At 36.8% G+C, this 72,089-nt stretch overlaps 6 protein-coding genes across 8 annotated transcripts; 3 read left to right on the top strand and 3 right to left on the bottom strand.

The window, feature by feature from the left end:
- Positions 1 to 16,052: 16,052 nt before the first annotated feature.
- LOC131161851 (uncharacterized) lies at positions 16,053 to 64,875 on the top strand. Of its 3 annotated transcripts, none has more exons than XM_058117832.1 (8): positions 16,053 to 16,143; positions 16,270 to 16,559; positions 16,668 to 16,760; positions 39,408 to 39,552; positions 39,690 to 39,800; positions 39,877 to 39,959; positions 40,050 to 40,107; positions 64,579 to 64,875. In XM_058117832.1, exons 2-8 carry the CDS (start codon positions 16,314 to 16,316, stop codon positions 64,656 to 64,658), a joined length of 816 nt encoding a protein of 271 aa, XP_057973815.1. In that variant the 5' UTR covers positions 16,053 to 16,143; positions 16,270 to 16,313; the 3' UTR covers positions 64,659 to 64,875. The 3 variants fall into 3 exon arrangements, with proteins under 3 accessions (XP_057973815.1, XP_057973817.1, XP_057973816.1); XM_058117833.1 differs by having other exon boundaries at positions 16,132 to 16,175; XM_058117834.1 differs by lacking the exon at positions 39,408 to 39,552 and having other exon boundaries at positions 39,695 to 39,800.
- On the top strand, positions 18,102 to 21,635 carry LOC131161850 (uncharacterized). The gene is made up of 2 exons (XM_058117831.1): positions 18,102 to 18,753; positions 20,208 to 21,635. The coding sequence occupies exon 2, from the start codon at positions 20,233 to 20,235 to the stop codon at positions 21,250 to 21,252; it is 1,020 nt and encodes a 339-aa protein (XP_057973814.1). The 5' UTR covers positions 18,102 to 18,753; positions 20,208 to 20,232; the 3' UTR covers positions 21,253 to 21,635.
- On the top strand, positions 22,085 to 23,768 carry LOC131161848 (uncharacterized). The gene is made up of 3 exons (XM_058117829.1): positions 22,085 to 22,265; positions 22,384 to 22,459; positions 22,578 to 23,768. The coding sequence occupies exons 1-3, from the start codon at positions 22,107 to 22,109 to the stop codon at positions 23,681 to 23,683; spliced, it is 1,341 nt and encodes a 446-aa protein (XP_057973812.1). The 5' UTR covers positions 22,085 to 22,106; the 3' UTR covers positions 23,684 to 23,768.
- Positions 24,581 to 26,313, bottom strand: LOC131161849 (uncharacterized). The gene is made up of 3 exons (XM_058117830.1): positions 26,133 to 26,313; positions 25,939 to 26,014; positions 24,581 to 25,820 (listed from the first exon to the last, which is right to left on the bottom strand). Exons 1-3 carry the CDS (start codon positions 26,289 to 26,291, stop codon positions 24,715 to 24,717), a joined length of 1,341 nt encoding a protein of 446 aa, XP_057973813.1. The 5' UTR covers positions 26,292 to 26,313; the 3' UTR covers positions 24,581 to 24,714.
- LOC131161852 (uncharacterized) lies at positions 26,697 to 30,262 on the bottom strand. Its single transcript, XM_058117836.1, has 2 exons — positions 29,643 to 30,262; positions 26,697 to 28,189 (listed from the first exon to the last, which is right to left on the bottom strand). The coding sequence occupies exon 2, from the start codon at positions 27,953 to 27,955 to the stop codon at positions 27,146 to 27,148; it is 810 nt and encodes a 269-aa protein (XP_057973819.1). The 5' UTR covers positions 27,956 to 28,189; positions 29,643 to 30,262; the 3' UTR covers positions 26,697 to 27,145.
- On the bottom strand, positions 59,111 to 61,223 carry LOC131161847 (uncharacterized). Its single transcript, XM_058117828.1, has 2 exons — positions 60,071 to 61,223; positions 59,111 to 59,972 (listed from the first exon to the last, which is right to left on the bottom strand). Exons 1-2 carry the CDS (start codon positions 61,084 to 61,086, stop codon positions 59,249 to 59,251), a joined length of 1,740 nt encoding a protein of 579 aa, XP_057973811.1. The 5' UTR covers positions 61,087 to 61,223; the 3' UTR covers positions 59,111 to 59,248.
- Positions 64,876 to 72,089: the final 7,214 nt, after the last annotated feature.

Raw genomic sequence — 72,089 nt, 5'->3', positions numbered from 1 at the left:
AAAAGATATATACTCATCCTTCGTTTCCAGTAGGTGTAATTTACACCGCAAAAAATTGGTGGTCTAGTGGACGAGTGTCCTTCACCGAATGGGGTTACACTGATGTGTGTCATTGTGATCTTTTACAAAAATAATGGTTAAGTCTATGTAACCTCGCTCTGATACCAAATGTGAATTTCGGTGTTATCCCAAGAGGGGGGTGAATTGGGTATTTTAAAAAAATAAGTCCTTCGAGTTTTAATTTTGAAAACTTTCAATACAAACTTGCAAGCTACTAACAACTAGCTCAATGTTTTTCAATTAATCAATCTAATGAGTGATTTTGTCAATCAACCTATTTTACCCAATTACTTTGCAGAACTACTATATATTCAAAACATTCACAATATTCATATAAATAAATTGTAACGCCCCAACCCTTAATACGGCCCTAGAGTGCTACTATACATACATAATCTGTACAAAATCCTGAAAAACATACATAACTACCCGCCCTAAACAGGGACATACGGGTATTTCATAATGATTTGTACTCTCATACAGTGCAGAAAACATAAACATTCATATGAATTCTAATAGACGTACCAGAGTATCTAACTCTTCTTTATATACATTAGTTCGTACATAAAACATAAGTTGTATTACATTCCCAAAAAGAAACCCATCCTGACTAAACAACCCAGAGCTCATACAAAACTTACGTCAACTAACCAAACTCTACGCTCCAAAGTCTTTTTGGAAGACTAGGACCGATTTCCTGTAACTCCTGAAACAAAGGTTGTACGATTGGGGTGAGACACTTCTTAGTAAGGAGGAAGATATGACATTAGTGTGTGACTATATAGTTATATTCTTGTTTGAAAACAGTTACCTAAATTGCACATTCTCAATACTGTAATATGCATATAGTATATATATAAATTCCTAATAATAGATAACTCAGCATCATTACAAGTGAGAGTTCCCGAGGTTAGGGTAGGGTATAGGCCCATACACTGTACAATCCCTCCGCCCAGTACTCAAACCTATGACTTTACCCAGTAAAGCTTTTAAATCATGTATATGGATATTTAGAACACCGTCCAGCTTGAAACTATCATAACTATGCCAATAACTCCCCGTGGCAAGGGTTGTGCGATAAGAAAGCACTGATCGAGCCCTGTTCGTGCAAGCATTATCAAGCATCATAACATATTGTAGTCCAACTTGGCCATCACCACCCTGATCCCTTTTGACCAATGACCCTCTTTACCAAGCCTACTACTAGGTACCCACACTGAAAAATAACTGTGTGTGGTTGCACTGTACCTCTGTTTTGGCAACGGTACCGAGCCTACATAATATAAGCTTTTTAAGGTTTCATGTACTATTGAGACAAGTTGCGGTCCCAATTTTCTATATACAATTTACATTAAAACATAATAACCTATGCAATTCCAATATTTTCACAATCTCATTCATGCATACTTTCATTCTTATTGTGGTAAAAATCGGCTCATAACCTCTCGGTTTTACCCTTTTCTCATACTTGACATGGTATCTAACTGACACCTGTTTTCTACAATTTCTGATAACCACTTGGAACCTTAGTCCCCATAGTTTGTATACATGCATCTCAAATCAGTATAAATTCAATTCATATTATACGTCACACTTATTTGATCAATTATACATTTCATATAAACTGGTTCATAAAATATCATTTATGCTGCTATTAAGAATTTCAAGCACCTCCTACTTTAGTTTTAGTGCAAATAAAGTAGTTTAAGAAATTTGGAGATCATATGCCAAAAACCCTTTTTTTTTCCAAAACTATAAAATCGTAAAAACTGTAAGAATCGACATTTATACCCGGTAAAACTTTGCAAATAAGCAGTCAACAAGTACATATAAACATAAGCTACACATCCTGTGGTTTCGTTTTTGTAAAAATACTGATGTAAATAAATCCCCTTACCTTTTAACGGAAAAATTGAAACACGAGTGAATCAATCCAAAACAATGACACGAAAACCTAAAAACCTAAAAATCAAAGAACAATACTTCAATATAATCCTATTTACTATAGATCTACCGAATCGAAAACAAATTTAGATCCTTACCTCGATTTTAGGGAAAATCCCAAAAATCCTTAAAGCGGCGATCTGATTCGCTATAACTGTAGAGTTTCCTCCCCTAATCCACGTAGAAACCTTTAATTGTAGAAATCGACTACGAATGGCGATGGATCGTAGAGAGAGAGAGAGAGAGAAACTCGCTGATTCTAGAGAGAGAGAGAGAGAGAGAGCTTTTGGGTTTTCTTACCCTTTAAGCAACCAAAAATGATATTTATAGAGCCTTTGACCAAGTCAAATTCGTCGACGAAGCAACGCCTTTGTCGACAAACCAGCCAGGCTATTCATGGATGAAGCTTTTCCTTCGTTGACGAACCCCATCTGGATATTTTCTTTGGTTCGCTCGGTATCTCTTTGTCAACGACGCTTTGAATTTCGGCAATGAAGAACTGAAGGGACTTCGTCTACGAACCCTGTTTGAAATTTCCTTTTTACCCTTTTCTTATTTATTTTCCTTATCTATGGGTTCGGGCCTCTACATAAATGTTACCCATAAATTAAAAGGAGTTAAGGGTAAGAGAGATGCAAACATGATTTTATAAGGTTTAGTCAACTCGGCCTACGTCCTCGCCTTGAGCAACCCACTCAAGGATCCCACTAATCCTTGCTCCTTTAACTAGACGGAGCTTCCCTTAACAGTCCGCTTCTTACAAGAGGCATAGCTTCCTCCTCAACTTCGGTTTACAACCCAAATGGTGAATACAATATAATGAAAATAATTTCTGCAAATTCCTCATGCCTCTCATATCGTGTTTACCATTCGTGCATTTTAAATCATGATCATGTTCACAAATTCAATTGCACAGGTTAAATACCAAGTAATTTATCATTATCAAAATAGGATTGGACTCATAAAGTCAACATTAACCTTTATTTTTTAGTTCGTACCCCGATACTATGTCTAAATTGATATTATAATACTATATAATTATAAATGAATAATTATACAAAAAATTATTTAGTAATTAGAAAATTTACAATGGTATAAGGGTCTCAACCCCCATTGATAGTAGGTAATAGATTTCCCACATGCACACACTCATATGCACATCTACGCAAAACCATGATAAAAAATCTCTCTCTCTCTTCCTCATGATTTTGCATGGATGTGCATAGAAATAGGCATATTTATTAATTTGCATACAAATAAGTATGTGCATTCTTTATGCACCATATGCATAAATAAAACATAGGAATGCATGTATGCATTGTGTGTTAGGGTGGAATATTAGTAACTATGGATTGTTGTGTATCACATTAGTGTAGGAATGTGTTTATGGTTTGTTAATAAGTATTTTTTGATAGTCATTTTTTGAGCAAACAAATGATAACCCAATTGAAGTAATTAATTTTTCAAGATAAATATGAAAGAGGAGATTGACCACTTATGGGCGATCGACCAATACCCCTTTCCCATGCTTTTCTTCCTTCATGCAAACTATATAATATCCTATATCTCTATTTCTATTATGGTGTCATTTGTCTCATCTTCATATTCCTTTTGAGCAAGTGCAAGCTCGGACAATACTCAAGCATGTAAAGTGAATTCCTTTATTATTGAAGCCTTGGCACTTGAAACAATGAGCTCTTTTTTGGGTCTTAAGTCTAGTACTAAAATCATGTTCAATAGACAATGATTACCTTTATCCAAATTTTGATTTTAACTTTTCCATATAAGATTAATAGTAGTGGTGTTAGTTGTACCACATTTCACACATAGAGTCAACTAAATTCTTACAGCAAACATGAGATGACAACTTTTGCAAAACACTCAAGATCTCTCTTATTAAACCTCTACCTTCACATAAGCTTACTAAAGCATCTCCATGTAAGTGATGAACATAGAGATGCAAGTAGAGGAAATTAGAAAAGGAGAAGTCCATAATAAAGAAGCTTCAATTTAGTATTGTTCAAGGCATCAATTTCTTGTGAAATTTGTTCTCATTGCGCCAAACCTCATTACATCGACATTAACTGATGAGGATCTCAAAAGACCCACCGCCACCCTTAAATGTCCCACAAAACACAACCTTGTGATCATCACATGTCTAGTGGGACCACTAAGCTGATTCTTCTCTTTCAGTTGGCTACTTACTAATATTTTGCCATATCATCACTAATAAGAAGAGCAAAATTGGTCTAAAAGCTAGTTCATTAGCATTACTTTCTCAATGAAGAATTTATATTTGGTAGATTTATAGAAAACATATAGCATATAAAAATGTCAAACACAATTTTAGTTCCATTTTCATCCTTCAAATCTATTACATAAGAACAAATTACTTAAGATATCTTAGGGGCATAAACAAGGATTCTAGCAATTAATGACAAACTACATGAACTGATTTATGAAATTTTTTAAGTTTGTTTGTATGTTTTTATATTCACTGAAAATAAAAAATGTATATTGTTTTTAACTACTAAACATTCTTAAAAAATTCTATAGATATTATGGTAGCATGCAATAATTATGGGAGTACTAAAAGTTATAACATGTAGTTAAGAAAAGAGGTACCAAACCCATTAAACATGCCCTTGTGAAGACGACCAATTTGGCAGGATCCACAAATTTGACTCCATTCTTGGTGTATAACAACATGCAACTTAGTAGGGGCCAACCTGACAATCACTCCCCAATTTGAAAATAAAAATTTATTTTCTATTGAATTAGAATAAATCTTGCCTACGTAGAAAAATATGGTAGTACAGTTACCATAAAACATGCATTAACAATTCAAATACATAAACTACTTCCATACTTACAAAGTTTTATAGTAACATATGCTCATAATTTACATGACGTTTGATTCAAGTAAATTGCTAATGAAAGTTCATTATTGAAACCTAAATTAATTATGTAGGGTTACTTCCCTCATGACCTTATTAAGATCTTACCTCATGATTTTGAATAAAACAAAAGGCATTATTTCAATAAAATAATAAAAAGCAAGGAGCAATTGTCCTCCTAAAGAGTTGGAAATCAAAAACCTATAAACAAAAAAGGAGAGATAAGCTAGAGACTGTCAAAAAAGAAAAACCTTCCTATCTTGAAGCACATCAAACAACTTACTCCTAAATTTTGTATTGTGCAACCCAAATAATGAAATAGATATTCAAAATATTCATTATTTGATCATCACTTTGTAATAGAGAGACATTATTTGTCATTATTTAGTATTAGGAAAAACCTATATTAATGGTGTGTAACCATAAGAAGCAAATTGAAATACTGAACATTATTGCCTTAAATTGATCTTCATTTTTACTCTCTTGTAATATGTGCATGGGGCATACAAAAAATGCTGAATCGACCAATATTTTTGATCTAAAAACACATCACCCGTATTATTAATGTCCAAATTGAAAAATGCTAGATCTTCTAGCATTTTTTGTTTAGAAAACATGTACATGAAGCATGCAAAAAACACTGATTCATCAAGCGTTTTTTTGTTTAAAATGTTAGTTGATGCAACGCCTTTTAATGGCCACGTGTCACCGTGCTATTATGCTCAGAATTTTAGACATCAATTTGAGAAATAAACATCTGAATCATTTTTAAATATTTTTTATTGAAATAATATTAAATTCGGAAAAAAACACATTAGTTTTCTGCTCCTTCGGGAGAGTTTTTTCCTGTTTTATAATTAAAAATAAATAAAATATAAAATAACACTCTGATTGGGAAATTTTTTCCCAAAATAATGCTCACGTAATCTCGCAGCTTCATACTGCGAGATTTAAAAGCGAAGCCAATGAGAAGCTGATGCGTGGCAGAGTGCAGAGAAAATCTCACAACTTCATGCTGCAAGATTTAAAAACTCAGACGAACACAGTGGTGACACGTGACAGTGGGAAAATCTCGCAGGTTAGTCTTGCGAGATTTGTGGCTCTATTTACTCCCCTTTTTTGCAAATTTAAATTTAAATAATAAACATTCCCTTTTAATAAATTTAATCATAACTTTCCCTTAAAAATATAATTTAAACTTAAATTTTAATTTTTAAATTGTAAATATATAATTTTTAAAAAAAATTTACATAAAAGAAATTATTGATTATAAATAAGTATTTTGCCATAAAAATTAGGATAAAATCCAAAAAAAAATTTCAAAATATGATTCTAACCCCTGAATTTACAAAAATTACTACAAAATTTCTTATAATTGAATTTTATTGACGAAATGAATATTTTGTTAGTTAATTATTAAATGCATATGGAATAACAAAATTTGTCCTTAATAAAATGATATTTTAAAATGAGTGGATTAGAGACCGAACAAAAATTTCGAATTGAATGCTTTGATGCTTTGTGCCAACTAATTCTTTAAGTATGACAAAATAATTTGTATTATTTAAAAATTTTCTAAAAATATAATTAGAAAAAATAAATTTCTCAATAAGTTATAAAAATGCCTAATAATTATAATGCTGCAAAATGTTTATTGGATGTAATATTTAAAATTAACAATTAAACATTTTGCAAGACAAAGTTAAATTTATTATTTAAATTTAAATTTAAATTTGTAAAAAGGGAAAGTTATAATTAAATTTAAATTATAACTTTTAAAAAATAAAATTTAATTAAATTTTATCTAAAAAAATAAATAACAAAAAAAAAATTTTAAGTAAGATTGAAGCTCTGTAGAGCACATGCAAAATTAATGGGAAATAGATAATGAAATTTGATCCGTGAGTATCGTGAGTTGACAAAAGCTAATCGTGTAAGGAGTGTGACTATTTCTAACACAAGCTTAATCAACTTGAATACAAGTATGACGAACTCAGTTAGCAACATTAAGACTCTAATTTACATATGTAATTATAAATATTATATTACATGCATATAGTCTCTCTAAGGAGTGTATGAAAGATAATAGAAGCATCAATACCTTTTCGTACGTCTTAATTTTTTTGTTTTTACTCTTTTTTATTATATTTTGACTATCCGCATACTAAATCAATTATTTTGACCCATCCTTTCGGTGTTTGAAAGTAGGATTTGAATCAAATTGAATTATTATTAGAATGCTTTTTTGTCGTAGTCACCCATTCATATTAAAATAATTAAATTTTTTAAAAATTGAGTCTAATTAAAAAACAAAAATAATAATTATCTCTACAATTCCTTTGACAAAAGGCATGTCTATTGCTAAATTAAAATATATGAAATATTCAAAACACAGAATATATAGTTCAATTTGCCAGGTTGCGCTTCAAATTAATAATAAGTTGCACTGTGAGAAAAAAGGAAGAAGGCAGTGATATTTCATGAGAACGAAATTTATTATTATTTTCTTTCAAGTTCAAAAATTGGACGTCTCTCACCTTGATGCATGTGTGTAAAAATGAAAGTATAATATTATTTATATAAAATTAAAAGATAAAAAAAAAAAGATGTAACATTATTTGCGTGTGGAAACAAATATTTTTAATTTTTCAAATAATTGTAAAAATATCAAATTAATTTTTTATTTTCTAAATTTATATAAAAAATTTAAAATATATTTTTATTTTATATATATTTAATTTCTTAAAATATTATTTTCATGAATGTAGAGAAAACCATACTAAACTTTTTCTAATTATACAAATTTAAATTCAAATGCAAAATTAACGATTCTTACATGTTGTAACTACATGCAGTTTGAACTTTAAATTTGGATAGTCAATTAAAGTATAAGTTTAGAGAAATCATAAAATAAACTTTAATTAAGGATATACATACTCTCAAAATTAATATATCACTTAATCAATAATATTTTTTTATTAAAATTAATATACGTAATTAATTAATATACTTTAAGACAAATTGACTAGGAGTTTAATGGAGAGAACATATATTAAGTGCTCCCTAAGATTTTCGGTGCATGCAGTATATGGCGGTGAAGACAGGTTAACGTGTAAATGTTTAGAGTGCTGAAACACGTTTGGATTTGACGATGGACGTAAATGCATGCAGACATACAAATTTTAGCAATACGAATTTTGCAGTAAAAGACAATTCAATTTAAGGAATTAACTTAACTAGACATACAAATTTAGACGATACGAATTATGTGTCATTTTTAAGATTTGGCAGTATTGAATTCTTTAGAGATACAAATTATTAAATGATATATACAAAAGAATTAAAAAAATAATCAATTATATACAAATGAAATCAAAACAATCAATGATATACATACAAATAAAATGCAATTAAAATAATGCTAAACTACTCCGTGCCGCAGCGAGGTCGTCTTCGAGGTCGTGGTGGCTACCGTCTGCGTCTACCCTCTCCCTGCTCGTCAGCATCATCAAGTGTCCTGTCCCGTTGTGCTGAATGTGAATCCTCTCCCCCAAAAGGTACTGCATCATCATCATCAGCCATGCGGAGCGCACGCGGTGAGAAATGATACGATGTCTCGGGACGAAAACGAGTCGGCATAGGGGGTGCATCGACCTCCACCCCATCGAAAAGATCGTCCAATAAAAAAGACATGGATGAGGTAGTAGCAGAGTCGGATTGGGCATCAGTCGGTCTGCTCGATGGTCCGGCAATATGAGCTGCAGTGGAAGGCCCATGAGGCGCTGACAGGCCGAACAAGTACTCGGCCTGTACGACTGGTGGGGAGGACATGGGAGTCCCTGGATGACTAGAGGAGGCATGTTGTTCTCCTCGTACTGGAGCTGGTCGACCTCCTCGTGCTGGTACATTAGGTCGACCTCCTCGTTCTAGGATCCGTTGACCGTCCTCGTGGACGAGGTCCAGTGCAGCACTCATCAATCGGTGGATCGCAGGATCCGACGAGATCTGGTCTGCCTCAATGACTATGTCAGCCTGCAAGATATGAACATATATTATTAACGCATTCAAATCGGAACGTATATATAATAAAATGAGTTATGGCATTAATCTTCTTACGAGGCTCAAATATACAGCTACGGTCCTGTCGACGAAGCGGCTTGTGATAGACCTATACCAAGTGAAGTATGGGTCATCTAGACGCATCGGACTGTGCTCCGCCACTCCTCGTACGATGTAGTCTCATCGATGCTCCCACGTAGTGACGAATATCGCATGTGTACTCAACCAGTCTGTGACCCCTCGACTTCGCCCATCCATGCCGTGGAGATCGTCCCCAACAATATTTACCCCCAAAGTCATAAATGGGGCGGGAATGACCTGTCGAAACCCGAACTGTCGCATGACTTGATCGAGGAGATACCACTCAATAATATGAAAGCATATGAGTGGCACTCGCGCTACCCACAGGTCCCTCCCGTCTGCATAGGCAGGCGGCATGTCGGCTAAAATCTCATCCGTGTAGGGCATCCATATAAACTGCAGTTAGACAAAACAAAAATAATACCGGAACTATACACAACTGAAAGAAAGAAAGAAATAATATCATGTGCTGCCATACTTTAACTGATTTATACCTCATGCTCCCAGTGCAAGTCCAACTCGAACCTGTACCAGGGCAATGTGTGAAGTGCAACCATCGATGCCCTCAAGTCGTCCCTCCATCTGTATAAGATGAAACGTAAGTTCCCAAATGCAAGACTACTACATATTACGAATTAGTATTCGTAATAGTTATTGAGTGAATGAGAAGGGTTAGATAAAATTTGTACTAACCGATATGCGAGTGGGAGAGGATCAACCGGACAACCGTCCTGACCCCTCTCAATCTACAGAAAACCTCGCCGCGTAGGCGCGAATGAAGGAAATCTCTCTCAAGCCCAAACCTGGCGTAAGCGAAGGGGGCCCGCAATCTGTGCCTTCGAGTGGTGCTCGGCGTGACACATCTCCCTGTACAACCACGCCAAAGTGGCGGACCCCCAACTGTACAAGTGACACGCTCCGAAGTCCTCAAGGAGTGGAAGGAACATCAGATGCGCATAACTGCCAAAAACATCCAAGAAGATCACCTCACAAATCAAACGCAACAAGTGGGCTCATGTGTGGCATGCTATCATCTGAACATCTGCATGTGCCGGGAGCTCACGAAATGCATCCCCCTCAAGGAACCGCATACGGATGCGTGCACCAACCAACTCGCTGTCAGGCGGAACGACACCTAACAAACGCTCGCACATAGTACGCAGGGCGAGTCGACCCTGACAGTCTGTAGGTCCCTCCACTAGTCCGGCAGTGCAACTAGTGACAGCTCGCCCATCAATCGGCAACCCGAACAAAACAGCTACGTCCTGTAATGTGACGGTGGCCTCGCCATGAGGTAGGTGGAACGTGTGCGTCTCGGGTCTCCATCGCTCCACCAATGATGTGACAAGATGTCAATCAAGTTGGATATGAGCAATCCGATAAATGCCATAAAACCCCGCATCGCGTATCAGCTGGACAATGCGGGGGTCTGCCTCTAACCAACACTCGGCAAACTGCGTGCCCCCTCGGCAGCACAGGGGCTCCGCATGCCCATCAGCCGACGCTCGACTGGCCCTGTGATGATTGCTCATCGTCAATATGCTTGGATCGGACGGCCCTGAATCAATCCTGGAAATGCATCGTTGCATCAGAATAGGTATATACAAAAAAAAAAAAAAAAAACGGTGTGAAATAGTATAAAACTGCATACGACATCAACGCGACGGTCCCGCTGCATCGCTCGAGTGGGTCCTTCTCGGACACCTTGTGCGATTATGCCCTTCTTAATGACATATACTGCACGTGCTTCTTTTCCTACCTTCCCTAGCGTCCATCTCATTGTGTATACGGGAGCTCCTTGGACGACCTTTATGTCGAGCATACGCTGGATTTGCCTATATAGTCGGCAACGACGACGCTGGCCAGTACACCTCGTACATAATCGGCTGAAAATCTGCCGCATATGTCACATAATGTTCGGTGGTGCTCCAACAAGGCTCAACATACTGCATGGCGTTGAGTCGTGTCTCCGCACATGCAGCGAGAAGGTGGGAGCATGGAAGTGTAAGGCTTGCCACTTCCCACACAAGCAGACGTGCAAATCCTGAATGCGCAGCGTTTGCACGTTGTTTCCTTTATGAGGTCCCAACTGCGCAGTCGTGATGCTAAAAGTACCTCAAGACTGGTTGAACGTCGTCACGCGATGTCCGGTCGCCTTCAACTTCTTTCTTTCCATCGCAAGCAATATATGAGGAGTTAATGCATTTCCTCCTGATATTGCATTACGAGCAACCTCCCGTCGGCTGTTGAAATAATGTGCAACGCGATAAAATGTCAGTTGCACAAGGGCAGTGATTGGGAGGCTACGAGCGCCCTTAAGGACAGAGTTAAAACATTTGACGAGGTTTGTCGTCATGTTCCCATACCTTCTGCCCCCATCGTGGCACTGAGTCCACATATGAGGAGCGATTTGATCAAAGAACGTCTTCGCGAGTTCCCCACCCTCATCGAAGATCTTCTCCATCCACATGTTAAACTTTCTAACCTGATGCTCCCTTCCCGCGCGCTCAGCCATTCACTTCAGATTGACACTGTGCACTTTCGTGCTGAAGTTGCTTACAACGTGTCGAAGGCAGAATCGGTGGTGCGCATGCGGTGGCTGCCAATTGGGATTGTGAGACACTGTAGCGATGATCCCTGGATGCCTATCTAATATAAGGCAAATGTCGTCCCTATCGGTGATGGAACGAAGACAACATAGAAACCAATTCCATGTGTCCAAACTTTCCTCTTGCACAATAGCGAATGCAAGGGGAAATATTTGCCTATTTGCATCCAGGCACGTCGCAATAAGGAGTTTTCCCTTGTACTTACCATACAAGTGTGTCCCATCTATACATATCACAGGAGGACAGTGGGGAAAACCCTGAATAGATGCTGCGAACGCCCAAAAGACTGATACAAATGTTACGGTCTGATCGCTGCTTGGCATAGGGTTCCACCTCCACTTGACGACAGTACCAAGATTATAAGTGCACATTGCTTCCATCCACCTAGGCAACGTCTGATAAGACTTCTCTCAATCGCCGAATACTTGGGCAATTGCCTTCTGTTTTCCTAACCAAAATTTCTTATATGAGATGGAATAGCCGAAACGACGATCTATGAATTCTTTCAATGTAGCGATTGAGGTCGATGCATCACCCCTTATCATATTCACAATCTCCCTAGCAATAAGGGACCACGTGATTTGGCTATGGTCTTGCGAGAGGAGTTCATTCAAGCATGTGTGCGGACATATTGAGTGATTTCGAAAAATCGATGTTTCTGATGATACATCGCACGCAGTCTCCAGCTGCATTCAGAGTTCTTACACCTAACAACCCATAATAGTGGGGTCGACTGCAGGACGTGGAAGTCATGGTGCGTTCGAGCGTGGTATATTCGCACAGTAGCTATCAATTGATCTTTTGACCCGAATAGCATCCCTTGACTCAGTTCTGATGATTCATCCCAACGAGTTACCCGTATAGGAAGCTCGTCACCATGGGACAAATCTGCAGTATCTACGTCAATTACACAATACATAGGAGATTCGTCCATGAAATCTGCCGTATACGTGCCATTGTTTGATTGACCGGGGGGGGGGTGGGTCGACATCATCGGGGAACTCGTTCATCCCTTCACCAATTTCCTCCTCGTACATGTCATCTTGTAAATGAATATCGTTCGTGATGTTCATCCCCACGTCCAACGCGTTGTTCGCAATAGCGAACAGCGATCCTGTTTGTTCTGCTGAAACATCTTTGCAAACACCATGATAATTCGTATGAATAGTAGTTCCTTCATACGTCTGCGCCTCGAATGACGATCGTGGACATTCGTTCATATCCACAACAGGCATCCCACCAACATCTGCATCTTCTTCCTCCGCTTCAACCACGTGCTCAATAGACGTTCCCGGCTGCCCATGTGCGGCGACACCCATCTGAGGAATGAGTTCGACATACAGTTGCACAATTAAATATGTCGTCCCTACGCAGTGTGCATCCAAGACCATGCGCAAACCGTAATCACTAGTCACGGGAACAACCTCATAGAAAATTGTATCATGATGCCCCTTAATCGGGTATCTTGCGGTTAGCCGCAATGCATATTGATTTGGATCAATATGCAAATACTTGTATATCTTCATATGCAATTTAGTTAATTTACACCTATGACCAATTCTAATAGGTTGAACTGGCGGAATACTATAACTAACACTGGTTTGTCTGGTTATAATGTTACCCCCTATGTACAATAATACCGGAACCGAAATACTGTTTGAACTTCCTGCCATCTAGATTGACGCCCGGTATATATAAAAGACCTACGCAAAACAATAATTTTATGTATAAGTCATATGCTAAGTGATTAGTGAACAAAAATTATTTTCAATACGTTCATGTGCATGCAATATTCTCTAAATGTTTCACTTGTCACTTTGAAAATATTCTTGCATGCAATTCTGACTTCTCTACGAAAAGTCGTATCGAAATTTGGGCAGCATGTCAAGTGTAATTTGAACATTTACCCATTTTTACAATGACCCTTAAACGTTTGTAGACAATATAATAATATAGTTTAAGCATGCGAGAACCTATGATATCTACCAGCATGCAATTCACATCACTGCATCAGCCATGCAGGAGGCATTTAAATTCGCGCTTAGAAAACAAATACTTTTAGATATAACATATAATATCTTTGAAACTTTTTTGTAAGCAAACCTTCAATTAATGCGTGTGTCACAAATATTTATTTAATATTTCATAAAAATTAATTAACGCTTATATTTATATTATATAATAAAATTAATTATATATATATGTATGTATATACATATCTCAAATATAGATTCAAAAGCTCCAAAACAACATGTGCCATTGAGTGTATACTAAATAATTAACTTATAATTTTCTTCAACTTATATGCATGCCACTATCATATTCACATTGCTTCCAAACATTAATAAAAAATTATTTTTAATATATCATTTATCTCTAATGAACTCATCTTGTCACTAATTTAAAAAGTTATTTTTTATACATAAGAAAAAAAATGAGATTCATTTTTCTATTTTTTCTTAAACAAAATTTGGGAGGAGTGAGAATCCACACATCAGTTATGATTCAAGTTTAGGTTATGTTGAATTTTATCTAAATTTTAACAAATTTATATATAAAGTTTCAAATTTGTGTCATCAAATACAATATAATTTACAAATTTTGATAAGTCAATATAGAGAAATGATGCGAAAAGTTTGATGAATATGACATTACAATGATACATCTAAATAATTATCTCATAAAGGCAACTAGTTAACCACATACTTTTTGTCATTTATATAATTTGTATTATCAAATTCCAAACACAAACAAATCATAGTCATGTGTAGTAGATCGGATCGTACTCTAACAAAAAAATTTGTATGATTTTGGCATAGAGCACACTCAATATGAGTATATAAGACTAATGTTGAACAAGTTAAATTAACTTAAATTTAACCTTTTAACTTTATTATTAAGCATTTATAGATCAACAAATTACAACTTATTTGTTACTATTAGATATACAATAGAAAATTTTATTCCTATCTTTGCAACTATTAAAACATATTAGATTTTCGCGATATTTATTCATAAATTATTTCATGTTATTTTTTAAAAAATCTTTGTACTTATTGTGAAACGTGCAACAATTATTACGGAAAAACACAGAGTTAGATTTTTTCATCTAAATAATTATCTCATGTAAGAAGTCTAAAAATAACAACAATTTTTATTTTTTTTTCATTTTCTTTCATGTGACTTGGTAAAAGATTAACTTTTTCTACGTCCACAATTTTATAATAATTTAGTTTGTGTGACAGTCAAAGGTATCTCAATTAAGTCATTTTGATAATGTAAATATCTATTACATGTTAAACTATCCTAACTCTTTGTCTCAATTTATACTTGATGATCAAGGAGATACGTATAATTAGTACACCTAAATAATAGATAATGTAAATTATGGATCAATTCATCTAATAATGGTTTTGTAATTAAAGAACCTTATCAAAGTGAGTTAAGACCCACAAACAACACAAAAAATACAAACAAACAAATGTCCTAAACAATATTTCTTATTTGATATTAATGAATATATAAATTTAAAATATTGAAGATCAAATTTGAAGCATAAATATTAGATCAATATACTTTTTTATTTATTTAAAATATTCAGATTAAATTATTAAAAATTTACATGATCATGCGGAGTATATACAAATACTATTAGAGACATAAACGTTAATGAAATTATTAATTAAAAAAACTAACCTTTCTCTAGATGCAGCAACGAACCCAAATAGTCGGAACGCAAATATGATATCAAACCAACTCAAAACATAAAATAAATCTCAGCAAGTTAAATAAAATATTCATGTTTTTTTCTAAATAATAAATAACATACCCCATCTTCGGCCCTTAAATAGCCTTGCCTCGCCTTCGCCCGAACGGTCATCTGCACCTCAAACGGTAACCTGCCAACGCGACGGTCCTCTGCAAGCTCGAAGGTCTGTAGCTTTTCTCCTCTGCAATATTGTGTTCTGAGAAGGTTCGGGGAGGAATTTAGCAGACGAAGCAAATCTCACAGGTTAGTCCTGCGAGATTTACCACGTGTCACCACGCGGATGGATGTCAGACACAAATCTCGCAGCTTCGTCCTGCGAGATTTCCGCCACGTGTCACCATCAGTTCAATACCTCATTTAATCTCCCAGCCACGCGTCACGTTTCGGTTTAATGGCTCATTAAATCTCGCAGCTTGGAGTTGCTAGATTTCTTCAAGCGTCGCCACACGTCACTTGCCCCCTGTTTCTCTCTTTGCCACGCGTCGAAAATAGAGTGGCCATCAGTTTAAATCTCGTAGCATGAAACTGCGAGATTACGTGAGCATTATTTTGGGAAAAAATTTTCCAATTAGAGTGTTATTTTATATTTTATTTCTTTTTAATTATAAAACGGGAAAAAACTCTCCGGGACCCAAAAAAATAAATAAATATAAAGAGAGTTAGTGCCTTCTGGTACTCTGGAAGCCCTACCCAGCCCTTACCCCGCCTGCGTCTCAGGTCTCAGGTACGGCTACACTCCTACTCTGCAAATCTAGGGTTCTCTCGCTCTCTCTTGCAGTCTCTCTCTCTCTCTCTCTGCAATCCTGTTCATTTTTGTTTAATTTTGTTTTTATGTGTCTCATTTTCGCAGATAAAAGCTTCGTTACATCAAGGGAACTTCTGGTGAAGCAGAAAATGGTGCGGCATCATAGAATGAAAGGGCAGAAGCGAAAGAAGCGGGAGGAGAACTATGACAGAGAAGAAATGGAACAAATGATTGAAGAGGAGAAGGCAACGATAGATACCCATGATGAGCCCAACGCCGAACAGACCGTCGATGAGCTTCCGGGTATTCCAGTTGTTACATATGACCAGAGCTCTAAGGCAGGGGCAATCTTTGTTCTTGAGAGGGCTTCTTTGGAAGTTGCTAAAGTCGGAAAGGTGAATAAATTGGAGCAGATGGCTGCTTGTTGGGATTTCTTAAGGATTGATGTTTCATAACCGTTCGGAAGCTCTCTTTGATCTTACTGTCTTTGATTCTCTATGCAGAGTTACCAGATTTTGAACTCGGAAGATCATTCCAATTTTTTGCGGAGAAATAACAAAAACCCTGCCGATTACAGGCCTGATATTGTTCATCAGGTTAGTCGTTAGTGGGCTTTTTTGAATTTCACTTATAGCACTGTCTGTGAAAAATATTGTAGTCTGCCTCAAAATTTCTCTATCTATTTGCTAAATGGTTTCTGTCAAACCTAAAAAACTGAGCAAAGCTGATATTTGATTTGACGATTGGCTGCCTCCTTGCTTGGTCGATAATATATAGCGAGCACTGGGAAACATTTAGCTGAGGCTTTAATCTCATATTGGCAGCTCCAGCAACCTCAACTACCACCAAGTAAATTACTAATTAAATAAATGCACATAAAAGTAAAGTTTTCGAATCAAGATTCAAATTATGAATCAAAATCCTAATTTTAGGAATTGAGAATCGAATGGAATTGTAAGATTTGTTACCAATTTTCAAAATCTGACCTCAAATGCATATACTGCTTAATGCAACAAAATACTAAAACACAATTAAAATTTTAAGAGTAAAAATTCTTTTTCATGTGTATGCTTTCTCTAAAGAGTCCAAACAATAAAAGGTAAGGGAAAGAGTCAAGAAAAATTATTAAAAACTAACATTATGTTCTTTAAGGTAACAAATCAAGGAAAATAATAGAGAAAAATGAACTTTTGGTGTTTATTAGCAATAAAAAATTTCATATTTCATGCATACACTTTCTCTAATTAAAAAGCAAAAAAATAAAATAAAAAAATAAAACCTAAATGTAACTGATAAATATTTGGACAAACTACTAAAAAACCAAGCTTTGAATCTTAACAACACAGAGAAATGTGAGTATCACTGCATCACCATATCTGAGTAGTGTTCCACCCCATTTTTTGAGTGTTAGAACACTATACTCTTCAAATAGTGAAGAATGGTTTTATGAGGCATCAAAAAATCAAAACTTTTGTTTTCTTTTCATTTTTTTTAAGCATAGAATTGATGTAGAGAAGGAATGAAATACAATTGTGCTAAAATAAAAGGAATAAAAATGGCTGTTTGTGGGGTTTTAAAATGAGTTTGGTTTGACCGTGTTAGAAAGATTGGACAAGTATTGTTGTATTTCTTGTGTTTAAGAGTATACATGGGTGCCTATTTATATAGGAGGCACGGAGTGCTGTACAAGTAAATAGGAGTGCTGTACAAGTAATATGAGTGTAGTACAAGCAGTACAAGTACAGTACAAGTAATAAGAGTGTAGTACAAATAAATAAGGGTTGGGCTTTAGTCCAAAGCCTAATACACGTTAATAGCCCCCCTCAAACTAAAGGTGGGTGGGAGACCAACTTGAGGTTGTCAACCAAAGCACGATGACGTCCCTTTGATGTGACTTGGTGAAGATATTTGCAAACTGATCTTTAGAAGCATGGTTTTAAATAACGGCCGTTACGTAGCGTAACGGCCGATACGTAACGGAAATCAGAGGGCCCGAAACCGATACGGGCCGATATCGCGGTTCGGAAAAAATTCACGGCCGTAACGGCCGTTACGGAGGCGTAACGGCACGTAACGGCCGATACTCCAACGTTACATGTCGTAACGTCCGTTACGGACCGTTACATGGCCGACAGGTAGCATATTCGCTGACGGGCAGCAGGCAGCAACGCTGCTTTCCCCCTCTCCCCAGTCCCCACACCCATCTGCCATTCAAAGGCTAAAAAGGAAAGTTACAAACTGACCTTGAAAATTTGTTGGCCTTCGGCAATAAGAAGGCTTCGAGGCTACCGAGCAGATCTACTCAGAATTGCAGACTTGCAGTTCCAGGCTTCCAGTTCCAGCAACTTGGCGAGTCACCGGCGACGGAAAAAGGTCTGCAGCAGCTCCGCCAGTCATCGCAGTCGGCACCTTCCTCCGCCAGTCGTCGCAGTCGCACCAGCCAGCCTCTCGATTTCAGCTTCGGAGACTCGGAGCTTGGAGTCATCGCTGGCTCGCTGCTTTTGCTTCGCTCCTTCGACTGTTCGAGGCTCCTCTGAGTTCCCTCGAATCCCTCCTCTCTCTCGGTCTGACTCGACTACAGGCCTCAGCGTATGAGACACTCTAACACCCACAGCACTTTTCATTATGTTTTTTTTGTTTTTTAAATTATATTTTGTTGCACCACAGGCCACAGCCCTTTTCATTCCTTTCATTCTGTTTATTTTTTAAAATTATATTTTGTTGTAAAATAGGTTTGTTAAATTGAATTAAAAAAAAGTAATTTAATAGAGTAAAAAATTAGAAATCATTAATAATTATGTAAAATAAAATTTTCTTAATTTATAAATATTTTAATTGTATTATATTTTTTAAAAGATAATTATGAAAATTAATTCCATGACATAGCAAGCAATTATTAATATTATATAATTAATATTTTTTAAGGTTAGTAAATAATTAATATTTACCAATAATAATTGAAGCCTTTTTTATAATAATATTTGAATATCAATAATCCACTACTGCATTCACCATCTAAACAAAGCATTAAAATAATGTATGTACACAAGACATCCATGTGATGGCATTTTATATTATCTAGGCTTAATTGAGCTCTATTTTTCACCATTCTTAAAGAATTCCAAGGAATACTCTGCACAATTATTATAATATTTAGTCTTAGGATTTGCCAAACTTATAGAAATAAAATTAATTCATGGCACCAATTGGCTAACATACTATTTATGTCAGCTGGATAAAGTGGTCATTTTGATAAAGAAGATATCATATTCACTCCCATCTATTGAAAAAATATTAAATAATATTCATATTATAAAAGAAAAAAAAATTAAATAACATCTGTCACCCATTTTATGTTACATGTGTATCTACTTGCCATTTCTTGAGTAGGTTGACCCTGTTTATTAATATTTTTTAAGTTTTAAAACATTATTTTGACCTTAAATTTAAAATTAGGTAAAATAAATGTTTACATCTATTTTTTGTTTTTAGTTATCAAATAAAGTAAAAATTAATAACTTAATAAAAAAAAATTAATCTAATAGTTAATACATTAATAAATTTGATTTTTACTAATTACTACTAGAATTTGTAGAAAATTTTAATTTTAATCCATATACTGAGAAAATGTTTAAAAAATTAAATAGTCAATTTGTAATGTATGGATCTCTATTTGTGATGCTATGATGTATATGAAAATAGAGTAAAAATCTTTTTCACCTGTTAATTTCTTATAGTTATAAATGAAAATAAAATCAAGCTATAAAAAATAATGAAAATATCTTTTTAAAGATAAAGGAATATATTTTTTTTGTAATAAAATATCTAATATTTTATAATTTTGTTTATTTAAATATAAAAATAATAAACATTACTTATTATTTTTAATCAAATATTATACTTATTTTTACGTAATAAGTATTTAAAATTAGGACTATTTAGTACTTATTATTTAATATTTACTAAATTACTAATTATATTATTCCTGTCATTGTAGGAAGGTTGTAAGTTGTAACTTTGTATTTTCTTTATATTTTGTGTAGAGATCATCAAATTAAGTCTATCAATATGTCACGTGATAGAGGAAATGAAAACTTACCTAGTGAAGATATTGGATGGCATTTTGGTACTGCGGTAGACGGTAATAGACATGTTATTATGTGTAAATTATGTGGGAAGATAATCAAAGGGGGCATTACACGCTTGAAACAACACTTGGCACATAAAAAGGGTCAAGTAGCTGGATGCTCAAATGTGACCACACAAGTAAGAGAACAAATGATGAAACATCTACAACAGTATGCTGAGAAGAAAAGAGATAAACAAAAAAGGCAAGAAGAAGCAGAAGCCCAAATTAGAGGAGATTTTGAGAATTTGAGCGATGAAGAAGACTTGGAAGAAGAAAGTATGAGATTTGCTCGACAAGAAAGCATGCGATCACAACAACAATGGGAAGATAGACAAAGATTTCGAGCAAGAACAACTGGAAGGGGTAATATTTATGAAAAGGGAGGCGGCTCTGGCAGTGGTGCTACCAGTGGTTTCAATAGAGCAGGAGCTCGATCTTATAGTGGTCGAGAAGCTGGAGGTAGTGGACGACAATGGATCAATCCTGATGCCCCTGAAGCTAGACTAAAGGCAATGGATCCTATTTTAGAAAGAAGCAAGAGTGCGAAACAACCAAAACTCAACACAAAGTTACTGAAAGGTTTAAGAAGTAAATTAGGAAAAGCGGTTGGAAAATTCCTAATTTATAATCGGATTCCAGCGAATGTAGCTGACTCTCCATTTATGCAGCCTATGCTTGATATTGCTGCAGAGGTTGGAAAGGGGGTGAAGGGTCCATCACCCTATGAGATATCTGAAATTTATTTGGAGCAAGAGTATCAAGAAATGAAAAATTATATAGCTTCTTTTGCTGGAATTTGGAAGGAAAGAGGTGTAACACTTATGTGTGATGGTTGGTCAGGACCAACTAGAAAACACATTATAAACTTTTTAGTTTATTGTGATAGAGGCACCGTGTTTCATAAATCAGTTGATGCCTCTGATGTGCCAAGCAGAACAGCTGAATATTATTTCAGGTAATTTTCTAATTTTAATTGTATATACAAATAGTATTATGGACTTGCATGTTTTTAATTAAATAGTAGTAATTATTGAATATATAATTTCATTTCAGATTAATGGATGAGGTGGTTGAAGAAATTGGAGAGGAGAATGTTGTCCAAGTAGTGACTGATAATGAAGCTGCAATGAAGGCAGGAGGAAAATTATTAATGCAGAAGAGACCCAATCTCTATTGGACAGCATGTGCAGCTCATTGCATAGACCTTATTCTTGAAGATATTGGTAAGAAAAGTAACGTGAAGAAGGTCTTAGAAGATGCAAGAACAATAACCTCATTTATTTACAACCACACATGGACAGTGAATTTCATGAAGAAATTCACAAATAATAGAGAGTTACTTCGCCCTGCCATCACTCGATTTGCCACAAATTTCATTGCTTTGGAGACTATTGTCAGGCATAAACAAGCACTAAGGGAAATGTTTACATCTGATGCTTGGAAAAACTCAAGGTTTGGAATGGCAAAATTAGGCCCAGCATATGATTCAAAGAAAATTATCTTAGGCAAAGAGTTTTGGCAAAAGGCCTCTGATATAATTAAAGTGCAAGAACCCTTGGTGAAAGTTCTTAAATTGGTTGATGGTGATGAAAAACCAACCATGGGCTTCATATACGAGGCAATTGATAGGGCGAAGTTGGCCATTCAAAAAGATTGCCGGTTTTACAAAGACTATTGGAAAATTATTGACAACCGGTGGAGTTTTCAGTTGCACCAAGATTTGCACGCTGCTGGTAAGTGTAAATCAAATACAATTTCTTATTATTTTAACTTTTAAATTATGCATAGTTGCATTAGAAAACTATTGATTAATATGTTTCTAAATTTAATTGTAGGGTATTTTTTGAACCCACAATTTCTTTATGGTGCCCCACCCTCTCCTGAAGTTGCTAGAGAAGTCATGGATGGAGTTAAAAAAGTGATAACCAAGTTGGTACCCGATATAGATACTCAAATTCGGGCTATTAATCAAGTAAGTATTTGTTCCATTAAATTGAATAATGAATTGTTCTAGTATTCTGTAATACTTTCAAGAATAATTATTAATACATCTAATTAATTAATTATATTTCACAATCATCATTTTTTAGTTGTTGCTATATCGAGATAGGCAGGAGACTTTTGGAACCCCGTTGGCTCAAAGGGCAGTGAAACAAACAAATCCTGGTAAATATGGCTATATAGCTAAATAATGGAAAATTACTCTATTTTCTCTCTTTGTGTTCAAATTTGACTTTTGAAATACGCTATACTAACATAAAACTCTTTTTAATTATTCATGCAGCTGAATGGTGGATTCATTATGGCTTGTGTGCTCCTGAGCTCCAAAGAATAGCAATTAGAGTTCTTAGCCAGACCACATCAGCTTCGAACTGTGAGCGTAATTGGAGCACCTTTAGCCTCATCCATACGAAAACAAGAAATAGATTAAAGTATATGAGACTACAAAAACTTGTTTTCGTACATTACAACATGAGGTTAAAGTTAAGACGTACAATGAGAAGAAGCCAACGAGAAATTGAAGAGGGTTTCAATCCTATCAATTTGGACTACATTTTCGAAGAAGATGATCCTTTAAGTCAATGGTTAGAGGAGAGAGAGACACCACTACTCGATGGTCAGGACAATTCAAATTGGTTAAATGAAGAGGTTGGTGGTACTACAGAAGGAGGTGATCAACCACCAATAAACGCGCATGATGATTCAGGTTCAAGCCCTGAACGTACACAAAGTGATGACAATCTTGGTTTGAGCCCACCAAGTGATGATAATGGTAATAGTGGTGCTGGAGCTGGGGTTGGGGGGGGTGGCAGTGGTGGTGGTGGAGGCGGCGGTGTAGAATATAATTATGGATATGATACAGGGACATCATTTGGAAGGGATATATATCCTTCTGATCCTTATGGACTACATGACATACCTGAAAATTATGACTTGGGTATTCCTCCAGGGAACCAATCTTCACAACCCAGGAGAAGGAGGAGTGCTCGTGGTGACCCTAGCGATTCTACTGAAGATTCATATGGTGTGGTTCGTAGTTTTGGCGACTTTGGTTTAGATGGTTCATCATCACAATCATTTGGATCTCATCCAGCATATCCACATTATGCATCTCGTGACTCACATTTTTATCCCAGTGGATTAGGAATCTCAGGATCTAGTGAGTCTTCTTCTACACACTACCCAGAGCCAGCCCCTGCCCCAACTTATAGACATTATTCAGGAGAATTTTCATCAACAGTACATTTTCAAGAGCAACAACAAAATGATGCAAACTTGGGTTCATTCAACTATGTATTTCCACAAGGATGGGGAGATAATTTCCCATCCCAATCTCAAGATACAGATGCAAATTATGAAGACCCTCCACGTCATTCTTTTTGGTGGTGACATGTGTTATATTATAAATTTGTAATATTGTATTCATGTATTTTCAATTATTTATTGATATTTGATATTAATCACTTTTTAAATTCATGTATGTGTAATGTGTATATTGAGTATTAAGTCTATTGAGTATTGATTCATTTTTAGTAACTTTATGACTTAAATTAATTGATTCTTATATTTCTACATCTTTTTACTCATTAAAGTAATGTAAACTATAAAAAAATATGCTTTTTTTTGTAAACAGCGCACTAAAATTAATATAAAAATCATAATGCCTATTAAAAAGCATTTGTAGGTTGAATGAAAGCCTTCAAAATTCATTAAAAATCATGTATTAATGGATTTCATGCTTATTTTTTAATTTTCGCATGGTTGTGCATGCGTGAAAAAAATTCACGACCGTTACGCCCGCTTCCCGTTACGTAACACCCGCGTCTCCCGTGACCCGCGACACCCGCGACCGTTTCGCGACGTTACCCGCGACCGCGATTTCGAACCATGCTCTCAAGCTCTTCTCAGTTTCTTCTAAACATGGTTCGAAATCGCGGTCGCGGGTAACGTCGCGAAACGGTCGCGGGTGTCGCGGGTCACGGGAGACGCGGGTGTTACGTAACGGGAAGCGGGCGTAACGGTCGTGAATTTTTTTCACGCATGCACAACCATGCGAAAATTAAAAAATAAGCATGAAATCCATTAATACATGATTTTTAATGAATTTTGAAGGCTTTCATTCAACCTACAAATGCTTTTTAATAGGCATTATGATTTTTATATTAATTTTAGTGCGCTGTTTACAAAAAAAAGCATATTTTTTTATAGTTTACATTACTTTAATGAGTAAAAAGATGTAGAAATATAAGAATCAATTAATTTAAGTCATAAAGTTACTAAAAATGAATCAATACTCAATAGACTTAATACTCAATATACACATTACACATACATGAATTTAAAAAGTGATTAATATCAAATATCAATAAATAATTGAAAATACATGAATACAATATTACAAATTTATAATATAACACATGTCACCACCAAAAAGAATGACGTGGAGGGTCTTCATAATTTGCATCTGTATCTTGAGATTGGGATGGGAAATTATCTCCCCATCCTTGTGGAAATACATAGTTGAATGAACCCAAGTTTGCATCATTTTGTTGTTGCTCTTGAAAATGTACTGTTGATGAAAATTCTCCTGAATAATGTCTATAAGTTGGGGCAGGGGCTGGCTCTGGGTAGTGTGTAGAAGAAGACTCACTAGATCCTGAGATTCCTAATCCACTGGGATAAAAATGTGAGTCACGAGATGCATAATGTGGATATGCTGGATGAGATCCAAATGATTGTGATGATGAACCATCTAAACCAAAGTCGCCAAAACTACGAACCACACCATATGAATCTTCAGTAGAATCGCTAGGGTCACCACGAGCACTCCTCCTTCTCCTGGGTTGTGAAGATTGGTTCCCTGGAGGAATACCCAAGTCATAATTTTCAGGTATGTCATGTAGTCCATAAGGATCAGAAGGATATATATCCCTTCCAAATGATGTCCCTGTATCATATCCATAATTATATTCTACACCGCCGCCTCCACCACCACCACTGCCACCCCCCCCAACCCCAGCTCCAGCACCACTATTACCATTATCATCACTTGGTGGGCTCAAACCAAGATTGTCATCACTTTGTGTACGTTCAGGGCTTGAACCTGAATCATCATGCGCGTTTATTGGTGGTTGATCACCTCCTTCTGTAGTACCACCAACCTCTTCATTTAACCAATTTGAATTGTCCTGACCATCGAGTAGTGGTGTCTCTCTCTCCTCTAACCATTGACTTAAAGGATCATCTTCTTCGAAAATGTAGTCCAAATTGATAGGATTGAAACCCTCTTCAATTTCTCGTTGGCTTCTTCTCATTGTACGTCTTAACTTTAACCTCATGTTGTAATGTACGAAAACAAGTTTTTGTAGTCTCATATACTTTAATCTATTTCTTGTTTTCGTATGGATGAGGCTAAAGGTGCTCCAATTACGCTCACAGTTCGAAGCTGATGTGGTCTGGCTAAGAACTCTAATTGCTATTCTTTGGAGCTCAGGAGCACACAAGCCATAATGAATCCACCATTCAGCTGCATGAATAATTAAAAAGAGTTTTATGTTAGTATAGCGTATTTCAAAAGTCAAATTTGAACACAAAGAGAGAAAATAGAGTAATTTTCCATTATTTAGCTATATAGCCATATTTACCAGGATTTGTTTGTTTCACTGCCCTTTGAGCCAACGGGGTTCCAAAAGTCTCCTGCCTATCTCGATATAGCAACAACTAAAAAATGATGATTGTGAAATATAATTAATTAATTAGATGTATTAATAATTATTCTTGAAAGTATTACAGAATACTAGAACAATTCATTATTCAATTTAATGGAACAAATACTTACTTGATTAATAGCCCGAATTTGAGTATCTATATCGGGTACCAACTTGGTTATCACTTTTTTAACTCCATCCATGACTTCTCTAGCAACTTCAGGAGAGGGTGGGGCACCATAAAGAAATTGTGGGTTCAAAAAATACCCTACAATTAAATTTAGAAACATATTAATCAATAGTTTTCTAATGCAACTATGCATAATTTAAAAGTTAAAATAATAAGAAATTGTATTTGATTTACACTTACCAGCAGCGTGCAAATCTTGGTGCAACTGAAAACTCCACCGGTTGTCAATAATTTTCCAATAGTCTTTGTAAAACCGGCAATCTTTTTGAATGGCCAACTTCGCCCTATCAATTGCCTCGTATATGAAGCCCATGGTTGGTTTTTCATCACCATCAACCAATTTAAGAACTTTCACCAAGGGTTCTTGCACTTTAATTATATCAGAGGCCTTTTGCCAAAACTCTTTGCCTAAGATAATTTTCTTTGAATCATATGCTGGGCCTAATTTTGCCATTCCAAACCTTGAGTTTTTCCAAGCATCAGATGTAAACATTTCCCTTAGTGCTTGTTTATGCCTGACAATAGTCTCCAAAGCAATGAAATTTGTGGCAAATCGAGTGATGGCAGGGCGAAGTAACTCTCTATTATTTGTGAATTTCTTCATGAAATTCACTGTCCATGTGTGGTTGTAAATAAATGAGGTTATTGTTCTTGCATCTTCTAAGACCTTCTTCACGTTACTTTTCTTACCAATATCTTCAAGAATAAGGTCTATGCAATGAGCTGCACATGCTGTCCAATAGAGATTGGGTCTCTTCTGCATTAATAATTTTCCTCCTGCCTTCATTGCAGCTTCATTATCAGTCACTACTTGGACAACATTCTCCTCTCCAATTTCTTCAACCACCTCATCCATTAATCTGAAATGAAATTATATATTCAATAATTACTACTATTTAATTAAAAACATGCAAGTCCATAATACTATTTGTATATACAATTAAAATTAGAAAATTACCTGAAATAATATTCAGCTGTTCTGCTTGGCACATCAGAGGCATCAACTGATTTATGAAACACGGTGCCTCTATCACAATAAACTAAAAAGTTTATAATGTGTTTTCTAGTTGGTCCTGACCAACCATCACACATAAGTGTTACACCTCTTTCCTTCCAAATTCCAGCAAAAGAAGCTATATAATTTTTCATTTCTTGATACTCTTGCTCCAAATAAATTTCAGATATCTCATAGGGTGATGGACCCTTCACCCCCTTTCCAACCTCTGCAGCAATATCAAGCATAGGCTGCATAAATGGAGAGTCAGCTACATTCGCTGGAATCCGATTATAAATTAGGAATTTTCCAACCGCTTTTCCTAATTTACTTCTTAAACCTTTCAGTAACTTTGTGTTGAGTTTTGGTTGTTTCGCACTCTTGCTTCTTTCTAAAATAGGATCCATTGCCTTTAGTCTAGCTTCAGGGGCATCAGGATTGATCCATTGTCGTCCACTACCTCCAGCTTCTCGACCACTATAAGATCGAGCTCCTGCTCTATTGAAACCACTGGTAGCACCACTGCCAGAGCCGCCTCCCTTTTCATAAATATTACCCCTTCCAGTTGTTCTTGCTCGAAATCTTTGTCTATCTTCCCATTGTTGTTGTGATCGCATGCTTTCTTGTCGAGCAAATCTCATACTTTCTTCTTCCAAGTCTTCTTCATCGCTCAAATTCTCAAAATCTCCTCTAATTTGGGCTTCTGCTTCTTCTTGCCTTTTTTGTTTATCTCTTTTCTTCTCAGCATACTGTTGTAGATGTTTCATCATTTGTTCTCTTACTTGTGTGGTCACATTTGAGCATCCAGCTACTTGACCCTTTTATGTGCCAAGTGTTGTTTCAAGCGTGTAATGCCCCCTTTGATTATCTTCCCACATAATTTACACATAATAACATGTCTATTACCGTCTACCGCAGTACCAAAATGCCATCCAATATCTTCACTAGGTAAGTTTTCATTTCCTCTATCACGTGACATATTGATAGACTTAATTTGATGATCTCTACACAAAATATAAAGAAAATACAAAGTTACAACTTACAACCTTCCTACAATGACAGGAATAATATAATTAGTAATTTAGTAAATATTAAATAATAAGTACTAAATAGTCCTAATTTTAAATACTTATTACGTAAAAATAAGTATAATATTTGATTAAAAATAATAAGTAATGTTTATTATTTTTATATTTAAATAAACAAAATTATAAAATATTAGATATTTTATTACAAAAAAAATATATTCCTTTATCTTTAAAAAGATATTTTCATTATTTTTTATAGCTTGATTTTATTTTCATTTATAACTATAAGAAATTAACAGGTGAAAAAGATTTTTACTCTATTTTCATATACATCATAGCAACACAAATAGAGATCCATACATGACAAATTGACTATTTAATTTGTAAACATTTTCTCAGTATATGGATTAAAATTAAAATTTTCTACAAATTCTAGTAGTAATTAGTAAAAATCAAATTTATTAATGTATTAACTATTAGATTAATTTTTTTTTATTAAGTTATTAATTTTTACTTTATTTGATAACTAAAAACAAAAAATAGATGTAAACATTTATTTTACCTAATTTTAAATTTAAGGTCAAAATAATGTTTTAAAACTTAAAAAATATTAATAAACAGGGTCAACCTACTCAAGAAATGGCAAGTAGATACACATGTAACATAAAATGGGTGACAGATGTTATTTAATTTTTTTTTCTTTTATAATATGAATATTATTTAATATTTTTTCAATAGATGGGAGTGAATATGATATCTTCTTTATCAAATGACCACTTTATCCAGCTGACATAAATAGTATGTTAGCCAATTGGTGCCATGAATTAATTTTATTTCTATAAGTTTGGCAAATCCTAAGACTAAATATTATAATAATTGTGCAGAGTATTCCTTGGAATTCTTTAAGAATGGTGAAAAATAGAGCTCAATTAAGCCTAGATAATATAAAATGCCATCACATGGATGTCTTGTGTACATACATTATTTTAATGCTTTGTTTAGATGGTGAATGCAGTAGTGGATTATTGATATTCAAATATTATTATAAAAAAGGCTTCAATTATTATTGGTAAATATTAATTATTTACTAACCTTAAAAAATATTAATTATATAATATTAATAATTGCTTGCTATGTCATGGAATTAATTTTCATAATTATCTTTTAAAAAATATAATACAATTAAAATATTTATAAATTAAGAAAATTTTATTTTACATAATTATTAATGATTTCTAATTTTTTACTCTATTAAATTACTTTTTTTTTAATTCAATTTAACAAACCTATTTTACAACAAAATATAATTTTAAAAAATAAACAGAATGAAAGGAATGAAAAGGGCTGTGGCCTGTGGTGCAACAAAATATAATTTAAAAAACAAAAAAAACATAATGAAAAGTGCTGTGGGTGTTAGAGTGTCTCATACGCTGAGGCCTGTAGTCGAGTCAGACCGAGAGAGAGGAGGGATTCGAGGGAACTCAGAGGAGCCTCGAACAGTCGAAGGAGCGAAGCAAAAGCAGCGAGCCAGCGATGACTCCAAGCTCCGAGTCTCCGAAGCTGAAATCGAGAGGCTGGCTGGTGCGACTGCGACGACTGGCGGAGGAAGGTGCCGACTGCGATGACTGGCGGAGCTGCTGCAGACCTTTTTCCGTCGCCGGTGACTCGCCAAGTTGCTGGAACTGGAAGCCTGGAACTGCAAGTCTGCAATTCTGAGTAGATCTGCTCGGTAGCCTCGAAGCCTTCTTATTGCCGAAGGCCAACAAATTTTCAAGGTCAGTTTGTAACTTTCCTTTTTAGCCTTTGAATGGCAGATGGGTGTGGGGACTGGGGAGAGGGGGAAAGCAGCGTTGCTGCCTGCTGCCCGTCAGCGAATATGCTACCTGTCGGCCATGTAACGGTCCGTAACGGACGTTACGACATGTAACGTTGGAGTATCGGCCGTTACGTGCCGTTACGCCTCCGTAACGGCCGTTACGGCCGTGAATTTTTTCCGAACCGCGATATCGGCCCGTATCGGTTTCGGGCCCTCTGATTTCCGTTACGTATCGGCCGTTACGCTACGTAACGGCCGTTATTTAAAACCATGCTTGAGAGCACCATGGACAAGATGATAACGGATAAAATGAATCAATTTCAATGTGTTTAGTCCGTTCATGGAAGACATCATTGTGAGCAATGTGAATGACACTTTGATTGTCACAATAAAGAGGAGTAGCAAAGGATGTGGACACACCTAAGTCCTTGAGTAGCCATTGTAGCCAAAGGAGCTCAGATGTGGTATCAGCAAGGGCACGATATTCTGCTTCAGTATTAGAGTGGGGCACAAGGGTTTGTTTCTTAGTTCGCCAAGAAATCAGAGAAGTGCCAAGAAGAAAACAATAACCAGTGGTCGACGTGCGATTAGTGGGATCTCTTGCCCAATTAGCATCAGAGAATGCATGGAGAAAAAGCGGAGATTGAGCAGAGTAGAAAAGACCATGGAAGAGAGTGCCCTTTGGATATCGAAGAATGTGCAGAAAAGCAGCATAGTGAGTCGAACGTGGAGGAGACAGATATCGGCTCACCTGGTGAACAACATAGGAGATGTCTGGATGTGTGACAGTGAGATAAACTAGGCTGCCAATCAAGTGTCTGTAAATAGAGGGATTAGACAATGGTATTAGAGCCACTACTCTAACCTTTTCTTAGCAGTCTTGTTTTCTTGGTGTTGTTCCTTTCCTATAACGCTTCTGCCGCCGTCAAGGAACCACACCACAAACCACTGCATCCTCTGTCGCCGCCGTGCTCATCATTCCAATTAAGCTTCTGTAGGTACCATCAAGATCGTAGTTCGCCAATCTACGCATCGGTGGAAACCAGGACGTTATTGGAGCTCGCACGCACCCGCATGTGCCGTCGCTGTGTTCTGCTTCAAAGTCCACATGCCCGCCTGTTGTCTACACACGCTACACGCACCCACGCACTCGCCATGTCAGCATTGTTGATCGTTGGCCTGAGTGTTGACCGTTGACTTTTTCATTGTTGATTTTTTCAGACCAGGTTCTCCTTACCCAGTTTTTCGCGTAGATTTCATTTTTGCAGTTTATTTTTGCATATTGCGCCTCTAAATGGATAAAAAAGACATTTTTCTTCCTCGTCCCATCAATACTACATTGGAGGGGACTAGGAATTATTTATCTTGGTCTTAAGCTATGCACAGTTTTCTTATTCTTAAGGGTCACATGCTTTGACAATATTGTGCTGGTGCAATCATTATTCCTGTCAAGGGGCAAGCAGAAGAAGCTACTGCATTCACTGCTCGCATAGTTGAATGGGATAGTCATAACCATATGATCCTTACTTGGTTCCGGAACACTTCCATTCCTTCCATCTCCAATTTGTTGGGCAGCTTTGATGATGCAAAATCTGCATGGGATATGTTGGCCTTCCACTTCTCACGGATCCATGATATATCACTTAGTGGTTGAGTTGCATCAACTTCGGCAAGAACCAGAGCAATCTATCAATGACTACTATGATTAGCTTCGCTTCCTTTGGGACCAAATTTACCTTTTTGATCCAACTTGGGTATGCTCAAAAGATGCTCAACGATGTGTTGCTGTTCGAGATGAATTTCATCTCTATGAGTTCTTGATGTCACTTGATAAAGCCTATGAGCCCATTCGAGGTTAGCTTCTTAATCGCAGTCCTCCTCCCTCTCTTGATACTGCTGTAAATGAGTTGGATGGAGAAGATGCTTGTCTTGCAACCCTTCAAGCCCAGAATAAGCTGAATGTTCTGGCTATCGCTCCCTTTGCTCCCACAGAGCAACCTTTGCAATCAGGGTTTGATGCCTCTAGCTTTGGCAATCGTCGCAAGCAGTCCAACAAAAAGTTCTGCAACTATTGCAAGCGTCCTGGCCACACTATTAAGACTCGTTACCGTCGCAACAAATCTATTGCAGTTGTTGCCAAATTCTAAGTCTACTCCGCCAATGCCTTCCGTCTCAGCTAAATCTCAGTCTTCTGGATCCTCTATCCACCTCTCCTCAACTGAATTACAGGACATAATAGCTCAGGCTATTTGTATGGCTGGTAATGCATCTTGTTCCATTGCTCTCTCGGTCTTTCCTGGTAAGTCTCAATCTTGGTTCTTTGATTCTGTCTGTTGCAACCACATAACACCTCACTCATTCTTATTTTCTAAACTCACCCTGCACCACACCCTCTATATATTCATATAGCTGATGGTTCCACTTTACATGACAATAGTCTAGGGTCTGTTTCGACCTCCGACCTTTCAGTTCTTAGGGTCTTCCATGTACCTAACCTATCCTATAATTTATTCTTTGTGGGACAATTAGTTGAACTAGGTTATCGCCTTACCTTTGACTATTCTGGATGTATTGTGTAGGATCCAAGTACGGGGGCAGGAGCTTGGGACCGGTCCTAGAATTGGGCGTATGTTTCCCGCGGACAACCTTCATCTTCCACTTGTTGCTCTTGTTTTCGTTGCTGCTGTAGCTGCTGCGGTTTCTTCTTTACCTTCTCTCGCATTTTGGCATTCTCGTCTTGGTCATGCACCCTCTTCTTGGGTACAACAAGCTTCTAGGGGTCTATTAGGTTCTGTTTCTAAAGACAATTTTGATTGTACTTAATGTTAGTTAGGAAAACAACTAGCTTTACCTTTCAATAATAGTGGTTCTGTCACTAATAACATTTTTGAATTAATTCATTCTGATGTTTGGGGACCTTCTTCTATTACTAGTATTGGTGGATCTTTATATTTTGTTATCTTTATTGATGATTATTCTCGTTATAGTTGGATTTTTCATATGAAATCTTGTTATGAATTACTACCATTCTATAGTAACTTTGCAAAAATGGTTGAAATACAATTTTCCAAACGTATCAAGATTTTTCATTTTGATAATTCTCTTGAATATACTTAGTATGCTTTTCAAGCCATTTTGCATTCCTATGGCACCGTACATCACCTAACTTGTCCAGGTACCTCTTAGCAAAATGGTAGAGCCGAACGAAAACTTCGTCATATTCTGGACACTGTTCGTGCTCTCCTTCTCCCTGCCAAAGTTCCTGCTCCTTTTTGGAGTGAAGCTGTTCTTCATGCTGTTCATACTATCAATCACATTCCCAGTCTTGTCATTCAAAATCAAACTCCATATGAGCGTCTTTTTGGGTAACCTTCAGACTATCATCACCTTCGCTCCTTCGGTTCTTCTTCAGCCACAAGAGCACAACAAACTTGAGCCTCAATCCAAACTTTGTTGTTTCCTTGGCTATGGCGAAACTCAAAAGGGGTATCGATGTTATGACATCCTCTTTGTGTCTCCCGTAATGTTGTCTTTTGGGAACATCGATCCTTTGTTGAGCTCTCTCACTTTCGTTCTTCCCTGTCTACCTCTTCTATGTCAGAAATATTTCTAGATGAGGCGCCTATTTCGTCTATAGATGCTCATGATCCTCCTATAGACTTCTCTGTCCAACCACCAGGTACTTTTGATCCCTTTCCCAGTTCACCCTTTCATGAACATGTGGAAGATGAACAGATCGATGACGGGCTACCCAACCCTGAGCTTGGGTCTCCTACTCTTGCTCCACTTGAAGATCTTGTAGAAGACATTTCACCTCGTCACTTAACTTGGGTAAGATCCATTCTTGCTCACTTACTTGACTATCTTTGTTACACTACCCTTGCTACACTGCACGAGCCTCACACCTATCGTGAGGTCTCCATTGACCCTTTATGGCAGATTGCAATGAAAGAGGAACTTAATGCATTATCTAAGAACCATACTTGGGATTTGGTTACTCTCCCTCCTGGACAGTTTGTTGTTGGTTGTAAGTGGATCTACAAGATCAAGACTCGTTCTGATGGGTCCATTGAGCGCTATAAGGCTCGTCTTGTTGCAAAAGGTTTTACACAGGAGTACGAAATTGATTATAAGGAGACCTTTGCTCCAGTTGCTTGTATCTCATATGTTCGTGCCCTTTTAGCTGTTGCTACTGCTAGTAAGTGAGACTTTTTCCAGATGGATGTCAAAAATGCCTTCTTTAATGGGTAGTTAAGTGAAGAAGTTTATATGCAACCTCCCCCTAGTCTCTTTGTTGAACCAAACAAGGTTTGTCACCTTGGACGTGCACTTTGTGGTCTTAAACAAGCTCCACGAGCTTGGTATGCCAAGTTCAGCTCCACCATCTTTCGCTTGGGTTACACTGCTAGTCTTTATGATTCTACCTTATTTCTTCGTTGCACTGACAAAGGCACCATTTTGCTTCTCCTTTATCTGGATCATAATTGGTGATGACCTCAGTTGCATTCAAGAACTCGAGGATTTTCTTAGTCAGCTCTTTGAGATGAAAGATCTTGGTCATCTCAGCTACTTCTTGGGTCTTGAAATCATTCATTCCACAGATGGTCTTCACATTTCTCAAGCCAAGTATGCATCTGAACTCGGGTAGCCCGTCGTCGACTTGTTCATCTTCCACCTATCCATGAAAGGGTGAACTAGGAAAAGGATCAAAAGTATCTGGTGGTTGGACAGAGAAGTCTATAGGAGGATCATGAGCATCTATAGAGCAAATAGACTACTCATCTGGAAAGATTTTTGACACAGAGGAGGTAGACAAGGAAGAGCAAAAGTGAGAGAGCTCAACAAAGGATCATTGTTCCCAAAAGACAACATTACGAGAGACACGAAGACGATGAGGGACAGGATCATAATGCCGATACCCCTTTTGAGTTTCACCATAGCCAAGGAAACAACAACAAAGTCTGGATTGAGGCTCAAGTTTGTTGTGCTTATGCGGCTGAAGAAGAACGAAACAAGCAGAACCGAAGGAGCAAAGGTGATGATAGTCTGGAGGCGACCCAAGAAGACGCTCATATGGAGTTTGATTTTTGATGACAGGACTAGGAATGCGATTGATAGTATGAACAGCATGAAGAGCAACTTCACCCCAAAAAGGAGCAGGAACTTTGGCAGAGAGAAGGAGAACACGAACAGTGTCTAGAATATGATGAAGTTTTCTTTCATCTCTACCATTTTGCTGAGAGGTTCTGGACAAGTTAGGTGACGTACAGTGCAATAGGAATGCAAAATGACTTGAAAAGCATACTGAGTATATTCCAGAGCATTATTAGATCAAAAAATCTTGATACGCTTGGAAAATTGTGTTTTAATCATTTTTGCAAAGTTACTATAGATTGGTAGTAATTTAGAACGAGATCTCATATGAAAAATCCAACTATAACGAGAATAATCATTAATAAAGATAACAAAATATTGAGATCCACCCATACTAGTAACAAGAGAAGGTCCCCAAACATCAGAATGAATTAATTCAAAAATGCTATTAGTGATAGATTCACTATTATTGAAAGGTAAAGTTGGTTGTTTTCCTAATTGGCATTAAGTACAATCAAAATTGTCTTTAGACATAGAACCTAACAGACCCCTAAAAGCTAATTGTTGTACCCAAGAAGAAGGTGTATGAACAAGACGAGAATGCCAAAGTGCGAGAGAAGGTAAAGAAGAAATCGCAACCGGTGGAAGATGAAGGTTGTCCACGGGAAACATACGCCCAATTCTAGGATTGGTCCCAAGCTCTTGCCTCGTCCTTGGATCCTGCACAATACATCCAGAATAGTCAAAGGTAAGGCGATAACCTAGTTCGGCTAATTGTCCCATAGAGAATAAGTTATAGGATAGGTCAGGTACATGGAAGACCCCAGGAATTGAAAGGTTGGAGGTCGAAACAGACCCTAGACTATTGCCATGTAAAGTGGAACCATCAGCTATATAAATATTTAGAGGGTGTGGTGCAGGGTCAAGTTTAGAAAATAAGGAGGAGTGAGGTGTCATGTGGTTTCAACAGGCAGAATCAAAGAGCCAAGATTGAGACTTACCAGGAAAGATCGAGAGAGCAATGGAAAGAGATGCATTACTAGCCATACGAATAACATGAGCTATTATGTCCTGTAGTTCAGTTGAGGAGAGGTGGATAGAGGATCCAGAAGGCCGAGACTCAGCTGAGACGGAAGGCATTGGCGGAGTAGACTCGGAATTGGCAACAACTGCAATAGATTTGTTGCGATGGTAACAAGTCTCAATAGTGTGGCCAGGACGCTTGCAATAGTTGCAAAACTTTTTGTTGGACTGCTTGCCAGAGCTAGAGGCATTAAACCCTGATTGCGAAGGTTGTTCTGTGGGAGCAGAGGGAGCAATAGCCAGAACATTTAGCTTATTCTGGGCTTGAAGGGTTCCAAGACGAGCTTCTTCTCCAGCCAACTCATTTATAGCAGTATCAAGAGAGGGAGGAGGACTGCGATTAAGAAGCTAACTTCGAATGGGCTCATAGGCTTTGTCAAGTGACATCAAGAACTCAAAGAGATGTATTTCATCTCTAACAGCAGCATATCGTTGAGCATCTTTTGAGCATGCCCAAGTTGGATCAGAAAGGTCAATTTGGTTCCAAAGGAAGCGAAGCTGATCATAGTAGTCATTGATAGATTGCCTTGGTTCTTACCGGAGCTGATGCAACTCGACCACTAAGTGATATATCATGGATCCGTGAGAAGCGGAAGGCCAACATATCCCATGCAGATTTTGCATCATCAAAGCTACCCAACAGATTGGAGATGAAAGGGATGGAAGTGTTCCGGAGCGAAGTAAGGATCATATGGTTATGACTATCCTATTCAACTATGCGAGCAGTGAATGTAGTAGCTTCTTCTGCTGCCCCCTTGAGAGGAATAGTGATTGCACCAGCACAATATTGCCAAAGCATGTGACCCTTAAGAATACTGCGTATGGCTTGAGACCAAGATAAATAATTCCTAGTCCCCTCCAATGTTGTATTGATGGGGTGAGGAAGAAAAAATGTCCTTTTTATCCATTTAGAGGCACAATATGCAAAAATAGACTGCAAAAATGAAATCTACGTGAAAAACTGGGTAAGGAGAACCTGGTCTGAAAAAAGTCAACCATGGAATAGTCAACGGTCAATAGTGCTAATGTGGCATGTTGACGTGGCAAGCTAACGTGACGTGCTTACGTGGTAGGCTGATGTGGCAAGTGCGTGGGCACGTGTAGGCAGCAGGCGATTGGTGCGTGAGGCGTGTTGACTCTGAAGCAGAACACGGTGGTGGCACGTGTAGGTGCATGCGAGCTCCGATGACGTCCTGTTTTCCACCGATGAGTAGATCGGCGAACGACGATCTTGATGGTACCTGCAGAAGCTTGATCAGAGTGATGAGCACGGCGGCGACAGAGGATGCAGTGGTTTGTGGTGTGGTTCCTTGACGGTGGCGGAAGCGTGATAGGGAAGGAGCAACACCAAGAAAACAAGACTGCTAAGAAAAGGTCAGAGCAGTGGCTCTTATTCCATGTTTTAGAAATACTGAACAAGTATTATTGTATTTCTTGTGTCTAAGAGTATACATGAGTGCCTATTTATATAGGAGGCACGGAGTGCTATACAAGTAAATAGGAGTGCAGTACAAGTAATAAGAGTGTAGTACAAGCAGTACAAGTGCAATATAAGTAATAAGAGTGTAGTACAAGTAAATAAGGGTTGGACTTCAACCCAAAGCCTAATACACGTTAACAAGCTGGATCTGATAGGTTTAGAATTGTTTTGTTAGATTCACACAGATTTGGCAACAATCATTTTTTTTTTTGAATTCTCTTGTAAAATTTGATTATATTTGTTGTGGACTTGATACAAGTCATACTATTTGAACTGCTTGGGTCCACTTCTTTTGTTTGTTTTTTTAATTTGGGGCTTATTAGTGTCCAACCTTCAAATGGATTGTAAGGCAGTTCTTTGAGTTGATAGTTTTATAGTTTTTCCACTTTTGGAGGATATCTTGTCCTCTTCTTTTGTACATTTTTTCGCTCTTTAATAAAACTTTTCTCTTATTCTAAAGATAATTGTATGATTTGAATTGCAAATAGTATATGATTCTAACAACAATGCGTAAAAGGATAAAGAATATGCATCTTTATATGGTGCATTGGTGTAATTGTTTTAACTTTTGATTTTAAAAAACATACTGGATCGAAATCATTCTTTATTTGTAACAACTATTGGGACATGTGGATTTAGAAGATTGCGATTCTTAAGAGCCCATTTGATTAGCAATGCAGAAAACATGTTCCAAATTTTTGTTTTTGGGAACTAAAGTAATTAGTTCTGTTCTGCATATTTTGTTTTTGAAAACATGTTTGAATTATTTCAGTCAGAGAAATGTGTTTGATGTTTGACACTTTGCTTAATCACATTCGAATTTTCAGCTGGGCGAGTTCTAACAATTAACATGAGCAATGATGGTTTGAGGCAAGCAAATGAACCAAAAAGGGGCAGACATCAAGACAACAGTTAGGAATGGAAAAAGGTTACAGCTGAAAAAAACAATAAAATTCAGCCCCAGCTAAAATTACAGTTGAACAAGGAAAAGTTCTCAAGGGAACAAAGAATAAAAACATATACAGCTGAAAATTAAAGTTGAAGAAAAATCAGCTACAACTGAAAATTACATTTGAAAAAGGAATTTATCTTCCATAGTTGAAAGTTGCTGCTAAAACTGATTTCTAGATCCAAAATTCAGACAAACGTAATTTGTTGACTCAAAAACAGAGATAAATGAACAAAAGAGATCCAGAAGTGATTCTATATCAATGGAAGTGCCCCTCTGCTGATTGAAGATGAAAAGAACTCCCCTTCCTGTTGCTGGGATGTCAACAAATAACCTGATGATTGATGGCAAATTGGCAAGAAGAAACTGATCAATGTAAGATTGATGTCAAGTTGGTGATATCGACATCTAGGCAACCAAGAACTAGATGATCACATTACAGTTGGTGTCGTCGTGCTCCACCATGACAAAAGCCCTAGATTGATTGGATGAAAGAGGGAATAAAAGAAGGTTGGTAGGGCATGACATCAGTCAAATTAAGTTCAGGCAGGCTGTATCCTCTGTATCCAATGGATTTTCCAAACTGAAGTACACACTGAACATTCTTTCTTAGAACTTAAGAAAGGGGTCCGTTTTTAGGATTCCATATCTAAACCATAAAACAACTAACCAAACTCGTTTTCCACATTTTTCTTGTATCCTGTGTTTCCAAATACAGGAAACTATTCTCTATATGCTAACCAAACAGGCTCTAGTTTTTATACCTGTGCAGGCACTCCTAACAATTCTAGATAGCCCACTTAATAAGGCTGGGAGGTTGAGAGCTGTATATGTGAGAACTGAGAAAGGTGTTCTTTTTGAAGTTAAGCCACATGTTCGTATTCCAAGGACATATAAGCGGTTCTCTGGTATCATGTGTAAGTTTTTATGATTCTAGTACCCAAATCCATTTCACATGATGCAGAGTATTATATTTTTTCTGTACTTTGCTTTTTCAGAGTTCATTTCTGCTTCTTTATTATTTTGTTGTTCATATGTTAAATCATTTTTGCAGTGCAGCTGCTTCAAAAACTAAGTATAGCTGCAGTTGGTAAGCGTGAGAAACTTTTGCGTGTGATTAAGAATCCTGTAACGCAGTATTTTCCTGTGAACTCTCGCAAAATAGGTGCGTTTTAAAGTTTAAATGTTTTCCTGTTAGTAACTGCAATAATATTCAAATAAATTGTTTGCTTGCATGTCAGGTTTTTCATATAGTTCAGAAAAGTCCTTTCAAATGCAGGACTATGTGGCTGCTATTAGTGATGATGTGAACCCTGTTTTTGTGGTACCTTTTTAAATTTAACAAACTCTTGCTTTCTTTTATATGCTTTGTTTGATTTTAAATTGCATTTTGTCTAATTTTATGCATGTTTAGGTTGGTGCAATGGCCCATGGAAAAATTGATAAGGAGTATATGGATGATTATATTTCAAGTAAGTTAACCATAATTTATTTGTTCAAAAAAAGTTACCCAGATATAAATAGTGCTCGTGTATCTGTGTCTCTTCCCCTTGTCTTTACATGTAACATATATATGAACTGGCATATTTTGGGTGTATGTTTTTGTTTCTACTTATTTTGTTCACGAGCATCTTATTTTATGCTTTTCGGATGGGGATTTCTTTATTTACTGTTTAGTTGTAATATTTGCCTAGCAAATATAGAATTTAGTACCTATTCTATTACCAAACTACCCCTGAGTGCATTTGGAATGCTTTTGTTTAGTATTCACACCCATTGTTCGCTGATTTGTACTTGAACCCCACTGAAAGTTTTTTCAATTTCACTTAATGTTATCCTCTTTTCAGTTTTAAATCAAATTAAGAACATTTAAATAAATGAGGATGCTATATATTGATTTCTGTTGTATTGAAGGGCAAGGAGACAGGGAGGTAGGTTTGGGATGGTTACTCTTTTTTCCTTTTTTGGGTTTATTTGCAAAGAGAAAATCACTGAGGGCCCAAGTCAAGTACAAGAAATTAATTTGCAATGGAATAGCATTAAAAGAAAAAATCAATGTCAGCAAGCAGCTAACTATTGACAAAATGCTTCTCACTAAATCAAAGCATATGGCATGTGAATATGAGCCATGCATCTTTACAATAAGCGATGTGAATATCTCCAGTAATGATGAACTGTTGAGATGCCATTTATGTCACAGGGATGAATTCTTCGTTGAATCCATTCCACTTTAACCAGAAATTCTCCCTTTCAACCTCTTGTTTCTTCATCATGAGACCAGTTTCACAACTTTCACTGAAACTCAGTCCAAAAATTCTCCTTAAACCCATTTCAGCTGAACCTATTCCACCTTAACTAGAAATTCTCTCTTTTTATCTCATGTTTCTTCATTGTGAAACCAGCTTGACCGAGACTCAAATTCACACCCATTCGACCTCATTGTAAATCCATTATGAGAGTTCACCTTGAACTGTACCTTCATCTGTACCCAGATTTGTGAAGGTTCTTTGGTTTTTTTTTTCTTTTGACCCATAACCTCATGGAAGTTTCATTCCTCTGGATGTCTGATGCATTTTTTCTCAACCATGAACAGTCCATTACTTTTGTTCGTAGAGGTCTCTTTTCTCACAAGGTCAGGGCTTGACGGGAAAAAGAGTATGGGATTTTTCCGTTCTTTTTGGGCTTTTTCCCAAAGTTTTCAAGTTAGATTGGACCATGGGGCCATTCACATCTCAGAATTTGTTGGAAAGCGTATGTCTTTCTTTGTTTTGAACAATGATTCTGGCAACTAATGATCTCATTTTGATCTGGACCATGTGGACTGGGTACAGGCTGGGGGGGGGGGGGGGTCTGCTCTTGAGGGTGGCAGGAGGATTCTTGCAATTGAAGTCATTGACTAACAATTGGGGTCTCCTTTTGTGCTTCAAAAGATTCAGAGGAAAAGGAAGGCACCAATCCCTTGTTTCCCAAGAGGAGCATGTGACATGTTCATTGTAACTTTCTGGCAAAGGACTTATGATATCCACATGGATATGCATTTTAGTCAGAGTGACAGGGTGCTAGTAAAGTAATTCTTCCGTAAGTTCCGTTATTACTAAATTGATTAATAACCAATCTTTTAATGAAAAAAAGAATTTTATTCTTTACTTTTTCGTTATACTTACAGACCCTGTTATGAATCTAGATCATTCATTAGCAAGATCAGAATTTGTGGGAACAAAACAAAAACAAATAAAATATAAACAGAGGTAGGGGCAGGAAATTTGACTCCTTTTTTATCTTTCTCTATCTAGCATTTCTGAGGATAGGTGGATGTATTTCAATGGAGTGAGGCTCTATAACCATCGGGATTTGTTCGGCAACCATCAAGGCAAGCTTCCGATTGCTTCTAGATATACAAGGAAAGGGAGGAGATTTATTACTGGGTTTGGAAGATATGAGTCATATGACTGCAATTTGAATTTCAAATGTTTTGAGGCTAAACATGTTGGTCTCACTGTGATGGCTACAGGGCCGAAATATCAGCAGCAACACAAATGGGCTGGTTTTAGGCCCTTTCTATATGGGCCTAATTATAAGCAGAACTGCATGTGGGTTGTTAGAAAGCTCAGTCCTTCTGTGACTGTTTTGAAGGAGAATAATCACGTATGTGTGACTAAAATAGGCCAATGTGATCTGGGCTTGTCTTCAGCAGGTTTCTGAAGGGTTGCCCCTATTTTTGAGGCAAGAACTGTTAGGAAGGAGACAATGAAACCACTTTCTCAAGCACAGTGGGAGTCACAGGGAAGGCGCAGTGCATCTTGCTTTACAGAGATGAAAGGCACCTTTCTCCATAGAACCAACTGGTAGTGGCCAAGCACAAGAATATTGCAGCAGTTGCTGAGACAGGGAGCACTTGCAGAGAAAGGGAAGAGTGATCTCGCTGAGGAAGATGTCAAATCAAGTCCTGAGACTACTGATATGGTACGGCCCGAAGAGAACTCAGGTTGCATTGGGATAGGGTTACAAAAAGAGGTTGGTTTTGAGGGCATAATCAGATACAGAAGAGGTTACACCAAAGGGGCTATATATGCAGCAGGGGTTTTAGTATATCTGAACATGAACGGGAGTTAGATGAAACGCATGAGGAGAGTAAACTGTTACTAGAAGAGATTTGCAAGTTTGAGGACAATTACCTACAAACACCTCCCTTTGATAGGCTCAGTGGGATCATAACTTTTTGCTGATGAAGTGGCTGTTTGATTGATATTCGAATGGGGGAGCCAAAGCATGAGGTTCATGACAGGGTGCAGGCTCTGCAGGGACTCTTAATAGTTTTCTTCCTGAACATAATGGTACAGATTTACTGGGAATTCCACAGATTCAGAAAGCTTTGAGGCTGAGGGAATTTTTGATGGTGTATCCCTTGGGTAATTCTTCCTTTTCTTGTGTGGCCCCTCCTCTGGATGAATGTGGCAGCCTATTTCTGTGCATGGACTCCCAGCTATTTGCACCAAGTTACTAATTCTGATAAAGATATTCTGCTCATGCCTGTGAAAGTTTCATTCAAAAATAACTACTTGCATACCAAAGAGAGTTAGGTACTGAAGGTAGAATCTGGTAGATCTTTGACCTTAGAACCCTTGGGGATGAGAGAGAGAGGTGGGACCTGCAGGAGTTGCTAGATCAGATGAAGTGTAAGTTATTTAATCCTCTAGGACAAGACTTGAAGGCTGGCATTCTCCCTAGGAACTATCAGTGTTTAAGAAAAAAAAAAGAAAGTACAAAATGAAATGCAAAGAAATTGGTTTTCCCATCATTATTATTATTATTATTATGTTTTTTTTTGGTTTTTTTTGGGGGGGGGGGGGGGAAGGGTTGTGGGAAATGAGATTTTAAGATGAAGCTGTTGTGCTGGAAGCCTGGAATATTACGGGATTAGGAAGCTTGACTAAGTGTTGTAAGATTAAGCAGTTTTTAGGACAGAATTCCCCAAATGTTGTTTTGCTACAAGAGTTGTTGGTAGAGGTGGTGGATGGCTTTCTTGTTAGAACTATTTGCAATTCTACGTTTAAGGATTGGGTCTTCCTAGTTTATACTATGTCTTTGAGGGTCATTATTGATGTTTGGAGCAGGAATGTTGCTTGCAAAGTTGATGTTTTGATAGGTTCCTTTTCAATCTTTGTCCTTAAAGATGCCAAGTGTCGAGGGCACTAGTGGGTCACCTCTATGTATGGACCTAATTGCCCTCGCTGAGGGGTGTTTTTGGGATGAGCTAGCTGCAATTTATGGTTTGTGTATTCATAGTTGGTGTCAAGGAGATTATTGTAGGGAGCGTTTGGTTTGCAACATCTTTCAGGGAGTTAGGGCCTTGAAAAAATTGCAAAAGCAACTCTTTAGTTCGCCTCTCCGCCAACATCTCTCCCTCCACTTCTACTCTTGTTATCATATTAAATCTACAGTGTGCATTAGTTGCACGATGGAATAAACAGGTGTTTTTATCCCCATTTTTTTACCAAAGAGCCCTAGATTTTTGCCTACAAGCCATTACTTCTGAGATGATATGGGCAAAATCTCTCTTGAGAGCAAACCTTCTAGACCTTTTATGCTTGGAGTAGGAGGAATTGGTTGATCACGTCCTTCCGCATTGTCCATGAACCAAGAAATTGTGGAACCTAGCCATCTCCGTCGTAGATCGAAAGTGGGTCACTAATCTAGTATTATTACATTACTCTCTATTATTATATTTAAAAATAATAAATTATTAATAAATTGAAAGCATTATTATTGTTGTGTTATAATAACATAATTTAATTACTAATATTTAGACACCATATTACCTTGATTATTTCAGTTGATTGGATAATTTAAGTATTGATTTTTTTTTAATTTATGATTGTTAAGAATTTTATGACATGGATTTAATTAAGTACATATTTTTTGTAATCTTTCTATTGAAAATATAATTATTCTTCATATATTGGGTACACACATGTTAAGCGTATAATGGTTGTCATCTTGAAATGCTAGCTAGGATTTCCATGTTCAACAACAAAACATTGACACAGGAATCTTACTTATGTTCCTACAATGCAAACCAACAAAAATATTCCCATGAGGTAGGCATCCCATTCCGAGGAACTGTATTCTTAGGAATGTCATTTCATGGGAATATTTTTGATGTTGCGAACCAAATGTTCCCTTAGTGTCACTAGATCCATTGACAAGAAGTTAGGAGGTTCTCGAATGACTTCTAGTATGAGAGGCTTCGATTCTTTTATAAGGGACTATGGCTTGCGGGATATTCCTCTTTCTAATGCTCAATTTACCTGGTTTGCTGTTAGGCCTTTCGCTACTAGAGTTCACATGTTTCTATTCATCATAGTGGTGGAGGATGCATTCCCCTATTTAACTTAAGGTTTGTCCTATTGATATTTGATTATTGTCCTTTAACTCTTGAGTATAACCCTTTGAAGTTGGATTAGCTCTGTTTAGGTTTGAGAATATGTGGCTAACACACATAAACACACACACTAATTTTCGGAGGTTGGCTAGAGAATGGCGGAGGGAGTGCTATGAGGAAGGTTGAGCGGGGTTCTTTTTTATAAGGATACTGGCATTTTTGAAAGGAAAACCCAAATCTTTGAAACTGAAGTTTTTGGTGATATATGACCATGAAAAAGAGGCATTTTACAAGAAGTTGTTGTGTTAGATGGTCTAATAGAAAGGGGGCCTCTCTTAGAAGGTGTTAATTGAAGAATTCAATTGACTAACGAGTTTGAACATCTTTTGAGCATGGTCTTAAATTTCCACGAAATTGTCGGATTTTTTGTCAAAATTTTCACTTTCCATCTCCTTCAGAATTGAAATGGCAGTCAATTTCCATCTTGCATAATTTATGTCAAAATTTCAACGAATATTTTGAAAGTTATTAAAATCTCGAAATTTTAGTGAAACTTGTTGAAATTTTAATTATGCAATGATATTTCCTTGGAATTCAAAAGTGTGATTTTGACACAAAGTGAAATTTATCTCTTAATTTTGTTTTTTTAGTTTTTTTCTTCTGGTTTGTTCCATAATCTTGACAGGATATGTCTTATTCTCCTCTTTGTAAATTCTTGTCCTAATTAGTCAAATCTCTTCTTTTGTTATATAAAAAAAACTATCCTATTTTTCTTATTGAAAGAAAATATTATTTGAAGGGCTTTTGAAATTATATGAAAAATTAAACTTGCAACAACATTTTATTTAACCATTCATGTCTGAATTATCTTTATTTTCATGACAAATAATAGTTTATTGATTTATGAATTTCATTTATAGTAACCAAATATGTTTAATAAACATATTGTCTTATGAATATGTTTAATACACATATATATTACAACTATTCCACCCCATACACAACATAGATGTATTTAGTTTGTATATATATTAGTCCTCAAACTAACATGATAGCTCCTATTTGGAACATCTTAAAGAATAAGTGCTTATTTAGAAAAGTACTTTTTATAAGTGCTTGTGTCAATAAGTAGTGGTTGGTTTACACTTAAATAAGTACTTCTTTCGAGAAGTACTTTTCTACACTACCTTTATTTTTTAATAAAAGAGAATAAGTATTTTTTGAAAAAAAGTATTTTTCTGATAAAAGTACTTATAATAAGTAATCACAGGCTACTTTTAGATAAGTACTTTATGAAACAAGTACTTGTTTTTAAAAAAAAAAGTACTTTTCTATAAGTGGTTCCAAATGATCCCGTTTATTCACCATTTCTAGGGTTTCATAAAAGAATTCCATGCCTTTTTAATAAATTTTTTTTTTTTATAATAGAAGAATGTATATTAGATAGAAAGAAGGGAAGGTAGAATGTGCGGGGACAAGGTGTCCACCATATAAAAAGGAAAAAAAAGAAAAAAAGAAAAAAAAAAGAAAACAAAAAGAAAACAAGGTCCCAAAATAAAATTAAACCAAGTTAACCAAGAAATCCCCTTTTCAACCCTTTCCATTGTAATTTACCGAACTCTTACATACAAATTTAATAATGTGCACCTTACCTTTGTGCCTTGGCTCTAGGTACCCTTTTGGCCTCAGTGTGCCTTACTCCTTTAACTACTACATTTATGAAATAATTATTATTTGGATAAAAGAAGAATTTTATTAAGAAAGAAGAGTATGTATAAGTCTCTCTTGTGGTAGCTCCTGACGAATACTCTTTGCTGTCAAAGTTGCTTTGCAATTCTGATTCTAAGGCAAAAGAGAGAAGGTTACAACCAGCGAAAGCTATTCGCAGTTGAAGTTGCTTCATGATTTTGATTCTACTCTTCACAGTCGAAGTTGCTTTGCGATTTTGACTCTCATCTTCACCATTGAAGTTGCATTATGATTTTGATTCTCATCTTAACCAGCAAAGTTGCTTTGCTGTTTTGATTCTCCAGAGTTGCTTTGCTATTCTAATTCTCTAGCAAAAACCTTTCTTTTGTTGTCGTGTTGAACATGGTATTGTCTATCTTAAAGAATGGGGTAGATCAATTGCTCGTTAGGCAAGAAGCTATTCTCATTCATTGATAATGGTGAGTTGCCAAAATCTTAGAGAAGAATGGAGGCCGAGGCTTTCATAACTTAACAAGAGAGGAAAGGAATTGGCTTTTTTGAACAGTTGCATAAATTCCTATTTAAAAAATTGAGGATCCTTGGGTCAAGACATTCAAAGCCCCGAATCGCTTCTTTATGTTTTGGTTGAGAGCTAATAGATTTCTTTGGTTCTTATCCGTGGTGTTAGATTACCACTTTGTCTAAAAGCTTAAGCTGTTAGGTTGTAGGCCAACCATGTATATCAAGCTTTAACACTCTCTTGCATGTGCAGCCCAACAACACTTGGAGAGATAAAGACATGATAGATAACACCTATTACTAGGAATACGATAGTTTTTTAAGCACCACACAATTAATGCGGGCAACAAGACTAGAATCTAGTACCTCCTAGTAACCAGCTTTGATAGCATGTAAGATTACCACTTCACTTAAAAGCTTAAGCTATTAGGTTGTGAGCCAATAATATATATCAAACTTTAATACTCTCCACACGTGCAGGACAACAAGGACATGATAGGTAACATCCATTATAGGGAATACAATAATTTTTTTAAACGCCACACAATAAATGCAGGCAACAAGATTAGAACCCAGGACTTTTTGGTAACTAGCTTTGATACCATGTTAGATTACCATATTACCTAAAATCTTAAACTATTAGGTTTTGGGCGAACAATGTATATCAAGCTTGAACACCTAGAAAGGATCCTAAATGAAGGTGTGATACAGGTGGCTTGCATACCAGGAGGGAGGCAAGGGGATGGTTAAAAGTTTTTCAATATAATCAAAGTTTTTAAAGAAGACAAGCCAAAAACATAAGCTTGAATTCCACCGAGGGGGCGGTAATGTGCAGTTTGGACTGCAGATCAACAAATGTACGATCTAAGGTTGGTATACTGATCATATTTTTAGTCGACACCAGCAGTCTGATAGAGGTTTGGGGGTAGTCACAAACCAAAGGGGATGAGGGATTTTAGGTGAAAATCAGTGGAGAGGGAGGAACTCTGGTGAAGGTAATCAAGAATGGAATGAAAGGAATGAATCTATTCCTAAAAGGATTGACCATACCTTGAATAGGGGGATGGTGAGAGATTTCAGTGTTGGAATTTTGAAATTCATCAACATGATGGGTATAATTACAAGGGAAGGTTCTTTTTGCGCTGGAATTCTGGGTATCATCAAAGTAATGACTGTGATTATAGGGGAATATCTTTTCGAGGCAATTTTTGATAGGGTAAGAAGGGACAAAGGTATTAAATGGACCAATAGGAATAACTATGGTAGGCATAAATTTAATTAGTCTAGAGTGAATAATTTTAGTGGGTCTAAACTAGCAAAATCTAGGCCCAATAATGGGGGAGCAACTTACTGCCCCAGTGCTGAAAATTGGGATAGAAGACATGGGCTCTTTTAAGGCCCTAATGGATATTAACACAAAGCACAACTTTGTTGGGCTGGCTGGTATTCTGGCTTTTGTTCACTTAATTGGATAGGAGCTCTGCTCTTCGCGGGGATACATTTTTTGAGCCTGAAAAAAATGAGAAGGAAAGGAGGTCAATGACTCAGTTGGAGGAATTACAAAATGACGAAGAAGATAAAGGGGAACAAGAGGGAAGAGGGAGAACTAGAGATGCTGCGAAATAGGTGCTTGATAGCAAGATGGAAGAGGCTCCAACTGTGTTTGAGAGCATAGTAGTCAAAGGCGCGAGGCGCACCAAGGTGCAAAGTATACTTGGAGCTGAGGCTTGAGGTGTAGGTGTGCTCCTCTTGAAGGTGGTGCGCACAATTACTATAATTGTGTACAATGCCGATTTGGTGGGTAATTGATATGTGAACACATCAATAATAATATTAGAATTTAAAATGCCAAAATATCCTAAATGCAAAAGCAATGTAGAAGAAGAAGGGCTCTTGTTGAATCCAATAATCAATATTCTTGAAAAGAGGAAGAGGAAGAAGAAGTGCAGGGAAGGGGATAAGTTACTCTCCATTGAATAAGGATTTGGGCAGCAATGATCTAGGAGCGAGCGTGGGGAATATTGCAACTACCGTAAGTAAATATCTCGAAAACATTAACTCTAATTTACTAAAGTGTCTTAAGGAGTTAGAATATGAGGGAGACCAAAATATTTATGATATACTAGGGGATGAGATAGAATACCTAGTTGCCCAAGAACTTTTTGATGATTTGGGTTGCATTTGGGGATTAGGAGGGGATAGGGGAGAGGAAAAAGGCTAATAAGTTAAGTAGAGAATTAGTTAGATTAGCAGCCTTAGTGAACTATGAGAAAGGAGGTAGATGTTGGGGGGTTGAGAATGTTGCCAAATGAAGATTTTATCTTGGAATGTTAGAGGCCAAGGGGGATTAGAAAAAGGAGAGTTCGCAGAGATCTATTGAATAAAGTGAACCCTTAAATCTTGTTTTTGCAAGAATCTAAACTAGGCGAGGTTGATTACTTTGTTTTTAGGATTATTTGGGATCCAATTTTTAAGGATTGGGTGTCTCTTCTCTCCTCAGGAGCCTTAGGGGGTAGATTGTGGCTTGGGATACTAGAGTTATGTCTTGTAAGGATTGTGTTTTAGGTTCCTCTTTGTCTATACTACTTGAGATCAAGGGGGTTGGGGTATTGGTGGTTTACTTCTCCTTATGGCCTTATGATACATTTCCAGAGGAGTGTTTTTTGAAGAGTTTGCTAGATTGTATGGCCATTGCAGTCCTTCTTGGGTGGTTTTTGGGGGGGGGGGGGGTGTTTCAATTCTATTAGAACTTCTAGGGATAACTTAGGGGGTTCGAGGGTGACCGGTAGTATGAGATCTTTTGTCTCCTTCATTAGGGATAGTGGGTTGAGAGATGCTCCTTTGAATAATAGTAATTTCACTTGGATGACTAGTGGGGATGGAAAAGCATTGACTCATTGATAGATTTCTTTTTAGTGATACTTGGGAAGATTTCTGAATATTGTGCAAGAGGTGTTAGTTAGACCTACCTTTTGATCATTGCCCAATACCCTTGGATTCTAATCCTATTGAGTGGGGACTGACACCTTTTAGGTTTGAGAATATGTGGCTTTCTCACCCTTCTTTTTGTGATAATATTGAAACTTGGTGGAAAGAGTGTTCTATTCAGGTGTGGGAGCGTTTTAAGATTATGAGGAAACTGAATTTTGTCAAATGTAAGCTTAAGAGATGGAGTAGAGAAGTGTTTGGGGATATTAAGGAGAGAAAAAAACAATATTTTGGAGGAGATAAATAATTTGGATAGATTGGCGGAGTGGGGACTTTTGGGGGAGGAAGATAGAAAGAAAAGAGTTCGCCATAATAATGATCTTGATGTGCTTTTGTTGAGGGAAGAGAGAAGTTGATGGAAAAAGTCGAGGGTTAATTAGGTTAAAGAGTGGGATTGTAATTCTTGGCTTTTTCATAGGGTGGCAAATGGGAGGAGGAGGAAAAGTCTTATTTAAGGAGTTAGAGGTAGAGGCGGTAGGATGATGAGAAATAATAAGAAAATTAGGGAAGGGATTACCTGATTTTTTAAGAAGATTTGTATAGTGATGAGTGTAAGAATAGGTTAATGGTGGTTGGGTTAAATTGGAGTCAATTGGGGTTGAGGAAGCGAAGTGGTTAGAGCAATCTTTTGATTTGGAGAAAGAAGGGCAATTTTTGATATGGATAAAATAGAGCACTATGTCTTGATGGTTTTACAATGGCTTTCTTCTAGGATAGATGAGAAGTGGTGAAATAGGACATTATGAAGTTTTTCGAGGAGTTCCATAGGGGAGGAGTGGCATGTAAAAGCATCAACTCTACTTTCATTCCTCTCATCCCAAAAAAGGTTAGATCTATGAGGGTGAAGGATTTTAGGCCTATTAGTTTTGTTAATAGTTGTTAGAATACCACTTTACCTAAAAGCTTAAGCAAGAGTTATGGGGCAACAATGCATATCAAGCTTTAACACTCATGCACTTGCAGCCTGATAGCACATGGAGAGATTAACATATAATAAATAACTCCCATTACAAGGAATATAATAATTTTTTAAACACCACATAATAAGCATGGGCAACAAGACTAGAACCCAAGACCTCCTTATTAACCATCTTTGCTACCATGTTAAATTATCACTTTACCTAAAAGCTTAAGCTGTTAGGTTGGGCCAACAATGTATATCAAGCTTTAACACTAGTGTTTATGAAGTGCTTTTTAAGGTTCTTTTGAGGAGGTTGAAAGAGATGTTGGGGGATATAGTATCTTTTGCCCATTCTGCTTTTGTGAAAGAGAGACAAATCTTAGATGCAATTCTAGTAGCAAATGAGGTGGTAGAGGATGCAAGGAGGAGAGGCAAAAAGGGGGTGGTTTTTAAAGTAGATTTTGGAAAAGCATATGACATGGTCAACTAGGGTTTTTTGGATGAATTTAAGTAGAAAAAGGGTTTTGGGAATCTTTGGCGCAAGTGGATAAGAGGGTGTCTCAGTTCTGTTAATATGTTGGTGATTGTTAATGAGTTGCCTAGGGATTGGTTTGGTGTTTCAAGAGGGTTAAGGCAAGGAGACCCTTTATCCCTTTTCTTGTTTACTCTAGTTGTAGATGTTCTTAGCATGATGATTTCTCGTGCCCAGGATGTGGGGTTTATTAGTGGTCTGTCTACAGGAGGGGAGGGTGTGGGGGCAGAGGTGTCTCATCTTAGTTTACTGGCGATACTATCTTGTTCCTTGAGAATAATGATGTGAAATTCTGGAAGGTTCTTGCATTGCTTACATTTTTTGAGAAAATCTCAAAGCTAAAGATAAATTTTTCTAAGGGTGGTATACTCGGTATTAATTTGAGTAGTAGGGAGCTTGGGAGTTTTAGAACTTTAGTAGGTTGTGAGTCTTTGGCTTGACATTTCTCTTATGTAGGTCTTCCTTTATTGGGTAACCCTTGATCAAATGTTTTTTAGGGCATAGTGATTGAGAGAGTGGGGAAAAGGTTAAAGGGGTGAAAGAGGGCTTGTCTTTCACTAGGGGGTAAAATCACTCTCATTTGTGCCTCTTTAGCTAATATTCCTATTTATTTTCTATCCCTTTTCAGAATTCCACCTAGGGTGTCTGGGAAGTTGGAGAAGATTATGAGAGATGTGTTGGTGGGAATAAGAGGGTCCATTTAGTTAGTTTGGGATGTTGTTAGGAGGGCGAGCTAAGGGAGGAGGGTTGCGTTAGGTGCTGACAACTAACGTAAAATTTGTCAGATCACTATAATATGAATCCTTACTGAATATTTGCTGGGGTGTCCCCTACGAGTGATGTTTTACACTTGCACCACCTGTGTCTAGCCAAAAGTGGGCGAGGGTGGGCTAGGTCGTTGCCCCGAAGTGATGCGCTGTGTCAGTGCCTAGGTAGGGTGTCAAATATGTGAGGGTTCTTGCATCATTCTGGATGCGGGCAAGTAAAGAAGTTAGTTTAGGAAACTAGGATTAGATTAACAACTTGGAATATAGGGACACTTATGGCTAAAAGCATGAAAGTTGTGGATACAATGATTAGAAGAAAAATTAATATAATTTGCCTTCAAGAAACTAAGTGGGTGGACCTCCTTTTGAAAATCATCATACATTCTTCACATTTAATCAGAGGCCAATGACAAATGATGCCTAAAGAGATGGTGACTAGGGAGAATGTCTCTAAATAATCGAAACTATACACCTAAGTATATCCCTTAGCAACAAGATGGGCCTTCAAACGAGCAACAAAATCATTAGGTTGATTTTTGCTGTATTTACTCAACAACAACCAACCATAGGTTTACCAAGAGGAAGATATACCAATTCCCATGTATCATTGTCCTCTAATGCTTGCATCTCTTCAACCAATGTAGTCCTCCATCCAGAGTGAGCTAAAGCTTCAAAAATAGATTTAGGAAGAACAACGTAAGATAGAGTACTAGAAAAACAAAAATATGAGTGTGATAAGAAGTCATAGCAAACAATTAGATATGGGATGTGGTGTGCATGTGCCTTGCCTTTTCGGACAACAATATGAGGATCAACTTTGTGGAAAGTGGGATCTTTTTAAAAGGAAACCAAAAAAGTTGTAGTAGAAGTTGGAAGGGGATCTCCTCCCTTGAGCAGCCATCATGAATACACCTACAAATTAGGGTGATCGAGGTGATGAGGAGGACTCAAACTACGTAGAGACAGGTAGATGATTGGCCAGAGATAATAAACTAGAATTTGAAAGATTAGGTTGAGGAAGAGATTCATCGGGGTTAGAAGATCTCTAGGACTATGAATAGTATGGTGTTGTCACAAAGAAGGTAACAACGATAAAGCCAAAAAAGTGATGCAGAGACTATAACAATGATACCCCTTTTGAGTACACGAGTAGTCGAGAAAGACACATTATAACATGAGGATCCAACTTATCCACCTTGGGGGGTGGGGGGTGGGTAATTGATCAATAAAGGACACACTTGAATATACGAGGCGGTAAAGAGAACAAAGGAGCATTTGAGAAGAGAATGGATTAGGGAATTTTATTAACAAGAACATAGGATGGCATTTTGTTGTAGTGAGCACACCATTACTCCAAAACACTCAAGGAACATGCATATGATGAACTAAGGTATAGGTGACTTCAAGGACATGTCTACTTTTCTTCTTTGCAACCCCATTTTGCTGTGGAGTGTGGGCTCATGGTGACTAATGAACAATACCTGATTGAGTCATATAAGTAGTGAATTGGATACTGAAGTGCTCTTGGGCATTATCACTGTTAGTATTTGAATAGGTAAACCAAAATTGGGTCTTTGTTTCTAAAGGAAAGGCACAAAAAATATGAAATGACCCAGAACAATCTTTTATTAAATATAGCCAAGTCATCCTTGAATAGTCATCAACAAAGTGAAAAAATATTGAAACCCAACTTGGACACAACCTAACTAGGACTCCAAACATCAAATGATTTTCGTAACACTAAAGGGCTTGCTGCCTATTTATTGGCTTGAAAAGCGAATGAAACATGATGATGCGTTTCCAACTGACAAGACTCAAGCTCTCAAGACCAGGCACAAAAATGAAAGTAGGAACTAGTTTTTTTAACTTTTCCAAGGAAGGATGATAAGGTGACACTGAATTTGGGGTGGTGTAGCAACAATGCTGCGCCGATATAAGGAGATAGCGACCCAAGGTGTTAAAAGTCCACCGCTTCACGTCCTTCACTAATCATTTTCCTCATCTTATAAGTCTAAATGACAACAGAGTCAGGAAAGATTGTTTTTAAACAATCATGGATTGGTAATCTTGTTAACTAACATAAGATTGAAAGGGAACTCGGGAATATGCAAAACAAAAGAAATATAAACAGAGGAATTGGGATTTATTATCCTTATTCTCTTAATAGTAGTAGTGGACTCGTTAGAAAAGGTAACACAAGGTAGGCTCTCAGAATATTGGACATTATAAAAGAAATTAGGTATACTTGCTATTCAATCTATAGTGGCTGAATCTATAATCCAAGAACTAGGGCAAGAAATACGACGATAGGCAAGCTATTACCTATCTAAGCAAGAGATGCAATGGGAAGGGAAGCTTGTTGGGATGGGTGTTACGGATGGAATTTGGAATACTATTCCTTTGACAGATTTAGTATGCTGCTCAATACTAAAGCTCAAAAGGATGGAATCTGTGGTGGCTACATGGGCGATGAGAGGTTGTTTACCGTGAAGATCCCAACACTGCTCAATCATATGACTTCCTCGTACTCAATGAGCACACTTGTAAGGAGGGCCTCTACCTCGTCCTTCTCTTCTACCACAACCATTTGAACCACCCTGAGAACTTTTGTGATTGCTTGGTTGAAAACTAGAATCACCTTGTGTAACAAAAGCAGTCCTCTCATAGCTAGGGTTTGAAACACTAAATGCAAGGGTTGGGGAATGTGTGTCAAAAGAAGCACGAAGAATGCGAGAATAAACATCAGAGAAAGATGGCAACTTTGCACTACCAAGAATTTGGGATTGGATTGCCTCAAACTCAAGTTTCAAACCTGCTAAAACCCAATGAACTGTCTTATGCTACTTCTACTGCACCTTGTGAACATCAACACATTAGCAGTTATGGGTTGCACAATAATACACTCATCTTTGCAAAGTACAGTCCAGTGTCCCTCTTGCAGCTAAAAGTGCTCTAAAGAGGTTGTACATACGCATAACGTTATGAGAATATAGGAGCTTGACACAATCCTAGATCTCCTTGCATACATCCAAATGTTCGTGTAGTTTGGGGTTCCATCGAGTTCCACATAGGGGGGACAATCAATGCATCTTCTTGAATCCACACGTCGTTCCATTTATCATCAGAGGGCTCAAATTGGAATAAGTGTTTAGATTCACCTAAGCCTGTCAAAAAGATATTAACAGCCTTTGACCACTGAGCATAATTCTTCTCATCTAACTCTTTGGTGGTTATCTACAGCTATGATGAAGAGGACATTCTTTTGGGATTCATGGACTCCATCCCAACACTTGGAAATGAGACCAATGGTAAACAAGGTGAAAGGCCAGAACAATTAGAACTACTACACACATGGTGGACCGCAAAACAATCACGAATGAGACATCATCAACCTAACAGAAAACTGCCTTAGTACCCAAAAATTCGCAAACAATGACTATCACTGCTCCAAGGAACCAACTGATGACCTCAATAGTTCCAAACAGAAACTAACGAATTGCCATGAGCAAACAATTGAAAAAAGTTGGATCTTAACGGCTAGAACAACCAGAACAACCACAGACAAGGTGGACCACAAAAACAACCACAAATTTGTATCATCAACCTAAAATAACACTGCCATAGCTCCCGGGAATTAGCACATAAACACTGCCAATGCCCCAAGGGGCCAACCAATGGACTTAGTAGTTCTGAACAGCAACTAATGAATTTTCACCAGGGAACAATCGAAAAAAGGTTGGATCTTTGAACAAAATACATGACCAACAACTTGGTATTATAGCCTATGGAAGGATTTAAGCCATTTTGGATCAAAATGGAGCAGAAATAGGCTGGGAGGATGTCTCACGTGCTGGCGGATGGGGATGTACCTGCCAGTAGTTGGCTGGCACGTGGTGGTGCGTGGACTTCTTCTGGCAATGAAATTTCATGCGATTTAGATTGAAGGGTTTTGTGACTGGGTATGATATTGGTTTCGTGACATATGGAATGGTTCTTGAGATTTTGATAAGGGCAGTGCTGTCCAGGATGTTTTTGGTGACTGCTGTGTTTTCTGGCGACCTCTGGATTTGTTTCTAATCTCTAGGGGTACGGGTGATCCTCTTATAATGGTAGATTTGCATAGGGCGATTAGGTTAGCATTTGGTTGGGCGGCAGGGTTTATATCGGATCTTGCTTTGATACCATGTTGAAGTATTGAGTAAAATAGAATATCTAATCACCATGATTGGTCTCTCCCTATATTTATAATATTATGTCAAGTATATACCAATGACCATAACATAATACCCTTCTAACTCAAGCTTATGTACATAGCACTAGCACACTAATAATGCTATATAATCAAAGTAACCAATAACAAATATATATTGACTGTGGCACTTTAAAAAAAGGCCTTTTGTTATAACTTTAGCGGCATGATTTTTTTGCCACAAAAAATTGGGGGCTAAGCATTGCAAAAATGAATAGATTTGAACAGTTGACATAGAAGGAAAAAATGATCTTGGTGGTGGGGGTACGGATGGTTGGTGTTGGCTGGTTGGGTGGTGCAGTTTCTCTGTGTAGATTGCCGTTAGAAATTATTTTGGAGATTGTCATGCAAACAAGGAGTGAGGTCATTTATCGCTGTCCTACAGATTTAGGGCATATAATTTTACCATTATTTTAGTTGGTTAGAAAGCTGCAAAACATTGGTAGAAAGAATTTTTGGATCTGATCATGGTTCGAAATCGCGGTCGCGGGTAACGTCGCGAAACGGTCGCGGGTGTCGCGGGTCGCGGGAGACGCGGGTGTTACGTAACGGGAAGCGGGCGTAACGGTCGTGAATTTTTTTCACACATGCACAACCATGCCAAAATTAAAAAATAAGCATGAAATCCATTAATACATGATTTTTAATGAATTTTGCAGGCTTTCATTCACTCTACAAATGCTTTTTAATAGGCATTATGATTTTTATATTAATTTTAGTGCGCTGTTTACAAAAAAAATCATATTTTTTTATAGTTTACATTAGTTTAATGAGTAAAAAGATGTAGAAATGTAAGAATCAATTAATTAAAGTCATAAAGTTACTAAAAATGAATCAATACTCAATAGACTTAATACTCAATATACACATTACAGTGATTACATATACATGAATTTAAAAAGTGATTAATATCAAATATCAATAAATAGTTGAAAATACATGAATACAATATTACAAATTTATAACATAACACATGTCACCACCAAAAAGAATGACGTGGAGGGTCTTCATAATTTGCATCTGTATCTTGAGATTGGGATGGGAAATTATCTCCCCATCCTTGTGGAAATACATAGTTAAATGAACCCAAGTTTGCGTCATTTTGTTGTTGCTCTTGAAAATGTACTGGTGATGAAAATTCTCCTGAATAATGTCTATAAGTTGGGGCAGGGGCTGGCTCTGGGTAGTGTGTAGAAGAAGACTCACTAGATCCTGAGATTCCTGATCCACTGGGATAAAAATGTGAGTCACGAGATGCATAATGTGGATATGCTGGATGAGATCCATATGATTGTGATGATGAACCATCTAAACCAAAGTCGCCAAAACTACGAACCACACCATATGAATTTTCTGTAGAATCGCTAGGGTCACCACGAGCACTCCTTCTCCTGGGTTGTGAAGATTGGTTCCCTGGAGGAATACCCAAGTCATAATTTTCAGGTATGTCATGTAGTCCATAAGGATCAGAAGGATATATATCCCTTCCAAATGATGTCCCTGTATCATATCCATAATTATATTCTACACCGCCGCCTCCACCACCACCACTGCCACCCCCCCCAACCCCAGCTCCAGCACCACTATTACCATCATCATCACTTGGTGGGCTCAAACCAAGATTGTCATCACTTTGTGTGCGTTCAGGACTTGAACTTGAATCATCATGCGCGTTTATTGGTGGTTGATCACCTCCTTCTGTAGTACCACCAACCTCTTCATTTAACCAATTTGAATTGTCCTGACCGTCGAGTAGTGGTGTCTCTCTCTCCTCTAACCATTGACTTAAAGGATCATCTTCTTCGAAAATGTAGTCCAAATTGATAGGATTGAAACCCTCTTCAATTTCTCGTTGGCTTCTTCTCATTGTACGTCTTAACTTTAACCTCATGTTGTAATGTACGAAAACAAGTTTTTGTAGTCTCATGTACTTTAATCTATTTCTTGTTTTCGTATGGATGAGGCTAAAGGTACTCCAATTACGCTCACAGTTCGAAGCTGATGTGGTCTGGCTAAGAACTCTAATTGCTATTCTTTGGAGCTCAGGAGCACACAAGCCATAATGAATCCACCATTCAGCTGCATGAATAATTAAAAAGAGTTTTATGTTAGTATAGCGTATTTCAAAAGTCAAATTTGAACACAAAGAGAGAAAATAGAGTAATTCTCTATTATTTAGCTATATAGCCATATTTACCAGGATTTGTTTGTTTTACTGCCCTTTGAGCCAACGGGGTTCCAAAAGTCTCCTGCCTATCTCGATATAGCAACAACTAAAAAAGGATGATTGTGAAATATAATTAATTAATTAGATATATTAATAATTATTCTTAAAAGTATTATTAAATACTAGAACAATTCATTATTCAATTTAATGGAACCAATACTTACTTGATTAATAGCCCGAATTTGAGTATCTATATCGGGTACCAACTTGGTTATCACTTTTTTAACTCCATCCATGACTTCTCTAGCAACTTCAGGAGAGGGTGGGGCACCATAAAGAAATTGTGGGTTCAAAAAATACCCTACAATTAAATTTAGAAACATATTAATCAATAGTTTTCTAATGCAACCATGCATAATTTAAAAGTTAAAATAATAAGAAATTGTATTTGATTTACACTTACCAGCAGCGTGCAAATCTTGGTGCAACTGAAAACTCCACCGGTTGTCAATAATTTTCCAATAGTCTTTGTAAAACCGGCAATCTTTTTGAATGGCCAACTTCGCCCTATCAATTGCCTCGTATATGAAGCCCATGGTTGGTTTTTCATCACCATCAACCAATTTAAGAACTTTCACCAAGGGTTCTTGCACTTTAATTATATCAGAGGCCTTTTGCCAAAACTCTTTGCCTAAGATAATTTTCTTTGAATCATATGCTGGGCCTGATTTTGTCATTCCAAACCTTGAATTTTTCCAAGCATCAGATGTAAACATTTCCCTTAGTGCTTGTTTATGCCTGACAATAGTCTCCAAAGCAATGAAATTTGTGGCAAATCGAGTGATGGCAGGGCGAAGTAACTCTCTATTATTTGTGAATTTCTTCATGAAATTCACTGTCCATGTGTGGTTGTAAATAAATGAGGTTATTGTTCTTGCATCTTCTAAGACCTTCTTCACGTTACTTTTCTTACCAATATCTTCAAGAATAAGGTCTATGCAATGAGCTGCACATGCTGTCCAATAGAGATTGGGCCTCTTCTGCATTAATAATTTTCCTCCTGCCTTCATTGCAGCTTCATTATCAGTCACTACTTGGACAACATTCTCCTCTCCAATTTCTTCAACCACCTCATCCATTAATCTGAAATGAAATTATAAATTCAATAATTACTACTATTTAATTAAAAACATGCAAGTCCATAATACTATTTGCATATACAATTAAAATTAGAAAATTACCTGAAATAATATTCAGCTGTTCTGCTTGGCACATCAGAGGCATCAACTGATTTATGAAACACGGTGCCTCTATCGCAATAAACTAAAAAGTTTATAATGTGTTTTCTAGTTGGTCCTGACCAACCATCACACATAAGTGTTACACCTCTTTCCTTCCAAATTCCAGCAAAAGAAGCTATATAATTTTTCATTTCTTGATACTCTTGCTCCAAATAAATTTCAGATATCTCATAGGGTGATGGACCCTTCACCCCCTTTCCAACCTCTGCAGCAATATCAAGCATAGGTTGCATAAATGGAGAGTCAGCTACATTCGCTGGAATCCGATTATAAATTAGGAATTTTCCAACCGCTTTTCCTAATTTACTTCTTAAACCTTTCAGTAACTTTGTGTTGAGTTTTGGTTGTTTCGCACTCTTGCTTCTTTCTAAAATAGGATCCATTGCCTTTAGTCTAGCTTCAGGGGCATCAGGATTGATCCATTGTCGTCCACTACCTCCAGCTTCTCGACCACTATAAGATCGAGCTCCTGCTCTATTGAAACCACTGGTAGCACCACTGCCAGAGCCACCTCCCTCTTCATAAATATTACCCCTTCCAGTTGTTCTTGCTCGAAATCTTTGTCTCTCTTCCCATTGTTGTTGTGATCGCATGCTTTCTTGTCGAGCGAATCTCATACTTTCTTCTTCCAAGTCTTCTTCATCGCTGAAATTCTCAAAATCTCCTCTAATTTGGGCTTCTGCTTCTTCTTGCCTTTTTTGTTTATCTCTTTTCTTCTCAGCATACTGTTGTAGATGTTTCATCATTTGTTCTCTTACTTGTGTGGTCACATTTGAGCATCCAGCTACTTGACCCTTTTTATGTGCCAAGTGTTGTTTCAAGCGTGTAATGCCCCCTTTGATTATCTTCCCACATAACTTACACATAATAACATGTCTATTACCGTCTACCGCAGTACCAAAATGCCATCCAATATCTTCACTAGGTAAGTTTTCATTTCCTCTATCACGTGACATATTGATAGACTTAATTTGATGATCTCTACACAAAATATAAAGAAAATACAAAGTTACAACCTTCCTACAATGACAGGAATAATATAATTAGTAATTTAGTAAATATTAAATAATAAGTACTAAATAGTCCTAATTTTAAATACTTATTACGTAAAAATAAGTATAATATTTGATTAAAAATAATAAGTAATGTTTATTATTTTTATATATAAATAAACAAAATTATAAAATATTAGATATTTTATTACAAAAAAAATATATTCCTTTATCTTTAAAAAGATATTTTCATTATTTTTTATAGCTTGATTTTATTTTCATTTATAACTATAAGAAATTAACAGGTGAAAAAGATTTTTGCTCTACTTTCATATACATCATAGCATCACAAATAGAGATCCATACATTACAAATTGACTATTTAATTTTTTAAACATTTTCTCAGTATATGGATTAAAATATTAGATATTTTATTACAAAAAAATATATTCCTTTATCTTTAAAAAGGTATTTTCATTATTTTTTTAACTTGATTTTATTTTTATTTATAACTATAAGAAATTAACATTGTAATTTTAAAGGTGGAAAAAACTTGCTCTACTTTTATATACATCACAGCATCACTAATAGAGATCCATACAGTATAAATTTTCTATTTAATTTTTTAAGCATTTTCTCAATTTATGGATTAAAATAAAATTTTTCTACAAATTCTAGTAGTAAACTAGTAATTAGCAAAAATCTGAATTATTAATATATTAACTATTAGGTTAAAATGTTTTTTATTAAGTTATCAATTTTTACTTTATTTGATAACTGAAAAACAAAAAATAGATCATGTAACGATTTATTTTACCTAATTTTAAATTTAACGTCAAAATGATATTTTAAAACTTAAAAAATATTTATAAATAGGAAATATGTGATAAAACTAAATTTTCCTAATTACCTTTCAAAAAATATAAGACAATTAAAATATTTATAAATTAAGAAAATTTTATTTTACATAATTATTACTATTTTTTGATTTTTTACTCTATTAAATTACTCTTTTTTTAATTCAATTTAACAAACATAATTTACAACAAATTATAATTAAAAAAAAAACATAATAAAAAGTTTAAGATGTGGGAGATTTCTGATCTTTGAAAAGAAAAAAAAAACAAGAGCTGCATCTATAGGCAAGGCATAAGACTAGAAAAGAGTATTTTTTGTACTAATGTTGTATCTTGGAAGTCTGTAACCATAATACTATTAGTCTATTTCTAACGGTGTCAGCTTTCAAAAAATGTTAATGCGATACCATATAAATGAAATTGATATTGTATATGAATATAATAATTTACAACAAAAAAAATGCTGTTAGGGGAAATAATTATGCAAAATGTTGTTTTACTCACAAATATAAAATAGCATAGAAATAGAACATGAGAAATTGTCCACTCCATATTTTTGGAATGCCATGTCATAGTCATTTATTTTAAAATAATATATATTTTATATGCAATGAAACCAAAAGGAAAGAAAGAATACGTAAAGAATGAATAAAAGTATGTTAATCAAAACAGAATATGACATGCTTAAATTGTTTAGGAACCAATTTGCATATTAAATGAATCTGAAATTTTAAAGCTTTTTACTCTATTAAATTACTCTTTTTTTTTTTAATTCAATTTAACAAACATTACTTACAATAAATTATAATTAAAAAAAAAAACATAATAAAATATTTAAAATGTGGTTGTGGGTGTTGAGTGTTATTGAAATAAAGCTTATCTCATACGCGAGATGAGCAGAGGGCAGAGAGTCTGAGACTCTGAGTGAGACCGAGAGAGGGGAGGCGACTCGGAGGATGGAGGAGCCTCGAAGCCTCGAAGCTTCGTGCGACGACTGGCGGAGGGCTGGCTGGTGGCTGCGAGTGCGACGACGCCGACGACTGGTAGAGGGCTGGCTGGTGGCGGCGAGTGCGACGACTGGCGGTGGCGGATGAAGCTGCCTTCGTTCGGCCACTCTCAAGCTTCGAAGAACTTTGTTAGGTTCAGGATTCAGGAAACGAAGGCTGCGAAGATGAGTAACTCAGGCTTCAAAGGAGTGAAGGCGTGAAGCCATCTTATAGCTTCAGCGGCTCGGCCAACAAAACTGCAAGTAAGTATTTTTGTTTTTGAATGTTAGATTTAGGTAGATTGAATGGTAGATGGGTGCTTGGGACTCGGGAAAGGGGGAAAGGAATGCTGCGCAGCAGAAAGCAGATTCTGCAAGTTGTCGGTATGTAACGGTCCGTAACGGACTGTTACGGAGTGTAACGTAGGGGTAACGGCTGTTACGGACCGTTACGGAGACGTAACGGCCGTTACGGCTGTGAATTTTTTCCGAACCGCATTATCGGCCCGGATCGGTTTCGGAGTCCTTGATTTACGTTACGTATCGGCCGTTACGTTACGTAACGGCCGTTATTTAAAACCATGGATCTGATCCTTCTATAGTATTCAATGTTTAAGTTTTTCATAATGAAACCTTGTTTTTAAATTTTAAAGACGGAAAGGTGGCAATAAGACTTATCCGATATAGGAAAAGGAAGAAAATTTTGATTGCCTTATATGCACGAGCACTCTACACATTTGTCTTTGGTTAAGGGTAGGCCTCCCATGGGTGCAATCCTGTAACAATGGTGTATCACACAGCCCACACTGCATGTGGGATGTAATGTGGCGCTTCGATGATATGCTTTACACTTTGCATATGCATGTTGGCATGAGCATGAGGCACAATGTAGGTGCTTAAACTTATGAAGTTACAATTTAAGTACTGGCTCTGCTTGACTGTATCCTAGAGGGGATTTTCTTGATCTTGGTGTGCATGGTGAATAAGCCCTTAATAAAAGCAATTTATGTGACACACTTTGAAGCCTTTTGTGCTGTTGAACTTCTAAAATAATTCATTTTTGATACACAATTATCCTAATATTCATTCATTGTAATTTTCCTCACCCTTCTTAAATAGGGCGGTCTTGTAAAATCTTCAATTCAAGAGTGCAGATGGCAATTTTTCTCTCTCATGCCATTTACAGTAGCCCTAGTGGGTGCAATGTTTAAAAAGTCATGTTTGCAATTACAAACTTATTCTCCAGCTTTGATGTCGCTACATGCACAAGTTTGGCTCTATAGTCTTGTTGCTGCACAATAGTAAATTAGTTTGGCTCTGAGGCACTTTGTTTTGACGAGAAGCCTAGTGGAATCCAGCTATTGATTGGCACAATATCGAACAAGTTATTATCTTAATCACAGATCTGCACTCTAGGTTTTGATGTTGCTAAATACATAATTCTCTCACCTCGTTTTGTATAAATGGTAGCAGTAATTGTGCACAGTGGTCATAGAACATTGTATAAGTGTTCTGAGACATTTAATTTTTCTCCTGTGTTTTTGCCTAGTGCTAAGAACGATGAATGAATTTGATCCTGACAACTGTGATTCCTTATTTTTCCTAATTTTGCAGTTTCAGATTATCCATTGAGCGCTGCCTGGTGCATCTTTACAATTTGTGGGTCTTTGCAGCAGAAGTGGAAGATATTTTAAATGTATCCTTTCTTCTGTTTGTAGTCAATATTGCAGTTTCTAAATCTAGTTTGAGGGTTGTACATTGATAATTTTTTGCATTTTGATATAGAGAATTGATAAGAGATGCCAACTAATTTTTTGGCTGGTGTATGAACTCGTGCATTTGGCTGTATTATGATTTCTGATTAACCTGTCAAGAAGATTTAGACAGAAATTCAATTAGAAAATTTGCACCCTCATGGGGAGCGAGGAGGTTCATCAGCAGGCTTTCCTGCGAGGCAATTGTTACATTTCATCCTGTTGTAAAATTGAGGGTTATGGAATATGTGGTTTTCAGGAAGTAGGAGTTTAAGCGTTCCTAGTTGCATGGTTAAGAAATCTCTGACTTGGAAGGGGATGGAAACATATTGGTGCAGTAAGAGAACATTACTTGCATTTTTGCTACGTATGAATGGAATGGAATTGAGGGGATTTCGTCATGCCTTATATTCAAATTTTCAATCCATTCCCTTCCTACTGACATTCCATCTGCAAATCAAAACAACTTAAGGAAATTGTTAATCTTTTAGGCGGGGAGGAAATCCTTTGGAGATGAAAGCCTAGAGCTTTATAATTGGCTTATGGGGATGATTATATGGCAAGCTTTCAGCTGCTGTGTGATTTAGGTAATTTGAGTTATTAATGCAATTTTTATCATGTTATATGCCAAAAAAAAAATAAAAAAATGAGGTGGTAAATATTAAGGATTCTTGACATCAAGGTTGATTCGTGGAATGGAAAGAGGTGGGAATGAAAAAAAGATGAAAAATTAAATGGAGGATACATAGAAATAACAAATTTGATTTTATTTTCTTTGTACCAAATGTGCATTCCATGCAATCAGCTGGACTTTGTATTTCTTTTATATCATTTTCCCATCATCATCATCAATGGATAGATTTTGAAAGTCTTTTGCGTTTGCTGGATCGAGTTAAAGCAAAAAAGCTACCATTTCCACTCATCTTTTGGTCATAGTTGTTGAGGTGCTATCTAGATTCCTTTCGTAAAAGCAGAAACAGTAGGGAAAAAAAATTTAAGGGTGTTTCCTCTTGTTTGTTTGTTATCCACCAGAATTGTGGTAGGGGAACTAGGGAACTTTTTTGTATTTTAAATTGTATTAAGCTTTGTGTTTTTGAGGGAGGGGGGGGGGGGGGGGGGGGGGGGGGGGGTTTAAAGATGAATGGTAGTACGAAGTGAAATCTTTTCAGTGGGGTGTCGAGGAGCATGTTGAGATTGATGTTGAGTCCCTCTCTTAAGATAATGTGCGCCTCATAGTAGTTAAAAGCACGCCTGAGGCGCAGTGAAGCGAAGAGGCTTGCGCCTCAAACCAGGTGAGGCGAGGTGACCTGCAAGAGGCGACGCTAGGCGAGATGAGGCACACTGGGGCGACAGGCGCAGTGAGTCGCGCCTTGTGAGTTTTTAGTCATTTAAAGTAGAGAAATAGCCACAGCCAGACCCGTAGCCCTCATTCGACTCGAACGAACATAGCCCTAGCCCCTCTCGGCCCTTCGAAGTCCTTCGTGAGTTCGTTTTGCACATTTGAACCAGCAGGAGCCTTCGCGATCCTTCGAACCAGCAATGTGAGCTCGTCTGCGAGCCTTCGCTACTTCGTCTTCGAGCTTCGAACTAGGATCGTGAGTTCGTCTTCGACATTTTGAAGAAGCACGACCCTTCGCAACTTAGTTTCCAACCAGCAGGAGCCCTCGCGAGTTCTTCTTCTTCTTCTTCCTGCTACCTTCTTCTTCTTCTTCTTCCTACTGCCTGCTGCCTGCTGCTTCTCTTTTTCTTCTTCTTTATATGTAAGCTTATAAATTAAATATTTTCTTTAATTAATCCAAGCTTATAAATTATAACTAATACATAATATTTATTTATTTTACTGAAATTTACCTACTGTTTTTAAATTTGTAATATTTAGTTTAATTAATGTAAGTTTATAAATTATAACTAATACATAACATTTATTCTTTTTATTGAAATTTGGCTACTCTTTTTCCTCTTCTTCTTTATATGTAATTACTAATTAAATATTTAGTTTAATTAATGCAAGTTTATAAATTATAACTAATACATAATATTTATTCTTTTTACTGAAATTTAGCTACTATTTTTTAATTTGTTATATTTAGTTTAATTAATGTGAGTTTATAAATTATAATTAATACATAATATTTTTTTTTATTGAAATTTAGCTACTATTTTTGGATTTGTACTCTTTTCTTTTGATAAACTATGTTGAATTGTTAATGCTTTTGGGCTAAATTTTTAATTTTGTAATTGAATTCTTCGGCATTTTAAATTCTAATATTACTAATATTCGTATGTTCATATATCAATTACCCCAAATAGACATTTTACACCATTTTAATAATTGTGCACCTCATGAAGGCACGGCTCGCGCCTCGGCTTCAAAGACCCTTTGTGCCTCGGCTCGTCTCGCGCCTCTAACTACTATGGTGCGCCTTCTCTAGTACTTTCTTGGTGCTATGTAGTAACAAGCCTATCACTTCATCGTATACTCTATACATCAGATACGAATGTGTAATTTCAACACTTTATTTCTTACCGATTACTGGACAATTTTTACACTTTGAACGAAGTAAAGTCACAGAAAATTTGGAGAATTTGGTGGAATATTCAAGTTATTGAGATTTACTCTCTTGCTTTAAAATTTTTTATCTTCTAGTGTCGTTAGAAGAGAAGATATGCTATGGGTTTTGGAGAATGGTCCACGGTTTGCGGGGAGTAATCCAATTTTTTCATTTGAATGGAATCCTATTGAGCAGTCTGTCTGTCTGTTCTCAACAAGCTTGCCTTTAGTTTTAAAGACAGTTCCACCCCTCCAAAACTCGATTGGTTGCCTCGCTCATTATGACAAGAACTTCACTCTAGTTCCCCGACTTCTAGCTAGTCTTGAAAATATATTGTAAAAATATTCCTCGTGATTAGTAATTTGACAATGTTATGCACGCATCAAGATCTATAGACAAAATCCATGAAAGCCGAGCAGTGGCGTTCACAATAAAGGATTTAAAAATGGTAGTCCATTTTTCTTTTCATTGACAAAAATTTCTTCGTTGGCCGAAGCAAGCAACCCCACCAAAATAAATTCTATACACCAAAGTGTACATTAAATACGTAGCAATTTATTTGCATATGCCAATCTTGAAAATTACAAAAAATAATGTCTATAATTTATTTGGTGTCGCGTCAAGGGGTTCAAAGGGTTCGATAGTGGTTGGAGTTCCTTTGTAATAAAAAAAAAAAAAAACGAGTGCTCATTAAAGCATAACACAAAAAAAAAAGTGGGAAACTAAAAAGGAAAAAAAAGAAAGTAAAATTAGAAAAATTGATCCCAAAATATTGACTTCTTCATAAAACTGGATCACAAGGCATCCTCTTGATGCTCTTATGAATAGCAGCAAGAAGATGCATGAATGTCTCAAGGACACCTGCTGTGATCATATCTAGAGTGCAGAATGTCTTCAATTTGACAACAATGATCAAGATGACCAACTGCCACAAACAAAAGATCAATGTGTAATTATTGATAAATATAATTATATAACATGCATTCTCAATCAAAGAAAAATAGATATACTCTTAAAAAATGCCTTGAGTGAGCGATAATCTTAAATTCTATTTATATAAATATTTATATGCACATATTAATATAAAGGTATAAGTGTTGATATTCATGGTATGAAAGCTAACCTGTAAAAGGATAATAAATGAGTGTGGTGGGGAATAGAAGTCTTCATCGCCCCCTATGTATTCTTTGTAGCATTGTTACCATGCATGAATATGGAGTTTTTTTCCGTTTTATTATTAATTTAAAATAAAATATTAAATAATACTTTGTTTAGGAAAAATTTTTCCAGTTTAATGCTTATGTAATCTCGCAACCCCAAGCTGCGAGATTTAAACGTGGAGCGTTTTTGGTGGTGATGTGTGGCAAGATGAGTGAAGTAAATCTCACAGGACCAAATTGCGAGATTTTCTTTGGAGATGACTCATGAGGTGACGTGTGGCAAATCTTGCAGCTTGGTCCTGCGAGATTTGCTTTGCCCATTCAGATGCTCTTTCTCCTTCAATTAAATCTAACAACTTGGTCCTATGAGATACACCAGGCGTATATTAAATTAAAAATGCATTATACGCAATTAAAAAAACAAAGTATTCTAATTCAAAGTTAATAACTCAAAATGTGTTTTAATTTATAATTTAAAAAAAAATTATAAAATATTTTTCCATCTAATTGAATGAATTTAATCTAATTTAATATCCAAACATATAGAACTAAGTAAAAATCATATGCATGAAATTTTTTAGTTTCTTCTTTAACAATTATCATGCTTTAGTTTTTTTTTTTTTTTACTTACTGCTCCGTAAAACAATATGAACGGATTAAATGCTATTCATTGCAATAGTCAAATTTAAGAATTTTATTTTTTATGAGAATGCACACATATATTGTATACACCAAATTTTATTCGGAAATCTAAGGTCTTGGGTTAGCCATGTTCTCTTCCTCAGTTTTTGTGTATATTTCACGTCTCACTCCGACATACATATTTTACTCGTGAAAGTGCGAAAATATCTTATAAACAAGAGCTCATAAAAGTCTATTTATACAAATAACTTCAAACCGTAAGTACATTTGAATTGCATCACAATGTAAGGATTGGTAACTTAAGATAAATATAAGTAGGCATTATAGAACATATGATGGTGCAAATAGTTTTTTTTTTTTGTATAAATTTCAATATGAAATAAACAAGAAACAACTTTTTAAATTCCATAATGAAAACATAGTGCTTATGTTGGATAACATCATATAAGCTTTTTTTTTTTTCAAAGTTTTTATTTCTTAAATGTCATTTTGATAATATTATATAAAGTGTGCACAAGACACATGAAGGTACAAATGAAATGAAAATAATCAAATGCCATACAAATGAAATGAAAATAATCAATGATATACAAATGAAATAAAAATAATCAATGTTATACAAATGAAATAAAAATAATTAATGATATACAAATGAAATGAAAATAATGCTACACTACTCGGTGTTGCAGTGAGGTCGTCTCTGGGGTCTTGGTGACTGCCGTCTGCATCTGCCCTCTCCCTGTTGGTCATCTGCAATAGGTGTCCTGTTTCGTCGTCCTGTATGTGGATCATCTCTGCCAAGAGGTACTGCGTAATCATCATCCATGCGAAGCACACGTGGAGAGAACTGATATGATGTCTCTTGACGAGAACGAGGCGGCATAGCGGGTGCATCGACATCCTCCCCACCAAAAATGTCGTCCAATTGGACTATACCTCATGCTCTCGGTGCATGTCCAACTCGAACCTGTACCAGGGCAATGTGTGTAGCGCAACCGACGACGCCCTCAAGTTGTCCCTCCATCTGTATAAGATGAAACGTAAATTTAAGAATGTAACGATTAGTACTACGAATTAGTCCCTCTATCTCCATCGCTCCACCAAAGCTGTCATGAGATGCCAATCTAGCTAGATATGGGCAATCCGATAAATACCATAAAACCCTGCATTGCGTATCTAGTGGACGATGTGGTCGTTTGCCTCCAACCAGTGCTCCGCAAACTGTTTGCCCCCTCGGCAGAACAAGGGGTTGGCGTGCCCATTGGCCCACACTTGGCTGGCTCGGTGATCATCGTCCATCATCAAGACGCTCTGATCATACAACCTTGGATCGATTCTGCAAAATGCACCATCGCAATATAATAAATATATACAAAAGAAGAAGTGTACTAAAAGTCCTATAAGTGCGTACAAAGTCAATGTGACGGTCCAGTTGCATCCACGGGTTGGATCCTTCTTGGACGCCTTGTGCCGTTATGTCCTTCTTAATGACATATGCTACATGTGCTCCTCTTCCTACCTTCCCTTGAGTCCATCTCATTGTGTATACGGGAGCTCGTAGGCTGACTTTTATGTCAAGCATATGTAGGATTTTCCTGTATAGTTGGCAACGAGGATGCTGACCAGTACGCCTCGTGCATAATCGGATGAAAATCTGCAGCATATGTCGCATAGTGCTCGGCAGTCCTCCAACATGACTCAACGTACTGCATAGCGTTCAATCGTGTCTCTACACATGCAGCGAGTAGGTGGGAGTATGGAAAGTGTAATGCTTTCCACTTCCCACATGAGCATTCGCATTTATCCTGAATGCTCAAAGTTTGGAAGTTATTTTCTTTATGGGGCCCCAACTATGTGGTTGTGATGCTAAAACTACCTCTAGACCGGTTGAACGTCCTGACTTGATGTCCGGTCGCCTTCAACTTTGTTCTTTCCATTGCTAGAAATATATGGGGAGTGAATGCATTTCCTCCCGATATTGCGTTACGAGCAGCCTCCCATTAGCTATTGAAATAATGTGCAACGCGATAAAATGTCAGTTGCACAAGGGTCGTGATTAGGAGGCTATAAGCGCCTTTCAGGATGACGTTGAAACATTCCACCAGATTAGTGGTTATGTTCCTATACCTTCTTCCACCGTAGTGGCATTAAGTCCACATATGAGGAGGGATCTAATCAAAAAATAACTTCGTTCGTTCCTCACCCTCAACGAATATCCTCTCCATCCACATGTTAAATTTTCTTACCTGATGCTCCTTTCCCGCTCGCTCAACTATATGCTTAAGATTGACATTGTGTACTTTCATGCTAAAGTTGCTGACCACATGTCGAAGGCAGAATCGGTGGTGGGCACGTGGTGGTTGCCAATCGGGATTGCATTGCATTGCAGTGAGAATTACTGGATGCCTATCTGATATAAGGAAAATGTCGTCCCTATCAGTAATAGAACGAAGACAATACAGAAACTAATTTCGTTTGTCCAGACTTTTCTCTTGAACAATAACAAATGCAAGGGGAAATATTTGCCTATTTTTATCCGAGCACGTTGCAATTAGGAGTTTACCCTTGTACTTACTGTACAAGTGTGTCCCATCCACACATATAATGGGAGGGCAGTGACGAAAACCCTGAATAGATGCTGCAATGATCAAAATATAGATACAAATGTTGCGGTGTGCTCGCTACTTGGAATATGAGTCCACCTCCACTTGACAACAGTACCATGATTGTATGCGCACATTGCTTCCATCCACTTAGGAAAAGTTTGATAAGACATCTCCCAATCACCGAATACTTGGGAAATTGCCTTTTGTTGCCCAACAAAACCTTCTTATACGAGATCGAATAGCCGAAGCGACGATCTATGAACTCTTTCAATGTAGCAATTGATGTCGATGCATCACCCCTGATCATATTCACGATCTCCCTAGCAATGAGGGACGACGTGATTTGGTTATGGTCCTACGAGAAAATTTCATTCAAACACGTGTTCAGACCACCATATTGGGTGATTTCGA

The sequence above is a fragment of the Malania oleifera genome, chromosome 8, assembly GCF_029873635.1.
Source record: "Malania oleifera isolate guangnan ecotype guangnan chromosome 8, ASM2987363v1, whole genome shotgun sequence".
Taxonomy (NCBI): Eukaryota; Viridiplantae; Streptophyta; class Magnoliopsida; order Santalales; family Ximeniaceae; genus Malania; species Malania oleifera.
Note: the sequence above shows the minus strand (reverse complement) of the source record. Positions and strands in the feature narration are given on the sequence as shown.

Bases quoted from the DNA above. Each gene is read 5' to 3' on its own strand.
- LOC131161851 (XM_058117832.1), top strand. From the start codon at position 16,314: ATGGTGCGGCATCATAGAATGAAAGGGCAGAAGCGAAAGAAGCGGGAG. The intron at 39,553-39,689 runs GTAAGTTTTTAT...TCATTTTTGCAG, and splicing joins GCGGTTCTCTGGTATCATGT to TGCAGCTGCTTCAAAAACTA. The intron at 39,801-39,876 runs GTGCGTTTTAAA...CTTGCATGTCAG, and splicing joins TGTGAACTCTCGCAAAATAG to GTTTTTCATATAGTTCAGAA.
- LOC131161850 (XM_058117831.1), top strand. From the start codon at position 20,233: ATGTCACGTGATAGAGGAAATGAAAACTTACCTAGTGAAGATATTGGA.
- LOC131161847 (XM_058117828.1), bottom strand. From the start codon at position 61,086: ATGTCACGTGATAGAGGAAATGAAAACTTACCTAGTGAAGATATTGGA. The intron at 59,973-60,070 runs GTAATTTTCTAA...ATTTCATTTCAG, and splicing joins ACAGCTGAATATTATTTCAG to ATTAATGGATGAGGTGGTTG.
- LOC131161849 (XM_058117830.1), bottom strand. From the start codon at position 26,291: ATGTTTCTAAATTTAATTGTAGGGTATTTTTTGAACCCACAATTTCTT. The intron at 26,015-26,132 runs GTAAGTATTTGT...ATCATTTTTTAG, and splicing joins AAATTCGGGCTATTAATCAA to TTGTTGCTATATCGAGATAG. The intron at 25,821-25,938 runs GTAAATATGGCT...TTATTCATGCAG, and splicing joins AGTGAAACAAACAAATCCTG to CTGAATGGTGGATTCATTAT.
- LOC131161852 (XM_058117836.1), bottom strand. From the start codon at position 27,955: ATGATGAAACATCTACAACAGTATGCTGAGAAGAAAAGAGATAAACAA.
- LOC131161848 (XM_058117829.1), top strand. From the start codon at position 22,107: ATGTTTCTAAATTTAATTGTAGGGTATTTTTTGAACCCACAATTTCTT. The intron at 22,266-22,383 runs GTAAGTATTTGT...ATCATTTTTTAG, and splicing joins AAATTCGGGCTATTAATCAA to TTGTTGCTATATCGAGATAG. The intron at 22,460-22,577 runs GTAAATATGGCT...TTATTCATGCAG, and splicing joins AGTGAAACAAACAAATCCTG to CTGAATGGTGGATTCATTAT.